This window comes from Oratosquilla oratoria, chromosome 3, assembly GCF_046742065.1.
Source record: "Oratosquilla oratoria isolate Oo_2021 chromosome 3, ASM4674206v1, whole genome shotgun sequence".
NCBI classification, from domain to species: Eukaryota; Metazoa; Arthropoda; class Malacostraca; order Stomatopoda; family Squillidae; genus Oratosquilla; species Oratosquilla oratoria.
In genome coordinates, this window is record NC_134779.1 from 41518624 (window position 1) to 41588623 (window position 70000).

Here is a 70000-nt window from a genome sequence, read left to right on the forward strand (position 1 = left end):
GGAACCACTTCTGGACCAGCAAAGCCTAATTCAAACTCTACGGGCAAGGGCCAAGGAAAACGAAAACCAGTAAAGCATGAATCTACTGTACGCTCGTGCAATTGGCTTGAAGTGGATCAGGGCAGTGATGGTAGTCTAACGATGTATTGCAAGGCTTGTCGTGCATTTCCGCCCCAACCACTGCTAGTGGAAACAGAGGCGCTGTGTCTGCCGATCAGTTTCACCCATCCCCCTCCCTCCAAAATTAAAAGATGATTTGTTAATATATATATATATATATATATATATATATATATATATATATATATATATATATATATATATATATATATATGTATATATTTCATGCACATGAGTAATGAGTGAGCCTTCCAATCGTTTGAAGGAAATCAAACCTGCAAAAACATGGCTCTGGTAATTAAAAAAATGGCTCTGGTGAAATTTACAAAAAAAAAAAAAAAAAAAAAAAAAAGGCGCGGGAAAAAAAAAGTATTTTTTCCCTGCTAGTCTCCTATGCCAATTACACTACAGTATACTCCCCCCCCCCCCTACACACACACCGCACTCAGTGATGATGCGAGGGGCCGGGGTATCCGTGAGCCGAGGCAAGCGGCGGGGGTTGGGTAGGTCGGTGCGCGAAGGCCGCGGGTCCACCATCGAGGGACGTGGCGCGACGGTGTTGGCGGCGCCGGGGGGTGGGGCCACCGGGCGGAGGTGTCGCCGATTGCGCTACCAGATTCTCCCGCTGGAGAGGCGAATTTCGTAGTCCCTGGACCTGCCGCGGCCCATGACCACGCCGACCTTGTCCCACATGAGGGACCTCCGGTCCTGAATCTGCACGCGTTGGGCGACGCTCAGGTCGGAGAGGGGCCGGGCGTTCTCGTCGTACCGTCGGAGCGTCTGGGTGGCCCGAGCTGCGCCATGGCGGTCGCACTCTTCTCAGCCAGCTTGCCATTCAGGTGAGAAGGACTCCGGGTGGACCGGGACGCATGTGCGGAAGGGGCGTCCGTATAGGACGCCGACCTCCCGGAAATAGCAGCAGAACTTCCGGATGACTCTGGTAACCGTCGTGTCCTGGCTACAGAGCACGATGACGGGCCAACCTGAGAACCTGTCCACTATAACCAGGAATGACTTTCCTGCGACGCGAATGAAGTCGACAGACACGGACTCGAAGGGCCGGGCGGGGTGGTCGTCGCACAGCAGGGGTTCTCGCTGCTGGCTGGGACGCAGCACCTGGCAAGGCTCGCAGGCCTCCACCGTGCTCTTGATGTCGGAGTCAATGCCGTGCCACAAGACGGTTTGTTGAGCCCGTCGCTTGGTGGTTTCCACGCCGCGGTAGCTATCGTGGAGGGCGTCCCGGAGCCTCCAGTGTGGGAGGACGGAGCTGGGCAAGGCGAGGCGGTTGGACGGGAACCCGGAGGACGCGCAGGTAAGCAGGTGATCGTAGGCGGGTTCCACCCGTGCCACAGCCCGGAGTTTCTGGGGCGTCCTGTCGGCGTCGGGCGACGGGCCGTCCCCGCGAGCGCCGGCGTTGCCGGCGACAACGCTCCTGACATTGTCAGCGTCCTTGTCGCAGTCGGTCTCGTCCTCCGGCGTGGGGCGGGAGACCAGGGCTAGTGAGAGGGCGTCAGGTATGCAGAGCTGCTTCCCGGAGCACCACTTCGCCGTAAAGACGAAGGGCGAGAGTCTCCTCTTGAGCCGCTTGTCCAGGATGTATGAGTTGAGGATGGGGACGAGTGGACGATGGTCCGTCAGCAACGTGAAGTGGGGGAATCCAAACAGGTACAGTTTGCATTTGGACGCGGCCCACATGGCAGCAAGCATCTCCAGTCCAATCGTGGCGTGTCGGGTTTCGGCCTCCGTCAGGAACCGCGAGCCACACTGGACGAGACGTAGGTGCCTCTGACCGTGATCCTGGAGGAGAGCGTACCCGATGCCGTAAAGGCGCGACGCATCTGTCTGCAGTACCACCGGCAGGGCGGGGTCGAAGGGCGCCAGCACGGCCAGCACGGGTGGTGACGACAGAGATCGCTAAACGTCGGCGAAAGCCTTCTCGTGATCCGGGGACCAGGTGAATGAGCGCTTGGGACTTAGCAGAGGCCGTAGGGGTTGAGCCTTCGCCGTTATGGCCAGAGTGAAGTCCGCCAGTTAGTTCACCAAGCCCATGAAGGAGCGTAGATCGGTCAGGTTGGCGGGCGTGAGGAAGTCCCGTATGGCCCTTACTTTGTCCTTGTCGGCGGATATGCCGTCGGTGGAGAGGCAGTAGCCACAGAACCTGACGCTGGGGGGCGGCGACTGTGAATTTCTCCTTGTTAAGGGTGATGCTGTGGTCGCGGCATCTGGTAAGCATGTGATAGATCCTCCGGAAGTGGGAGGGGAGATCGTCATCGAACAGGAGGATATCATCCACCACCTTAACACAGTTGGCCACACCTTCCAGAGCCGCGTCTCCCCGGAGGCAGTAGGCATCGCCAGTGGCTGCGAAGCCCATTGGTCCCCGGCAGTGCTTGTACCGCCCGTACGTGGTGATGAACGTGGTCAGGTGCTGGTCCTCTTCTGCGAGGTCTATCTGCCGGTAACCGTGGAGGGCGTCCGACGTCGTAAAGAACCTTGCGGAGGGGATGACGCTGCGGACCGCCGCAAACGGCGTGGGCGAAGGATGAGTGGGGCACGATACCTGAGAGTTGAGTTTCGTCAGGTCGGCCGTGATGCCTACGCCTTTATCCTTGGCCACGAGGACCATCGGGTGGCACCATTCTGAAGGTTGCTCGCCGACAGGCGTGATGATACCTTGCTGCACCATTAAGTCAAGTTCTTCCCTCACTTGATCCCGGAATGCGAACGGCATCGGCCTGGGCGTGTGGATGGCGAAGGGCACCGCGTCGGCCTCCAGGTGGATTCTCAAAGGGACCCACCATCTTCCCCAGGGATGTGGTGCGGAGGTCATCCTTGGAGACCAGCAGGTCGCTGAATTGCCGTAGGAAGTGGTCGCGAGGGGCGGCTGGTGAGCTGTCAAAGGGAAGTGTTAGCACGGCGCACCTGTTTGCGTACGTCACCTCAAGGATAGGCTTCGGGAAGTCGGGCGGGATCATAGCCAACTCCCGACAGTGGCCGAAGGAGAGGAGCGTGGTTTGGACCCCCCCTCGTGAACCCGTATGTCGGCGGTGCAGTTTCTGTCGCCGTGCGTCAAAGTAACTTGGAAGCGCCCCACAGCGGGGGGCATCTGGGATCCGTCGGCCATGTATGTCGGCGCTGAGAGTGGCGGCTGCAAGCTAGCCTTAGATATCCCCAGAGTGCCCAGGTACCGGGCGCCTGTCACTGTGACGTCCGCACCTGTGTCCGGCAGCATAAGCAAGCTCGAGGACACGTTCCCGAAGCGGATGTGGATGCTGACTGGTGGCGGGGAGCGGTTGGAACCGTCAGACACCTGGCGGCAGGCGCCGGCCTTCCCTGGGAGAGGTGTGGGGCCCCGGGACTTGGCGGCTTGTGGCGATTCTCGTCCTGATCCCTGGTCGACTTACAATACTTCTCCCAGTCCCCTTTCTTGTAGCAGGCGCGGCATTGGGCGTTCCTGGCAGGACACTGGCGGGTGTGAGGGTGATGTCCCTTGGTCCTGCAATTGTGGCAGGTGTCGCCGGGTAGGAAGGAGGGCGCGGGAGGCGGCTGAATTGGGGGTGTGCGCGCCTGGCGCTGAGCACTTTTAATGCCGAAACGGCGCACACATGCGGATTGCCCTGGTGGTCCCAAACTGTCCCCTCGCTCCGCGATTGCATCAATTATTTGTACGATCTTCCCTCTGTACTTCTTGCATCACCGCTAGGCGTTGCCCGACGTCGCCGCCGCCATCCCGCGGAGCGTCACGTTTGGTGTGAGCGTGGGCGGGACAGGTAATTCGACGTCGCCCTCTAGCGACTAAGGTGAATCACTCCGTTGTGCCATGGACCGGGCTTGGGGGTGTGGTCTACGTGAGTCAGCTGGGGTATTGCGTGACGTCAGTGTCGTTCCATACATGGGTCGCGGTCGCGTCGGGGGCGCTCTACTGAGGCACTGTATCCAAGGGGTTGGAATGAAAGGCCTCTTTATTCGCTCCTCTACGGGCCCGCCAAAACGCGTCGCACGGTAGGGCTCCCCTAAAATGCACTGCACTGTGCTGCACGGTCCAACGTGCACACTTGCAGGATTCCTTCAACACCTCGTTCACGTAGGTACCACCGGATCGTGTGTTGTCACGTAACTGTCACTCGTTCACTTGTACGCCACCAATTACCAAACCGTGCTTGTGTTTCACTGTGTTTTCGCAGTTGCAAGCATTCTACTCACTGCGCCATGTTCACAAGCAAATTAGCCGGGGCAGCAGTGAAACAGGTTGTGCGATTCGTGGGTTTATTAATCGGTAGGTTATGCGTACAGAGAAGACATGACATGTGCACGAGGAGTCGAAGGAGTAACTGGTCCGTGGGCGAAGGTGCTAGATGCTGTAAGCACACAGAAGAGAAGGGAGCTTTTGTTGGATGTATAAAAGGGCTTTTGTCCGGGGGCGTCGCTGTTCGTCTGAGCACGCCGTTACACCATTGCACACTATTGCATGCTGTGCTAGTTTCCTGTGCCAATTACACTATACCACACAGACCAATCGCCATACCCACAACTCTCCAGAAAATAAACGTCAGTCCCTAAATCGGAAAACACCGCTGAGACTTCATAAAAAAAAAAAAAAAAAAAAAAAAAAAATCAGTTAAGATTAGTGTTTCAGGTGTTTGCGTCTACAATATAATTTCCGGAGATTCGCCGTTAACATTCTCTATAACCACAGGTGCCCATTGATAATGTAGATGGGCCTTTAGATAGTTGCTTTTGAAATTATGCTCTATATCTGTTTCCGTCAGTTTTCCTATGACTGAAGTCAAGGTTATGGTCTAGTTATGTAGCGCTTTTCATCCTTTTTGAATATAGGAATAATGTTTATTAATTTCCCAGTTTATATATATATATATATATATATATATATATATATATATATATATATATATATATATATATATATATATATATATAATTATTATTATTAGTTTCCAGCAGGGTAGTCTTTTTTTTTTATCAAAAATAAATAAATAATAAATAAAGATGCCAACCATTAGGCCCTGGTATTTCATAATTTTTTAAATTATCCATATCCAATTATTTTGGTCATATTTCATTTTGAGGCACTTCATTTATGGGTACAGAGCTTAAATGGCTGTTTAATGTTTTGAATGAACATGTACCTTAATTTCTATATTTCAAATTACCATTGGCTGACATAAGTGGGCCAATATGATTCCTGATATCATTGCCATCTCTAATATAACTGCATCATTCTGTGGGACTTTCTTTAGACTCGTCAACAATTTTTAATTCAAATAATTACATTTTGGTTCCTTGATCTTTTTTCAAATCTTTCATGCAACTTTGATAATCATTTGGGGATTCAGAACACTTGAATTTGCTGTAAGCCTGACTTTTTCAATTTATATGTATCTTTTCACCAGTTACATTTTGAAATTTGTTTATAAATAATTCTGAATTTTACTGAATTCAAAGTCTAATTTATACATAAATCATACAAAAATAAATCCATTGTATCTGGTCTCTTTGCAATAAGGATTGCTGAAATAAAGGCCTGTGTTATTCCAAAATTTATTTGAATTCATATCCTTTATGTAATTGTTTTAGTAATGAAAAGAGAAAATGTACTAGTAGAAAAATAAAGTGGTTACAAGTATGGCATGAGATGATAATTATATATATGATGTCATCACACTGGTTACTGGTAGCTCTGAAAATGTGCTAGTATGCCTTCATCATAGCTAGACAGGTCTTATATACCTGCCTAAAGAAAACCACTAAGGCTCTTAGCTACATCCTCCATCTTATGCTGTCCTTCCAAATAAATATAGTTTAATTTTTGCCTTCTGTTCCTCCTTCATGAATCACATCATGAAGTTATAGATCTCATCCTGTCTTTATGTCTATTCAAAACCATCCCTTTCCTCACTGTCTACTGCACTGGTGCTGATGGATGCAAGAACAACTGTGCAGGTGGTGACATGCTTTATGGTGGAAGTATAGACTACCAAGATAATGATCATGTAGGTACTAAAGAGAGATGTGATGGGCAAAAGTGTACAAGCAATGAAAGGCAGGGTCTTCAATGGTAAACCTTATGTTGGAGAATAAGGTGAAAAAATGAGGGCTTTAGAAGAATATCAAAAGTAAAGGTGTTTCAGATGTTGTACTCAAAGGTTAAGGAGATGGTTATCAAGAGTGGAATAAATATAGCTGTCTAATTATCTTCTCTTTGAGAAGAAGATGAAATATCAGGGGTATATTATCCCTTATGGGGTTGCATTTCTTATTTTGCTAAGTTAAAGGTCCATGTGACCATCTTCAGGGCAGGATTTTGAGGCTACAAATGTGGAGGTAAATTGATCCAACTGTTGCTATGGTTTTTTCTTGTAGGTGCCCCACAACTCCCAGGAAACTAACTAGCTTCCAGTTTTGCCCAAAAATCATTCAGTGGTGAAAAATTGTCTGGAGTGACAAACTGGAAATAATGTGTTAAGAGAAAATAAGGAAGCAGCTGGAGGACAAAATAGGGAATGGTAGTGGAATTTAAGAAATGAAGAAAGAAATTAAACATTTGGCATAAAAATTCAAATGCAAAAGTGAAGAGAGAGGAGCACAGGACTTCTGAGGATTTTCATGAAACAATAGTTTTGATATATGTAGACTTTGCAAAAGCTTTTGATACCGTCCCACATGAAAGACTACTGACTAAATTAGCTTCACATGTAATAAGTGGTAGCCTATTAAATTGGATTAGTAATTGGTTGAATGATCGAAAACAGAGAGTTGTTTTAAATGGAAAAACTTCTGGATGGAAAAATGTTATAAATGGAGTTCCTCAAGGTTCCGTTCTTGGGCCACTTCTATTCATAGTATATATAAATGATATAGACCACAGACTAAAGCCTACTGTTTCCAAATTTGCTGATGATACAAAACTGTGTGGAATGGCAAATGATCACTTAAACTAATTAGATATTCAAGAAGATTTAGATATATTACAGCAATGGTCTGAGAAGTGGCTAATAAAATTTAACACAAGTAAATGCAAGGTAATGCACATAGGTAAAAATAACAGTAAGTACGATTACAAGTTATTTGGAAATTCGTTAACAAAAGTGAATTGTGAGAAGGATCTTTGCGTAATTATCAGTAAAGATCTCATATCATCCAAAATCGATTAAAACACATGAATCTGTTTTCCTTAAAAAAGCGTAGACTCCGAGGTGACTTGATACAGGTCTTTAAGATTCTAAAGGGAATTGACATCAAAAGTGACCAAATTTTCACACTGAATGAGAATCCGACAAGAAACAATGGTCTCAAACTGTCCAGAAATAGATTTAATTTGGAAGTGGGTAGAAATAACTTCGCCAGCTGTGTAGTTAATGAATGGAATAAACTTCCTGCAGAGGCAGTGCAATGTAGTTCAGTTCGAAACTTTAGGAATCATTTAGATAAACACCTAAGCAATATGCTGTAATGACTATCATTTATTTTACATTATTTGTTTATTTGTTTTGTTATCATTTATCCGTTTTATTATTATTTGTTTGATTCTCATTTATTATTAGTTATGTCAATTTATTATTATTTACTATTTACCTGTTTATTATCTAACTATACCTATGCATTTATTTATCTTATTATTTACATTATCTTTGTTTTTATTTATTCATTTATTTGTTTATCATTATCATGATTTTTTTTTTTTTTTTGCATCCGACCTAGATATGGACCAAAAGGTCTCCTGTCGGCATGCTCTGCCTTTGTAATCCTTTGAAAGGGCTGTGTAAATAATACTTCTCTTAGATCAGTAAGAAGACTAGCTAAAGATTAGAAACAATTATACCTGTTCCATGGATTGGGAGGTGTATATTGAGCAGATAGGAGATAGGAAGGACACATGGGAAACCATGAGATTGTAAAGAACAGAGGGAAAGAGATTTAGAAGGAGAGATGAGTTCTTATGATAGGTGTGATAAATGAGTACAGTGAAATGTCTGAGGAACATGTAAATGCTGGTTTCAGGTAGGGACACATAAGGCAGAAAAAGGAGGTGGAGGCAGAATGTAGGTTGACAGAAGCAAGTAAATGCCTTGGGGGATTAAAAAGTGTAATGATGAATAGACATTTGGGAATGGAAGATAAAAGGAGATTGGATGAAGGGGTGATTGTGTCAACAGCACTGTATGGGGCGGGAACATGGAACATAAGAGAGGAAGAGTTTAAATATGTTTGAGATGAAATGTCTGAGAAGTATGGTAGGGGTTACTAGGCTGGATAGAGTGAGAAACAAAGTGAGGAGGAGAGTGGGAGTGGAAAAGGAGTTGGGAGACAGGATTGATGAAAGAATATTGAAATGGTTTGGACACATGGAAAGAATGAGTGAAGAAAGATTAGTAAAAGAAGTGTAGAAGGCAGAGGTGGATGGAGTGAACATAAGGGGGTGACCAAGGATGTGATGGATGGATTGGGTAAAAGGGGCATTGTGAAAGAAGGGAGAAGACAGAAGATAGGGGTGAGTGGAGAATGGATGATGCTATGATGCATAGAAGGGAGTGGGGGTTAGGAAGTGGTTGTGTGTGAATGATATTTTGACGCAGCCTGAAGGGATTTCTCCCTGTTTTCTCTTTTTCTGCATGAAAGGACAGAGAGGGGGGTTGCCGATTAAATAAAGCAGCCTTGCTATAGATGTGCTGTGTCTTGCTCCATTACTTCTGACCCAGGGCAATGGGCAAAATGCAAGGATGACCCATCATCCAGGAGGAGGCACGAAAAGAGGGAGGAAGGGGTGGTGAATCGGAATGGAGTGGGTGGGGATGAAATGGGCAGTGGTGGGCAGCGATAAAGCGATAATGATAAAGCGATAAATTTTTTTCCACTAAGTCCTATAACGATAAAGCGATAAATTTCCAAGATACCTTAAAGCGATAAATCCTGCGATAAATCCAAAAATACTCTATTTTTGCTACTTATGCATTTAAAAACCTCTTTTTTACACTTAAAACACCATATATTACTTAATTAAAGACTAAAGGACACGAAATCTCTTTGTCACGTAACAATGAGCCTGTAACCTCCCGCTGTAACGGTTTTTCGTCTTCTACTTTATCACTGGATTTATCGCGGGAAATTTGAAAGCAATAAATATAAGCGATAAATTTTTCCGGTCTTGCGATAAATTATTGCTTTACTTATCGCAACGCCCACGACTGGAAATGGGGTAGGAGTGGATTTGCCTTTTGGCATCGGCTACCTCCCTCATATGGGTGAAAAAGCTTTTGGTGTGTGTGTGTGTGTGTATATATATATATATATATATATATATATATATATATATATATATATATATGTATATATATATATATACATATATATATACCGTATATATACATACATATATATATACACGGAGTTAAACACGACAGCATTTTGGCACTGGTTAATCTTCTTACTGAGATTTTCAATTTTCCTCACAGTAGGTCTCATTTCAGACCTACTGTGAGGAAAATTGAAAATCTCAGTAAGAAGATTAACCAGTGCCAAAATGCTGTCGTGTTTAACTCCGTGTGTATTAGTGAGAATCTGCACCCTAAATATACTATATATATATATATATATATGGTATATGTATGAGAAGTTTTGAGGGAGAGTGTGAAATGTCGCCATAACTGTTTAACCTAAATATGGATGGAGTAATGAGAAGGGTGGATACAAGAGGAGTTATAAACAGTAGAGTGAGGTAAAAAAAAAAATAATAAAAAAAAATAAGTACCCTAGTATACACGCAAATGTTCTGCCAGCAAAGCCAGGGGAAGGCCTGAAGAAGTTGTATTTGGTAGGATTTACTGGAGGAAACATACATACATATGCCAAGGGCTTTTTTTCCTTTAGAAGGGAGGTAGCCAAAGTCAAGAGGCATATACCAACTCCCACCCATTTCATCCCCACCCATTCCACTCCCATCTACCACCCTTTACTTCCTATGATCTTGGCTCCTCATGGATGATAGGTCATCCCTGCATCCTGCCTACTGCCCCATATCAGAAACCAAAACTTAGTTATCAACTAGTAAGGTTATGATGGTGTCCAACATGGCAGGGCACAAGATTGATACAGCTACATAGAGAGAAAATTAAACAGGTAGAAAGTTAGAGATATTTTGGGCCTGGTATTCATACATATATATACATACATATACCAAAGGCTTTTTTCCTCCTTACAAGGGAGGTAGCCAAAAAACAAAGGCATAAAAACCACTCCCACCCATTCCATCCCCACATACTCCATTCCCACCCATTCCATCTCCACATACTCCACTCCCACCCATTCTATCCCCACATACTCCACTCCCATCCACCCCCTCATATCTTGGCTCATCCTGGATGACAGGTCATCCCTGCATCTCGCCCACTGCCCTGGGTCAGAAGCAGTGTCGCAAGACACAGCACATCCACAGCAAGGCCGCTTCATTATATCAGCAACACCCTCTCTCAATCCCCTCATGTAGAAATGAAGACAGGAAGAATGTCACAGATCACTTGTGACTCGTAAAATTTGGCTGAATTATACATATACATAAACAACTCGTTAACTAATACATCAATTACAGTTTGAAGAAACTAAGTGGTTTGCGAGAGTATCACCAATTTGCGTAATTGAAGTTCGAAACTCTGAAGCATCAAATACCAAGACTTGGAAACTCTGAAGCTTCAAACCTCCGAAACTTCGAAACTCAAACTCCGAAGCCCGAAGAGTAGAGGAAGGGAGAATGACCAGAATGGACAGTCAAGAATCGACACAGCTGGTGAAAGATTCTGACATAAATGGCGCCCAACGTGGGGCCTTCTTGTGCGTTATTCACACTCTGGCAGTAAAACTTTTATAGTAACCTTGAAAGTTAATTACAGAAGTGTGAGAGCCATGTCCGTGCAGGGATTGACGAGTGAGGCGGAAACCCTGGGGTATACGGATACTGAGGAAATCCGGGAGTACGTCCGAAAACGGCAACAGCAACTTCGGGACGACAGAGTGCAGGAACGAGAGTTCGAGAAACTCAAGCTGGAACTTGAAAAGGAGAAGTTGGAGCATTAAAAGGAGTAACAGCTGCATGAGAAGGAAATGCTGCAGCTCAAACTTTCCCAAACTCAGGCCGATGGAACTAGCTTGCCAGGTGTCACCCTTGTTGCTCCCACAGAGTTCTTTACACACTGGCTCAACATTCCCAAGTATGAAGTAGGTCAAGTGATTGAGCCTTTTATTGACAGGTTCCAGATGGTGGCAACCACATATGATCTGAGTGAAGATGTCAAAAAGGTTGAGTTTATGAACCTCTTCAACGGGAAGCCTCTTGACATCATTCAGTGTTGACTCCTCAATGCGGGATTATGAAGGTATGAAGAAGGCATTACTTCTAGCTTATGGTAAGACATTGGAGGATGCACGTGACCAATATCAGCGAGCTGTGTTGCAGGATAAGGAGACGGTAGCCCAGTTCTGCGCTCGATTGAAGAGTTACTTGGACCATTGGATGGAAAAGGACGAGACTCCGCAGACTGTCGAGGGTCTGCGCGACTTGATGCTGCGCACCCAGCTGGAAAGGTCGTGTCCCACGGAGCTGGTGGCTAAATTCAAGACACAGAAAGTCAAGGACCTCCAGCAAATGACTGACCTGGCCGACGCACACTTCGCAGCTTACGGGTACCACACGAGGAAGCAACTTCACAAGAAGTTGCCTCCAACTGTTCATTCTCAGACACCACAATGGTCTAACACGCAAGCCCAACACCACAATAAGTTGCCACAGTCATCTCCACAGCAGTCGAAACCACAAAGATTTACTCAATCCTTTTATCCTCAGAGCCAACCACAGCAAGTGAGGAACCAGCCCTACTCTCAAGGTGGCTGGAAAGGTCACAAGGGTTAGAAGAATCAGCACGCTGCAGCAGCAGCAGTACACCACGGAGGAGCACCTGAGGAATTTTCCCCAAAGGTTACTCCACAAGAAGAGTGTGTCACCGCCGGTTCCGTGTCAACTCCCCAACACGTGTACTTGTCACCTGTATTGAGTTCTAGTCTCAGAGGTACAGGGCTCCTGGTTCAGCCTGGCAAGGTAAATGGTGTCACCGCGGAAGTCTTAAGGGACAATGGATCGACGGGGTGTTGTGTCCAGGAGAGGCTTGTAACGCCTAACAGCTACACCGGAAATTATGTAGCCATGAGTCTTATCAACGGGACTCGGGTGATCTGCCCCTTAGCTACGGTTGAAGTGGTTAGTCCTTTCTACACTGGACGAGTCATCGCTGCAGTCATGGAGGAGGTGGTAGCAGACTTGGTAAATGGAAACATTCCTGGAGCCAAGAACTTTTGCTCACACGAAGCCACCACCCAAACCTGTGCAGCGGTGGTTACCAGAGAAGCCGCCAGAGCAACCAACCAGGTAAAACCTTTGATACTTTCATCTGTTTCAGATCTTGCAAATAGTGAGGATGTAGTTGCCGAGCAAACGACCGATCCCACACTTGCCATGGTTCGTAAGAAGGTTCTAGAGGGACATTGCAGAACTTCTCGGGGAACAGAAACCAGATTCCTTAAGAAAAGGGGAAGACTTTATCGCAGTACAGTGTATCCAAGCGGGGACTCGAGACTACAGTTCGTCGTTCCAGAGAAGTACCGCCTGGCAGTGTTTAAGCTGGGTCATCATGCTGCACTAGGTGGACACATGGGAGTACAGAAAACTCAGGATAGAATTCAGTCTCAATTTTTCTGGTCTGGGATAGGCAGAGAGATAGTGAGGATGGTGAGGTCATGTGACGTATGTCAGAAGACTACAGATCGCGGCCGAGTGAAGCCTGCACCACTCGGACCATTGCCTCTGATCTCTGAGCCATTCCAGCGAGTGGCTGTGGACATCGTTGGACCTATCATTCCAAGGGCAGCTGACGGAGCCAAATACATCCTTACCTGCGTGGACTTCGCGACGAGATGGCCTGAAGCGGTACCCCTTCGCAATATTGAAACCATAACTGTCGCCGAAGCAATGTTCGAAATCTTTTGTCATGTGGGCATTCCTAAGCAAGTGTTGTCCGACCGGGGGAGCCAGTTCACTTCAGTCATGATGGAAGAGTTGCTGAGGCTACTGGCTGTAAAAGGGCTCAGGACTACCCCTTACCACCCCATGTGCAACGGGCTCTGTGAGCGTTTCAATGGTACCCTCAAGAAGATGCTGAAGCGGATGGCAGCAGAGCAACCTAAGGAATGGCCACGATTTATCGCCCCTCTACTATTCGCCTACCGCGAAGTACCCCAAGCTTCACTACAGTTCTCGCCATTTGAGTTAGTCTACAGCAGGTCAGTTCGTGGTCCTCTGCAAGTACTGCGAGAACTCTGGGACGAAGAAGAGCCTGACCCCGCAGTGAAGACAACTTATGCATATGTGCTGGACTTGGCCGAACGACTACGAGAGACCTGTGAAGTAGCAAAGCAAGAGCTACTGAAAGCTAAGGAAGTTCAGAAGGCGTACTACGACAAGAAAACTAAGCTGAGGATCCTCGAGGAAGGAGACCAGTGCCTCTTCCTTCTACCCACCGCGCACAACAAGTTGCTGTCGCAATGGCAAGGACCTTTTGAAGTAGTCAAACATCTCAGTGACTTGAACTACTTGGTGCAAGTGGGACCAGACCAAAAGAGGTTCCACATCAATATGCTGAAGAAATATTACACACCTCAAGTTACATGTTTGGCAGTTGGTCAAGAATGTTTGCTGAATAGGGGAGATCGTGTGCTATCACCTGAACAGTGTGAGTGTTTGCAGCTTGTCAAAGGCCAGTTTAAGCAGGCGCAGATGGTCTCTGCTGCCGTGGTTATACCAAAGATTGAGGAATTGACAGATTGCGCACCCCTTACCCCTGAAGCTATCCAAGGCGAAACGGTGGAGGATGTGCAAGTACCTCCGAGGCTTGGTCCAGAGCAGAAGAGACGTATAAATTCTATTCTCCAGCGACATTCTGCAGTGTTTTCCGATAAGCCTGGAGTCGCCAAGGTGGATTGCCACGAAATACGGCTGACGAGCAGCATACCAGTCAGATTGAAGCCATACCCGATACCCATTCGTCTGGTGGATGCAGTCAAGAAGGAGATAGAAAACATGGAAGCTGCAGGCATCATAGAGAAGTCATCGTCTCCCTACTGCAGTCCTATAGTCGTTGTACGCAAGAAGGATGGAGGTGTACTAATCTGTGGAGATTACCGCGGAGTAAATGCAGTAACCCAGGTGGATGCAGAGCCAATGAGTAATCAGCAGGAAATATTTGCAAAGGCCGCCAACTCAAAAATCTTTTCAAAGATGGATTTGGCGAAAGGATTCTTCCAGATTCCGCTGGAGGAGAGAAGCAAACAGGTCACGGCAGTCGCAACACCCAACGGACTTTACCAGTTCAAAGTACTACCTTTTGGACTTACCAACTCCCCAGCAGTTTTTAACCGTGCCATGCGTCAAGTTCTGCACGGCATCCATGGAGTGGAAGCTTTTGTGGACGATATACTCATCCACTCTTCTACCTTCGAGGAACATCTGGAGATCCTGGAGAAGGTACTTATGAGGCTTAGTTCAGTGAATATGACAGTCAAGCAGTCTAAATGCGAACTTTTCCAACAGGAAGTACAGTTCCTACGACATACCTTAGGCAAAGGACGATGTGGATGCCAGGATAGCAAGATAATAAAGATCAAGAATGCCTCTCGGCCGACCACGAAGAAACAGGTCCGATCGTTCTTGGGACTTGTGGGCTACTACCGCAGGTTCATTCCGAATTTTGCTGTCCTCGCCTTGCCACTCACAGAGCTTCTCAACAAGAATGCTCCTAACAAGTTGACATGGAGGCCTGAACAGGAGGAAGTGTTTACGATGCTTAAGAACCAAAATGGGTGGGAGTGTTTTTATGCCTTTCCCTTTTTGGCTACCTCCCTTGGAAGGGGGAAAAGGCCTTGGTATATGTATGTAAGAACCTCCTCTGCAAGGAGCCGATACTTCAACTACCGGACTTCAACCAGAGTATGGGGGTCATGCAAGTACAACTACAATTAATATAATCAAGACGCCGATATGGCAGCCTCGCGTACCCACTTGCTCCTCATGATGCCTACGTAGGCATCACCATATGGAAGGGGTTAAACCCTCTTCCCATCCTGCTACAAGTGTAGTCATCAGCAAACAACAACTGGCTTATCTCCCACTTTTCTCCATTTCCTTTCACCATTTCCAATTCTCGACCCACTACCCTTGCACCACCCCATCCATGTATAAATTGAACAGCCAAGGAGACATAATACATACCTGACAAGGTCCCACCTTTACCTCAAACCACTCACTCTCTCCATTTCTGATTCTAACACAAGCTCTACTACTCTTGTAAAAACTCTTGACTGCTTTTAACAGCTTTCCTCCTATTCCATATATCTGCAATAACTTTTACAGTGCTTTCCTGTCTACCCTGTCATAAGCCTTTTCCAAATCCATAAAAGCCCAAAAACATCCTTACTTTTTCCTATAGCTTTCTCACATATCTGTCTTACCACAAAAATCTGATCCATACAACCCCTACCTATCCTAAACCCATACTGTCTCTCACCAATTACTCTGGTCCTCTCCTAATCCTCTCAATCAAGACCCTCCCATAAGCCTTCCCAACTACACTTAACAAACTGATCACTCTGAAACTACTACACTCACTTGTCCCCTTTTCCCTTGTAAAGTGGAACTATACAGGTACTCCTCCAGTCCTCCAGCACTCTACCCTCTTTTAAACAAATATCAAATAATGTCACCAGCCAGTCCACCATCACTGTACCTCCTGGTATTCAAAGAAACGGAAACTGAAAAAAGAGATGGGCCATAAAGTGAAAAAGTAAGAGAAAATAGAATTCCTGAGAGTGGTATCAAAGAAAAGAGAGCTTCAATGAAAATGATGAAAGAAATGTATGAATCATCAACTGCACTGACTGTTATGTGTGGGATCCTGTTTAGTGTTACAAAGTATGACAAGGTAAGGAATGAGAGGATTTATAAAAGTACTAGAGATGGGATTGGGAGAAAGAGTAGAACAGGCCAACCTGAGATAGTGTGGTCATGTTATGGGAATGGATGGAAGTTTATCCTTAGAAGATGCACAAATCACTGGTGCCAGGAGTAAGAACAAGAGGCAAACCAAGGAAAATGTGAGTGGATTGTGTGAATTAAGCCACAAGAGTCAATATATATATATATATATATATATATATATATATATATATATATATATATATATATATATATATATATATATATATATATATATATATATATTATATATATATATATATATACATACATATATATATATATGTATGTATGTATAGTTTGAGAAAAATTGATTGATTAAGGCAATGACCTATTCCATAAGAGGGGTGCAAGAAGAATGAAGTAACAGTGTTACTACAAGAGTGATGAGAAATACAACCTTCACATGGTTCAAATGGGAAAGAGTGAATTGGAAGCATGTGATAAACAGAAGAGTTGAGAACTTTTCTTGCCAAGACCTAGCCATCTTACATCATGGGTAATGACTGATTGGGTAAGGTGAGGGGATGCTCACATTATATAGATGAACAATTTGAATGTGCATGCAGGCACACGCACACACACACACACAGTGATTAAAGAATCAGGATGTTTCTTAAAAAAAATGATATTCAACATTCCAATTTGAACATGCTTTATATATTTTCTTATTCTTTGATTGACACTGTTTTATGTCTGAGGACTAATCTCAATTCAGAGGAATATTGTACTGAGCCATTACCTTTCTGTTGCCCTTCTTAAAACTCTCCTTCACTTCATCTTTTCTCATACTCCTCCTTATACAGGGTATTGATTGCATGAGCTTTACAGAGTACTAATGAGATAAGACATTCCAATACTTCTTCAGAGAACTCTTGATATAAAACTAGCAAATAAACCACTCCCAATATGAAGCAGCACTATCACGCCTATGCTCGGGTACCATTCAGCACTAAAACAGTGCCAGCACAGAATTGGCCTGGCAACAGGCATAAGTACCCAAGATGCAGTTTCCACACAGAGGACACAAACCATATTATCTTATGTTGTTCCAGACATGTTCTCTAAACAATTCCATAAAGTCTACTTATTGAATGACCTACGGGCTGAAGTGGTGGCTGTATCCAGTTTCCTAAGTGTTGTAGGTCTCCTCCAAGACAGAACCAGGGCAGTAGAATGATCAACTGTTTCTATGTCAGTGGCTGGTAGGAATAACAAGGGAAACACAATGAGGACCAAATAATATTCAATATTCCTGCACTTCACTTATGCACTCCCTAACTTCACTAGTGTTGCCTTCACTTAATCCCTTCTCTTCCTTTTGTTTGTTCCGACTCACCTCTTTCCTCCTTTCATTTCTATTTTCCTCATTCCTTTCTGTCTTACACCACCACTTTTGTCTTCATGACTTTCTGCTTCCACATCATGCCCTCCTTTATAGTATAAATTTCACTTTTAGTCTTTCCTTCTCTCTGGTTCTTTCAAACTTCAGCACATATCTTCTTTGTACATACACATATACATTTAAATACATGATGCATTTAAACATGCACATAAAAAAAGATAAATTAGTGTTTTTTTCTGTCTTTTTTTGATTCCCCCTTGGAGCCACTACGTCCTTTCTTGTTGCCAGTGTTCTGCTTGTCTTTTGGTCTGCTTGTGTTCAAAGGATGCACTTCTGTTGAAAACACAAAAGAAAACAATTGTGATTCTTTATTTCTTGTTACTGGAATTATTTCAACAACCTCCACTTTTCCCTCATACGAAACCTTAGCTTAATTTGATAATTAACAATCAATAGATGGGGAAATGGGGAGCCAACAATATTAAAATTAATTCAACCCCCCCCCCCACATCCCAACCTATTGAACCAGCATTTCCTAACTTTCTTCCCTGACAGAACCCTTGAAAGAATTATCATCCCTTATGAAACCCCCCAATAAAAAGTATCATATATCTATACTAATATCTTTCTATCTCCTTCACAAACTTTTGCTTACAAGGCAAACAAAATTGTTTCTAATAATAGAGTTAGTGAAAGAGTTTGGGAAGGTATACAATAGGAGAAAGTTGAGGGAAAATGTGGGTAAAAGCAAGGTGATGAGATGTACAAGAGGAGAGGATGGCAGTGAGTTAAAAATAAGTCATAAAGGAGACAGACTGGAGGAAATGGATAGCTTTAGGTATTTGGGTTGCATGTAGCAGGAAAGGGAGAAGTGGAGGTGGAAGTAAATTACAGATTGAGAAAAGCAAGTAAATGCCTTGAGGGATTAAAAAGTGTCAAGAAAAATAGGCATCTGGGAATGAATGCAAAGAAGAGATTGTATGAATGGGTGTTGTGCCTATGGCATTGTATAGAGCAGAGACTTGGAATTTAAGAGAGGTTTAAGAGAGGCAGAGGGGAAAAATTTGAATGTGTTTGAGATAAAATGTCTGAGAAGTATGGTAAGTGTTACTAGGCTGGATAGCAAGAAATGAGGAGGTGAGGAAGAGGGTGGGAGTGGAAAAAAAGATGGCAGATAAGGGTGATGAAAGAGTATTGGGATGGTTTGGACACATGGAAAGAATAAGTGAAGAAAGATTAGTAAAAGAGGTGGAGGGAGTGAACTTGAGGGGACAACCAATGAAGAGATGGATAGATGGGGTGAAAGGGGCACTGAAGAGGGTAATATCTATTGAGCAAGGAAGGAAGAAGGCAGGAGGCAGAAGATAGGGATGAGTGGAAAGTGGCTGTGTATAGATGATACTGTGATGCAAGGAAGGGATGGGGCAGGAGATTGGCAGGGAGTGTTTATGTGTGAATGATATTTTGATCCAACCCAAAGTGATTTCTCTCCATCTTCTCTCTATCTGCATGAGGGAATGGAGAGGGGGGTCACCAATTAAGTGAAGCAGCCTTGCTGTGGATGTACTGTGTCCTGCTACATTGCTTCTGACCCAGGGCAGTAGGCAGGATACAGGGATGACCTGTCATTCATGAGGAGCTAAGATGAGAGAGAGGAGAGGGTGATGAATGGGAATGGAATGGGTGGGAGTAGGTATGTGCCTTAGACTTGGCTAACTCCCTTGTAAGGGGGAAAAAGCCCTTGGTATATAGACAGAATAATTACATACATACATATACCAAAGGGTTTTTCCTCCTTACACAGGAGGTAGCCAAAAAACAAAGCCATAGAAAACACTCACACCCATTCCATCCCCTATATACTCCACTTCCCTCCTTCTTATCTTGGCACCTCCTGGATGACGGGTCATCCCTGCACCTTGTCCACTGCCCTGGGTCAGAAGCAGTGTTGCAAGACACAGCACATCCACAGCAAGGCCGCTTCATTAATTCGGCGACACCCCCTCTCTGTCCCTTCATGCAGAAAAGGAGAAGACGGGGAGAAAACCCTTCAGGCTGCATCAATTTATTTCTCATACATACTCCCTCACTCCCTATTTCCCACCCTACTCCCTCTCATGCATCACAGCATCATTTGTACACAACCCTTCTCCATTCACCCCCCTCTTCTGTCCTCTCCCGTCCATCCTCAACAGACATGCCTCTCTTTCCCAATGCCCCTTTTACCCCATCCATCTATCTCATCCTAAGACACCCCCTTATATTCACTTCTTCCACACCTTTTACTAATCTTTCTTCATTCATTCTTTCCATGTGACCAAAACATCCTAATACTCTTTCATCAACCTTATCTCCCAACTCCCTTTCCACCCCTGTTCTCCTCACTCTATCTAGCCTAGTAACCCCCATCATACTTCTCAGACATTTCATCTCAAACACATTCAAACTCCTTCTCTCTTCCTCTCTTATGTTTCATGTTTCTGCCCCGTACATTGCTGTTGGCACAATCACTCCTTCATATAACCTCCTCTTAGTATCCATTGCCAGATGTCTATTTCTCATTACACTTTTTAATCCACCAAGGCATCTACTCGCATTTCTCAATCTACATTCTACCTCCACCCCCACTCCTCCCTTTCCTGCCACATTTGCACCCAAGTATCTAAAACTATCCACTTCCTCCAGTCGCTCTCCCTTAACCCCTTCCATACGGTGCCGCACACGTAGGCGTCATGGACTTAGATCTCGGTGGCAGCAGCCAATGCCAGCCGTACGACGTGTCGTAATAATACTCGCATCATAAAATATAGTCACCGCTTATATCGATCGTTCTCTCTTCACCCGTGAATTTTGATAACCATAGAAAATGCGATTACAAAAGAATTAGAAAGAATGTCATTATGGAGGGGCGACTACAATAAATATAATCAAGACGCCGATATGGCAGCCTCGCGAATACACTCGCTCCCCATGACGCCTACGTGTGCGGCACCGTATGGAAGGGGTTAATATTCACTTCCAGCCTGCTGCCACTCTCTCCCCTTGTACATCTCATCACCTTACTTTTGCCCACATTTATCTTCAGCTTCCTTCTTTCACACATCTTCTCAAACTCTGTCACTAACTTCCTCAATCCCTCCTCTGATCCTGCTACAAGTGCAGTGTCGTCAGCAAACAACAGCTGGCTTATCTCCCACCTTTCTCCATTTTCTTTAACCATCTCCAACCCCTGACCCACTATGCTTGCATTCACCTCTCTCACCACCCCATCCATGTATAGACTGAACAGCCAGGGCAACATAACACATCTCTGACGAAGTCCCACCATTACCTCAAACCATTCTCTTTCCATTTCTAATCCTAACACAAGCTCTACTACTCTTGTAAAAACTCTTGACTGCTCTTAACAGGTTTCCTCCTATCCCATACATCTGCAATACCTCCCACAGTGCCTTCTGGTCTACCCTGTCGTAAGCCTTTTCCAAATCCATAAAAGCTCCCAAAAAAATCCTTACCTTTTCCTATAGCTTTCTCACATATCTGTCTTACCACAAAGATCTGATCTACACATCCCCTACCTGTCCTAAATCCACACTGTTTCTCACCAATCACTCCCTCTGTTCCTCTCCTAATACTCTCAATCAAGACCCTCCCATAAGCCTTCCCAACTACACTCAACATGCTGATCCCTCTGAAACTACTACACTCACACTTGTCCCCCTTTCCCTTGTAAAGCAGAACTATACAGGCATTCCTCCAGTCCTCCAGCCCTCTACCCTCTCACAAACATTAAATAACCTCACCAGCCAGTACACCATAACTGTACCTCCTTTTTTCAGGCATTCTGCATGGCATCTTTCTAAATCACAAAAACATTTAAAAATGCATTTTTTTATCATAAGTCTATTTCTCACTAATCCTCATGGAATCTTCAACCCTCTTATATGGATTCCAGGGAACCTGGGTTGAGAAATGCTGTATTAGACATGCAAAGTGAGGTGGCTAAGGCATGGGTGAGGATCATTCTCACCCATTTCACTCCTACCATACTCATTTCTTTAACTCCTTCCCATTTAATCTATCAATATACCAAGGACTTCTTCCCTCTTATAAGGGAGGTAGCCAAGTCAAAGGCATGAAGCACCCACTCCCATCCACCACTCATGTTTCCCTCTCATTTTAGTTCCTCATGGATGACGGGTCATCCCTTTATCCCACCCACTATCCTGGGTCAGAAGCAATGCAGCAAGACACAGCACATCCACAGCAAGGCCAGTTCACTTAATTAGCAACCCCCCCTCTCCAGCCCCTTCCCACTTCAACCACAAGAAAATTTACCTTATTTCTTCAATGCTTGTGATACCTCCTTAATAAAGGTAAAGAAGCCTAATGATATATAGATACACATATCTAATGATGTCACTCACACATATTTTCATTTGTCTGACATACTGTCCATGAGCTCTTATGGCTTCATTTATCTTACCCATCCACTTTTTTCTGGGGGTACCCTTTCTTTTCAATTCTGGTGTTATCAGTTCATGAATCCTTTGGGAATATTTACTTTCATTCATTCTCATACCATAACCAAAGCACCAACTCCTATCTGCACCCAGTCCAATCATGATCAAAAGATATCTTGCCATAAACTAACAGAGCTTTGCCTTGCCAGGGGTTTCTCACTTCCCACTTTGTGGAAGTGGGATGGTGAGGCGAGTTATAATAAAAATTGACGTCATTAATAAATCATCTTCATGTCATTACTAGATTATAACAGCAAACAATAAATATAGAGTTCCTATACCATCAGTGGGTGCATTTTCCAGGTTAATATCAAATGTTTTGGGTCGTTTCTTCTTGGGTGATACATTGTCCTTGGGATCTGAGGATCTTTTATCTTCTGGTGGTGCCCCTTCTGGTCCCCAGCCTTCCTCGGGTTCTTCAATTTCAGGGGAGATGGGAAGGTATAAGAGGGTGTTATTATCATCATCCTCATCAGAGCTGCAAAAAGCTGCTACTGGGTCCACAGTCAGCACATCCACCTGAAAATGGAGTTAGTGCTAAATTTGATTTAAATGATTAAATATGATTGTGATGATGATGGCTTCCATCACAAACTTCCCCCAATTGGGAGGCTAGAACAGTGACCCTTAGAGAAGACTTTGTAGCATGGAATTTAATGAACCATGTGGAATACAGGAATGACCTGTCATCCATGAGGAGCTAAGATGAGTGGGAGGAAAGGGTGGTGGATGGGAGTGGAATGGGTGGGAATGAAGTGGGTGGGAGTGAGTATATGCCTTCTCAATTGGCTATCTCCCAGGTAGACGGGAAAAAGCCCTTGGTATAGATAGATGGATAGCCCCTGGTTCAACTTTGCCAGTGGCAGGGTTCAAACTGCCATCCCCTTGACCTTCCCATCAAGTAACAATCCCCTAACATATTGTTACTTGTACATACATATACATATACCAAAGGCTTTTTTCCCCCTTACACGGGAGGTAGCCAAAAGAAAAAGGCATAGGATCTACATACTCCACTCCCCTCTACCCTCTTCCCTCCCTCTTATCTTAGAACCTCATGGATGACGGGTCATCCCTGCATCTTGTCCACTGCCCTGGGTCAGAAGCAGTGTTGTAAGACACAGTACATCCACAGCAAGGCCGCTTCATTTATTTGGTGACACCCCCTCTCCATCCCCTCATGCAGAAAAGGAGAGGACTGGGAGAAATCCCTTCGAGCTGCGTCAATTTATTTCTCATACATACTCCCTCACCCCCCATTTCCCACCCACTCCCCCTCATGTATCAAAGCATCATCCATACACAACCCTTCTCCATTCACCCCTGTTTTCTGTCCTCTCCCGTCCTTCCTCAACAGATATTCCTCTCTTTCCCAATGCCCCTTTTACTTGTAGCAAAAAAAATATATATATATATATATATATATATATAAAAATATATAAAAATAAAAATATATGTATATATATAAAAATATAAAAATATATATATATATATATATATATATATCAACACTGCTACTGAATTACCAATAGAGGTTTGGAATTGGTGGGTTGGAAGTAAACAAATGCTTTAGAGATGAAACTGCACCTAAGGTTGACTCTGAGAAGGGACTAGAACAATTGGCGAGCTGTGTTTGGAAGAGTATGAGAAAAAGAGAGAGAGAGAGAGAGAGAGAGAGAGAGAGAGAAAGAGAGAGAGAGAGAGAGAGAGAGAGAGAGAAAGAGAGAGAGAGAGAGAAAAGTTAAAAGGGAATGTGATGTACAAGAGATGATAACAGCTGACTGAATGTAAGTGTTAAGAGTGACAGGCTTGAGAAAGTGGCATTTCATGTACTTGGGGTTATATGTGTTAGTGAATGGAGAAGTTGTGGAAGTGAACAAGAGTAAGAAAAAAGAGTCATTCCACTGAGATGAATAAAATGGGTTGATACATACATATACCAAAGGCTTTTTCCCCCTTACAAGGGAAGTAGCCAAAAAACAAAGGCATAAGTCAACTCCCACTTATTCAATCCCCACATACTCCACTCCCACCTATTCCATCTGCACATACTCCATTACTACCCATTCCATCTCCACATACTCCATTCCCACACATTCCATCCCCACATACTCCACTACCACCCATTCCATCCCCACATACTCCACTCCTATTCACCCCCTCTTATCTTGGCTCCTCCTGGATGATGAGTCATCTCTGCATCTCACCCACTCACCCACTGCCATGGGTCAGAGGCAGTGTCACAAGACACAGCACATCAACAGCATGGCCACTTCATTTAATCAACGACATCCCCCTCTCCTTCCTCTCATGCAGAAAAAGGGAAGATGGGAAGAAATCCCTTCAGGCTGTGTCAAATCATTTTTTCACACATACTCCCTCACCCCCATCCCCCATCCATTCCCTTTCATGCATCACAGCATAATCCATACACAACCATTCTCCACTCACCCCTATCTTCTGTTTTCTCTCATCCTTCCTCAACAGACATTCCCCTCTTTCCCAATGCCCCTTTCACCCCATCCATCCGTCTCATCCTTGGTTGCCCCTTCATATTCACTCCTACCTCTGCCTTCCACACCTCCTTTATTAATCTTTCTTCACTCATTCTTTCCACGTGTCCAAACCATTCCAATACTCTTTCATCAACCATATCTCCCAACTCCCTTTCCACCACCATTCTTCTCCTCACCTCTTCATTTCTAACTCTATCTAGCCTAGTAAGCTCTATCATACTTCTCAGGCACCTCATCTCAAACACATTCAAACTCCTCCTCTCTTATGTTCCATGTTTCTGCCCCATACAGTGCTGTTGGCAAAATCACTCCTTCATACAATCTCCTCTTAGCATCCATTCTCAAATGCCTATTTCTCATTACACTTTTTAATCCACCAAGGCATTTACTCGCTTCTCTCAATCTACATTCTACCTCCACCTTCACTCCTCCCTTTCCTGCCCTATTTGCACCCAAGTATCTACAACTATCCACTTCCTCCAGTCTCTCTCCCTTAACCCCTTCACTACGGGCTAAAATCTCGCGGGCAGCATTAGCTGCCAGACGTGCGATGTTGCGTCATAATACTCGCATTATAAAAAATAAAGTTACCGCTGTATTGCTCGTTCTCTTTCACCCGTGAATTTTGATAACCATAGAAAATATGATGAAGCCAGTTTACAGAGTATGGGGGTCACGCAGGTACAACTACAATATATATAATCAAGACGCCGACATCGGCATCCTTGCGTACCCACTTGCTCCTCATGATGCCTACATAGGTGTCATCGTATCGAAGGGGTTAATACTCATTTCTAGTCTGCTGCCACTTTCTTCCCTTGTACATCTCATCACCTTATTTTTACCCACATTTATCTTCAGTTTCCTTCTTTCGCACACCCTCCCAAACTCCGTCACTAACTTCCTCAAACCCTCCTCTCATCCTGCCACAAGTGCAGTGTTGTCAGCAAACAACAGCTGGCTTATCTCCCACTTTTCTCCATTTCCTTTAACCATCTCTAATCCCCAACCTATTTCCCTTGCATTTACCTCTCACACCACCCCATCCATGTATAAATTGAACAGCCAAGTTGACATAACACATCCCTGGTGAAGTCCCACCTTTACCTCAAACCACTCACTCTCTCCATTTCTGATTCTAACACAAGCTCTACTACTCTTGTAAAAACCTTTGACTGCTCTTAACAGCTTTCCTCCTATCCTATATATCTGCAATACCTCCCACAGTGCCTTCCAGTCTACCCTGTCTACCTTTTCCAAATCCATAAAGGCCAAAAAACCAACCTTACCTTTTCCTACAGCTTTCTCGCATATCTGTCTTACCACAAAAATCTGATCTACACAACCCCCTACCTGTCCTAAACCCACATTGTTCCTCACCTATTACTTCCTCTGTTCCTCTCCTAGTCCTCTCAATCAAGACTCTCCCATAAGCCTTCCCAACTACACTTAACAAACTGATCCCTCTGAAACTACTACACTTACATTTGTCTACTTTTCCCTTGAAAAGTGGGACTACACAGGCACTCCTCCAGTCCTCCGGCACTTTACCCTCTCTTAAACAAACATTAAATAGCCTCACTAGCCAGTCCACCATAACTGTACCTCTGTTTTTTATACATTCTGCATGACACCCATCCAACCCAGGTGCCTTACCTGCTCTCATCATCTTAACAACTGTCTTCACCTCATCTTTCCTTATTTCTCCTCCATTTTCCTCAATCATCACTGTCATTTTCTTAGCACTACCCATTGCAACTACCTTTCCCTCCCTATCCTCCTTCACATTTAGCAACTCCCTAAAATATTCTGTCTATCTTCCTCTTATTGCTGTCTCTTCCATTATCATTTCTCCATCTGCACCTTTTACCTTTTCTTCTCTACTTGATTTGCCTCGTCTTCCTCTCGATTTCTTTCCAAAACATCTTTTTATGACTAAAAATTTTGTCATATTCTAACCCCATTTCACATCTGCTCTCCTTTTTGACTCCTTTATCTTGTGTTTTACTTCTTTTTTCTTTACTTTGTACATCTCATATGATTTTCTCATCCTATTTTGTAACCAATCTGTGAAAGTTCGCTCCTTTTTTTTTCTACAACCTTCTTTGTTTCCTCATCCCACCATTCACTACCCTTCCTTCTATTTCCTCTTGTGCTTCTTGTTCCACACACCATCTTTACATGCCCTGTGACTCCTTCCTTGAACCATCCCCATTCCTCCTCCACTCCTAGTTCGACTCTATCTTTCACTCTCTCCCACTCCTCTCTCAGCTTCTTCTTGTACTCCTTCTCCTTTTCTTTCTCATCGAAGCAGTTCACTTTAAGCACCTCCCTACCTTCTGTCCTTTTCCTCTTTCTCCATCTATCCTCAACTCTCAACTTACATTCCACCAAAAAATTACCTGATATTCCCCCACTCTCTCCCCTTTGAACATGTACATCTTTAATTCTTCCTACTATTCTCCTGGTTGGTTACCAGTTTATAGTCCAGTAATGCCTTATCTACCACTCTTCCATCCACTACCCTCTCCCATGTGTACTTATGCTTGGCTTTCTTCCGAAACACACTATTTGCTATCATCAACTCTTCCTAGACACATCTCCACCATCAACTCTCCACTACGATTCTTTCCTGGAACTCCACACTTTCCAACCACTCCATCTATTGGTTCCCTTCCTACACTAGCATTAATGTCTCCCAATACCACTACATTGACATTTCTTCCTAAACCCTGTATGCACTCATTTAAATCTATCCAAAATCCTCCCTTTTCTCTACACTCTTCTCACTACCAGGCCCATGTGCACTCACAAAAACCCACATATCCCTTCCCTGTTTCACTTTCATCCACATTAACGTTTGAAGAAACCTCCTTCCACTTCACCACACACTTTCCTATCTTTTCACTTACTAGTACAGCCACCCCTTCTCTCCCTCATCCTTTCTTCACTCCTGAGAACCCTCCCAACTACACTCCCAAACTCAAATTCACCCATCTTTTTCAACCTTGTTTCACTCAATGCCAACACATCCATCTTTCTTCTCACAAACACACTGCCTATCTCTTCCCTTTTACTCTCATCTATACCACATTCACACACATCAAAAGACTCAAACCTTAGGGTTCCAGTTGGAAAATTCCTCCCAGACCCTTTTATGCCTTTGATTTTCTTAGGAATGTCCCCTTTGGGGCTTTTTCTCCCTTACAAAGGAGTTGGATTAAAAAGTGTAATGAGAAATAGACATTTGGGAATGGATGGATGGATGGGATAAAAGGGGCATTACAAAAGTGAGGAATGTCTATTGAGGATGGATGGGAAAAGACAGAAGATAGGGGTGAATGAAGAAGGGTTGTGTATGGATGTACTGTGATGCATGAGGGGGAGTGGGTGGGGGATGGGGGGTGAGGAAGTATGTATGAGAAATAATTTGATGCAGCTCGAAGGGATTTCTCCCTGTCTTCTCCTTTTCTGCATGAGGGGACGGAGAGAGGGGGTCGCTGAATTAATGAAGCGGCCTTGCTGTGGATGTACTGTGTCTTGCGACACTGCTTCTGACCCAGGGCAGTGGACGGGATGCAGGGATGACCCGTCATCCAGGAGGTGCCAAGATGAGAGGGAAGGACGAGGGTAGAGGGGAGTGGAATATGTAGGGGGTGGAATGGGTGGGAGTGGTTTCTATGCCTTTTTCTTTTTGGCTACCCCACGTGTAAGGGGGAAAAAAGCCTTTGGTATATGTATGCATGTACAAGGGAGGTAGCCAAAATCAAAGGCATAAATCCACTCCCAACCATTTCATCCCCACATACTCAACTCCCACCATTCACCACCCCTCCCTCCCTCCCTCCCTCATGCAAAATTCCCATAGATGGACCACGTTTATTATCATTTTCTACCCAGGTCAGGTTGATTCTGAATTTCAAGATGAATTATAAAACAGAACCTAATTCATCCAATTCCTTAATAAACCACACTCACTTCTACATCCTCCTCTCGCTTCTCTTGACTCATTTCCACACTTTTATCTTCATCACTTTGGTCAAATTCTGACTCCCTTTCTTCATATTCCACATTTTCATCCAATTCTTTGAAATCTGGTGCAAAGGCTGACCAGTTCTCCACTTGATTTTGTGCCCATATTGATACAACTCCGGAGGATATGGAGGCCAAGATTGGTCTAACTGGATGCCACTGAAAGATAAATTTTCATTTTTAATACATAAAACAAATTTCTTAAACACATGTTCTTTGTGATTCTACTTGTTTCTATTCTAGAAATAATTTTCATGCTCAATATACAATTCTCGACATCTTTACAAATACAAATAACTTCATCCTTTGATCAGACATACAATTAATGATTTTGCAATCATTTCTGTATTTGAAATCTTAATAATAATTACAATTGTGTCTGATTTATTAGAAATCCACCATATTTCATTTGACTTACGTCATAAACATCCATGAACCATTTACTATTTTGAAAATTCTTTCATAAAACAATTCAAAACTTTATGCTCAGTGGTGGAAGCTATATCTTTTTACTCATGAACTGTGCATCTGCACCTTACCACAACATCCAAGAGCATTTCTCCCTTAGTGCCATGTAAAATCTTGACTAGATTGCCAATGCTGCGTTCCCAGATGTAAAGAGAATGCTGACGAGCAGATCCAGCACATATGTATTCCCCATCACCAGAAAAACAACACTTCTTCCACATGGTTCTGGAAAAAACATAACCATATATATATATATATATATATATATATATATATATATATATATATATATATATATATATATATATATATATATATATATATATATATATATATAATAGCCACACTCCTCCTTACAAGGAAGGTGGCTAAGACAGCATATACTCCCATCAAAAGACCCATTTACCCATCCCTCCCTTCTTAGCACCTTGGGGATGAAGGGTTATCCTGCCCCATAACACTATTTGGATTAAACACAGTGTAGTGAGGCCCTTCCTTGCTTGACAGTCATTCCTCGTACATCCAATGCTCCCTTAACCTTATCCATCCACCCCAGTCTTGGTCTTTCCCTCAAGTTTACTCCATCCATTCCTCCTTCCCACTGTTTTTTTTTTCTTTTTTTCATTCATTATTTCCATGTGCCCAAACCATCCCAGTATTCTTTGCACAATAATATTTACCAGCTCTCTTTTCACAACCTACTCTTCCTCACCTCCACATTATTTACTCAATCTATCTTCATAACCCCCATTATAAACATTTAATTTTAAACATGTTTAGACTATTCCTTTCTGCCTCCTTCAAATTCCAGGTCTCTGCTTCAAACAGTGCTGTGGATATAATCACTCCTTTGTACAGTCTTCTTTTTGTGCTCATCCCAGATACCTATTTTTCATTCCTCCCAACTATTCATTTGCTAAAAAAAACATATTACAAACCAAGGAAGGCAGAGGTGGAAGGAGTGAACATGAGGGGTCGATCTAGGATGAGATGGATGGATGGGGGTAAAAGGGGCATTGGGAAAGAGGGGAATGTCTGTTGAGGAAGGACAGGAGAGGACAGAAGATAGGGGTGAATGGAGAATGGTTGTGTATGGATGATGCTGTGATGCATGAGGGGGAGTGGGTGGGGGATAGGGGGTGAGGGAGTATGCATGAGAAATAAATTGACGCAGCCCGAAGGGATTTCTCCCCATCTCCTTTTCTGCATAAGGGGACAGAGAGGGGGGTTGCCGAATTAATGAAGCAGCATTGCTGTGGATGTGCTGTCTTGCAACACTGCTTTCTGACCCAGAGCAGTGGACAAGATGCAGGGATGACTCGTCATCCAGGAGGTGCCAAGATGTGAGGGAGGGAAGAGGGTAGAGGGGAGTGGAGTATGTAGGGGATGGAATGGGTGGGAGTGGTTTCTATGCCTTTGGTTTTTGGCTACCTCCTGTATAAGGGGGGAAAAAAAGCCTTTGGTATATGTATGTATGCAACTCATCTACCTAAACATATTAAACTCCAGGAAACGTTCCATCAGACAACCTCCCCAACATAATAAACAAATAATTTCCCTAAACATAACAATGTACTCATCCTCCCTCCATACACATAGAAAAACATACATGACCTCCCCTCAAACCACTTTGCAATAAAGATCACCATAGAATTTGAAGGAAAAATAAATCCTATATACAACATTTATAAACTACAAAAAAAAACAGGTCCCTGTGAATTCCAATGCCACATTTGAATGTGAGGCTCTAAGATGTAGCTTAATGCTTATATCAATCACTGCATACCGCTAATAAATGAACATGTCCAACATTCAAAATTATGTGCAACAGAATAGTAAATGGAGAGCATACTTGTTGACAAGGTCCTGTAACTTCTGTGTAGGTTCTGGTTCTCCATCTTTTCCACATTTCATAACATCCTTTTGGCTATACACACGAATAATTCGATCAGCAGAGTTTACCAAGAAGAAGCTGTAAATTAATAGTGCATGATTATACTACTACAAGCCAGTGATATGGCTGATTTGATTTATAAAATTTTTGGCTTGAAGGCCAAGTGCCGGAGCCAGTAGGCCATTCAGCGCACCAGTGATATGGATACAGTCTCACACTAATACAGTGAAGACATGAATCCAAAGTTTCTTCCCAGAAAAATATATGGGAGGGCCCAAGGACCAGTACCAGCTGCTGTGGACATCAAGGCAACAATTATTATTAAGGAACTCAATGTGTACTTAAATATGAGATACCTAGAGATCTCTAAAGTTCATAGGAAGATATCATTCTCAACTAAGAAAAGAAAATAAAAGAAAGAAAAAAGAAAGAAAAATTCTATCCTGTAACATCAATGATAGTTAAATATAAATTCAAATACATGTGCAATCATTATGGTACTTACTCAGTTCTTCTTGCAAACTCAATACTTTTAATAGCTGCAGCACTCGAAGTTCCTTGACCAATTTTGAACGAAGCCTTGACTTTGAGGTCTGGACAAGTAAGGATGAGAATGCGTCCTTTACTATTTCCACTGTATATACTGTCTCCTTTTCGGTCAAAAGAAGCCACTATATTTACATCACCCTGGAAAAGAGGATATTTTTTTCTTTCAATATTTCTTCAACATAGATACATATGAATGGGGTGATGTGGGATGTAAATGTGATGGTGCTGGGCTAGGGTTTGGAGCTCATGAGAGTGGAAGGGAGGGGAGGAGAACAAATTGTTGTTTGAAGATGACACTGTATTTGAATCTAAGTCACAAGAAAGACTGAAGAAGAATGTGGTGGCAGAATTTGGAAGACAATATCTATCTATATACCAAAGGATTTTTCCCCCTTATAAGGGAAGTAGCCAAGTTAAAGGCATGCACCCACTCCCACCCATTCCACCACCATTGTTACCCTCTCATATTAGCTCCTTGTGGATGAAGGGTCATCCCTGTCTCTTGCCCACAGCCTGGGTTAGAAACAATGCACCAAGACGCAGTACATCCACAGCAAAGCCACTTCACTTAATTGGCAACCTCCCCCCTCCTCTCCATCCTCTCATGCACAAAATAGAGAAGACAGGGAGAAATTCCTCCAGGCTGCTTCAAAGTATCATGTATACACAGCCATTCTCCAATCACCCTTATTCCCTGCCTTCTCCCTTCCTTGTTCAACAGTCATTCTCCTCTAGCTCAAAGTCCCCTTTCCCCATCCATCCATCTCATCCTCGGTCATCCCCTCAAGTTCACTCCATCCACCTCTGCCTTCCACACCTCTTTTACCAATCCTTCTTCACTCATTCTTTCCACGTGTCCAAACCATCCCAATACTTTTTCATCAGCCCTATCTACCACCTCCTTTTCCACCCCTGCTATCCTCCTCACCTCCTCATTTCTCACTCTAACCAACCTTTTAACCCCTACCATACTTCTCAGACACCGTATCTTAAACATACTTAAATTTCTCTTTTCTGCCTTTCTCAAACTCCAAGTCTCTGCCCCATACAGTGGCATAGGCACAATCAACCCTTCATATAATCTCTTTGTACCCATTCCCAGAAGTCTATGTCTCCTGACGCTTTTTAACCCCTTCACTCCGGGCCAAAATCTCGCGGGCAGCATTAGCTGCCAGACGTGCGATGTTGCGTCATAATACTCCCTTCCTTGTTCAACAGTCATTCTCCTCTAGCAGCTCAATGCCCCTTTTACCCCATTCGTCCATCTCATCCTCGGTCGTCCCCTCAAGTTCACTCCATCCACGCCTCTTTTACTAATCTTTCTTCATTCATTTTTCCACGTGTCCTAACCATCCCAATACTTTTTCATCAGCCCTATCTCCCATCTCTTTTTCCATCCCTGCTATCCTCCTCACCTTGTTTCTTACTCTATCCAACCTTTTAACCCCTACCATACTTCTCAGACACCGTATCTTAAACATACTTAAATTTCTCCTTTCTGCCTTTCTCAAACTCCAAGTCTCTGCCCCATACAGTGGCATAGGCACAATCAACCCTTCATATAATCTCTTTGTACCCATTCCCAGAAGTCTATGTCTCCTGACGCTTTTTAACCCCTTCACTCCGGGCCAAAATCTCGCGGGCAGCATTAGCTGCCAGACGTGCGATGTTGCGTCATAATACTCACATTATAAAAAATAAAGTCACCGCTGTATTGCTCGTTCTCTCTTTCACCCGTGAATTATGATAACCATAGAAAATATGATGAAGCCAGTTTACTGAGTATGGGGATCATGCAGGTACAACTACAATAAAAATAATCAAGACGCCAACATCGGCATCCTCGCGAACCCACTTGCTCCTCATGACGCCTACGTAGGCGTCACCGTATGGAAGGGGTTAATCTCCCAACACATTTACTTGCTTCTCTCAATCTACAATTTACCTCTATCCCCACTCCTCCATTTCCTGTCGCACATGAGAGGAAAAAACTGAAAGTAAATATGAGCAAAAGTAAGGTAATGAGATATACAAGAGATGAGGATGGCAGTGAGTTGGAGGTAAGACTTAAAGGAGAAAAGGTGGAGGGACTGAAGAGCTCTTACTTAAGTAAGTACTTAAGTACTTAAGAGTCACATGTAGCAGGAAATGGAGGAGTAGGGGTGGTTGTGAATTACAGAGTAAGGATGAACATAAAAAGAAAACTGTATGAAAGAGTGACTGTGCCCATGACACTGTATGGAGTAGAGACTAAGAATTTAAAAATGGCAGAGAGGAGGAGCCTAAACATGAATGAGTGTTAGAGAAATATGGTAGAGGTTACAAGGATGGGCAATGTGAGAAACGTGGAGGTGTAACAGAGAACAAGGGTGGAATGAGAGCCACTGACAGGGTTGATAAAAATGATGGGATGAGTATATGGAAAGAATGAGTGAAGAGTCAAGCAAAAAAAAAAAAAAAAAGTGTGGAAAGTGGAGGTGGAGTGAACTAGAGAGCAAGATCAAGAATGGGTGACAGGAGGATCCAAGAGGAATATCTGTCAAGCAGGGACGGGAGAGGGCAAAAAGTTGGTATGAATGGAGAATGGTTGTAAATGGAAAATTAAATGCTCTATAGGATTTCTTACTATCTGCCATATATTCTCTCAAGTAATTGAAGGAGGGGAGGGGTTAGCCATGTAATGAAGCAAAGAGGACCAGCTTTAAACAAAAGGACTGATATTTATAGAAGAGAACAAAAATTAAGGCATTATTGACAAAACGTATACATTCACCTACTTCATCCTCCATGGGTACAATCTCATGAGTTGACTCAACCTTGACTAGGACAGCAGGATGTCTCATTGGGCATACTAAAAACATTTTGTCAGTTCGTGGGTGAAACTGGATCTATTGAAAGAGAATGGTGAGAAACAAGATGAGTTTCACTATAGCATAAGATGATTATTTTTCTTGTATATATAATAGTAATATGGTAATGCATGATCATAATCATGCATGATATGTCCTTGGCATCTTCTTGTCAAATGTACCCATGAGTAGTCATGCTAAAAAAATATCAATATTACCTTCATAACTGGAGATGGGAACCTGTATTTAATATCACATTCCCCTGTCAAGACATCCCAAATACAAACATTGTTGTCTGTTGATACACTGACAAGCTTATAGCCATCTCTTGACCAACTGTAAACACAAGAGGATGAAACACTAAGAAAACACATACACCTCAAAATAAATGTTAAACTAAGGATACAACAAAATTGAGAATAGCATTCTGAAATGATCCATTGCATTAATTTTCAAGGGCACAGTTTTCAATCAAAGTTATGCATTTCATACAGCACTGCAAAGTAGTTTGAACACAATTCAACCTTTATTGTTTTTATATTTCTACTAATAGAATACTGAATATTAGAAACCTATACACATGTTTATGAATAGATAATAAAAATTTCCATTTGCAGTCATAATATAATGAACCAAAAGTTAACTGCTAATTTGCTTTTTCTTGTAATCTTGTGAACATTTCATGTAAAACCTAATTACATTAAAAAAAACTAAACATGCAAATCTAATATGACAAAACTTTGTGCATCAACTTTTATTGATATCACAACTATTGCCTCACTGGATACCCATACTGCCTCATGATTGTCCTGAGGCCCTCCCATAGATCTCTCTAGGAAGACAATTTGAACACCTGTCTATGTCATATTAGTATGGGACTCTTTCACATCACCAGTTGACAGTAGGAAGAGAGGAGCAGTTGCCAGTTGTCAGCTCTCCTTATGCAAAATGGTGCAGTCAAAGTTGATAGAAAGGGATCTTTGGCCCAGTCCAGAGACTAAGGGTCAGCTGCATCTCCATATGCAGGTGAGGGTGTTAAGACAGGTTGTGAAAACAGGTAGCAGGGAGATGATTCTGTGATGTCTGACTGAAACACCACAAGCAGGTATCCAGTGTTGATTCCTTACTGAGAACACTGATATATATCTGATATTGAGGTTCCAGTGGACTATCAGTGAACCATTACAGCTTTATCAATTTACAGATTACAACAATTATGAACTATAACTTCACTCACTGACCACAAAGACAATCCCATCATTCATGTACAACTTATTAAACTATAATTCAACAACACAAAAATTATGAAATTACTAGTGACTTCACCTTAATGAGCAAACTGGGTGAACATGGGCACTGATGACTTTTGCAATGCCTCGAGTCAAGAAGTCCCAAATGACAATACGACCATCATTGCACCCAACAGCAAGGAGAGACCCTCGACGATTGAAGGCACAGGTAACAGCAAGAGACACACAATCTAGTACTCCATCAAATTCTTCAGGATAGTTTTGCCCAAACGATTCTGAAACAAAAGTATTGGTCCTTTAAAAGGTGATTTTTATTAATTTTACTATAATATCCTTCTTTTATCATACAGGGCTTTACTAATTTCTTCAGCATGATTCTTGATGAATCAGATATAAGATGTCAATAGAAAAACAATATTTGATAATAGAAAATTACAGACCTTTCAGTGAAACAGATAGGTACCATCACATAGGTTAATTTTGACTGGTGGTGTAAAATTGATCACAACTTTTTTGGCATCTGTTTTCTTTTAAAAATTATTGACAGTGTCAACTTTACACTACCAGTCAAAATCACCCCCACATGATTGTACTTCTTGGATTCATGTTTTGATAGGGTGAGCAGTATCAGAGAATTTTTGAAGGGATACTGACAAGGGGCAACACCCCATCCTAGGTCATACACACACCAATGAGTGATCTAGAGCATGAAGCCCCTAGCTAATACACACCCCAATGGGAAGTTTGGAGGGGAAAGCCTACAACCATGTACTACATATCCAAATGGGGGTATGGAAGGCAATGCATCTGGAGAAGTCTCAGAGGGCTTTACCCACTTGGCTTGGTTAGTTGCACTCCATATTACGTTAAAGATGAGATTAGGTTAGGTTTTGTTATATCTGATTAGGATAAGGCAAAAAGGTAAAATTTTAGTAGTGCACACCTATGCAATATAGCAATAGAAAATTAATTATTAATTTTGTAAATTATAATAGATGAACATATTATGCGATTTTCTTGGCAGGAATCAATGACAAAAAAGTTGCTAAAACCTATTTTCTAACAAACGAAGTCGCGGCGGCTGAATGATATGCCATGTTTGTTTTGATAGATGCCAAGGTCGTAGAAATGAAAGGATGATAAATTAGTCTATTCTAACCTAACCTACCTACTTACCTACATAACCTAACCAATTTTTAATAATTCGGTACCTCAAATTCTAAAGATCATCTGGATCGTCGTCGTCACAGATGCTGACAGCCTGATTATTATTCTACCTTGGGCAATTAACAGACAACGGCATAACCCCATGTTCTCTCATACAGTCCAAGGAAGCCCTTTTGTCTTTGTAATAGTGCTCATTAACGTCACCTGGAGTTGGAGAATACCAGGTCCACAATGTGAAAGCCATCGTCTGAGAGACTAGACTTACACTTACACTTAGATGACTTCTGTCGGTGATCGACGCAGATAGACTGGGATCCCACTGTGACCAGGCAACTCCCTCACAATAATGGTCCAATCGATCAGTCGGTTGGCATTGGGGCTGGTGTATCCTGGTGTTGGGGGCTGGTCTGGTATTTTGGCCAACCATATTTTGGCATCCAGACCGTATCCTAGCGGCTTCGTACGTTAGTAAATTTGCTCGTAGCAAGGTTTTTTTGTTTTTTATTTTCGCCAAGAAAACCGCATATTACATTCATGTATCATAATCTACAAATTAATATCTAATTTTTTATTACTATATTGCATAGCCGTAGGTGTGAACAACTAAATACCAGCAAAAATATATTTTCTAATTGTTTTCTTACTGATTTGAACAATAATATAATTTGTTTCTATTGGATATCACTCATTTCATTCATCTCCTACCCCAAAAACCCTGATTTCCCATTGTCATGGGGGTTGAGCGAGGCCATTGGCAAAACCCACAACATAAGAATTTACTCAGGTGAAGATTATACATTATTTTAGTTCATACATTTTATGAAACGTTATATAGGAATAATAAACTTAATTCAGAATTACCTATGAAATACAAAGAAAAGGAAAAATATTGTTTGAGCAAGTTGGAATTAGTGACTTAGTCCAAGTTTCCAATGATGAGCAGCTTAATATCATCACAATTAACAAACTAAAATGATGACTTAGTGCGAGAGCCAAAATTTTACTTGGTTCAACATTTAGGTTATCATAACTACATATTCTGTTCCAAAAGAAGGTTAAATTTCGTAGGGACTAAGGTTTAATATATGCCATGATTCCATTCCCTCATCCTCTCTTCACGTCTACGTGTTTACATTAATGTCAATTTTGTGGTAATGTAATATCTATGCCTTGGGGCATAGCTGTAGTAGCTCTATACACTGGTCATTGCATTAACCACGAAATACATTACCTAAAAGTTCCAAGTTCATTTCGAATTTGTTGTGAACTCTCAATGTTTACCTATCATTCAGTTCTGTTATTGTTTGAACATTGTGGGTTGTCAATTATGCTGATAAAATCCGCTAGAAATTTGTCAAACACATTTCTTTCTAATCTGAGTACAGTATGATTTTAGTTTGTGTTATTAAAATTACTCCTTTTTCACGATTGTTCCATTTTTTCTTAATGTTACGTTTTTATTTTTGCAATGACATTGAGTAACTAATTTAATTCTATTACATTATTACTGTAACTGGCAACTTTACGATGTACTTGGACTGTATATTTTTGCCATCACACTAATGCAATTATGAAGTAGAGGGCATTAGAAAATTATTTAATGGTAGAACTTTCTAGATTTTTTCAAAATAAACACACACACACACACACACACACACACACACACCTCTCATGGCGCTGTGGTTAGAGCTATGGCCTGCCACTACGGAGGTCCGGGTTCGATCCTCGCCCGGGGCTGAAATAATATCAGTATCGCAGCGCTGAGGGGTGTTACTCCAACTCTCGTGGGCGGGGAGTTGGGGGTGTGTGTGTGTGCAAGGTCATAGCATTACCCATAGATCGGACCTACGAGCTCTGAGCTCTCTTCCAGGAGGGAAATAGCTGTCGATCACGAGTCCAACACGTGATCCAAAAGACCAAGTGAATACACACACACACACACACACTGGCCTCACAAGCCGGAGAACCGGGGTTCGATTCCCCGGCCGGGCGGAGATAAGTTGGGTTTGTCTCCTATCACGTGTAGCCCCTGTTCACCTAGCAGTGAGTAGGTACGGGATGTTAGTCAAGGAGTTGTGACCTTGCTGTCCCGGTGTGTGGTGTGTGAGTGGTCTCAGACCTACCCAGAGATCGGCAAATAATGAGCTCTGAGCTCACTGCCGTAAGGTGGTGTCTGGCTGTCTCGAACAGAGGCTGCAGCAGATCCGAGGTGAATACACACACACACACACACACACACACGGCTCGGTGGCGGATTGGTAGAGCACTGGCCTCACAAGTCAGAGAACCGGGGTTCGATTCCCCGGCCGGGCGGAGATAAGTTGGGTTTGCCTCCTTTCACGTGTAACCCCTGTTCACCTAGCAGCGAGTAGGTACGGGATGTTAGTCAAGGAGTTGTGACCTTGCATTCCCGGTGTGTGATGTGTGAGTGGTCTCAGGCCTACCCAGAGATCGGCTAATAATGAGCTCTGAGCTCGCTGCCGTAGGATGGTGTCTGGCTGTCTCTACAAGAGGCTGCAGCAGATCCGTGGTGAATACACGGGCGGAGATAAGTTAGGTTTGTCTCCTTTCACGTGTAATCCCTGTTCACCTAGCAGTGAGTAGGTACGGGACGTTAGTCAAGAAGTTGTGACCTTGCTGTCCCGGTGTGTGGTGTGTGAGTGGCCTCAGACCTATCCAGAGATCGGCAAATAATGAGCTCTGAGCTCACTGCCCTAGGGTGGTGTCTGGCTGTCTCGACAGAGACTGCAGCAGATCCGAGGTGAATACACACACACACACACACACACACACACACACACACACACACACAAACACACACATGGCTCGGTGGCGGATTGGTAAAGCACTGGCCTCACAAGCCAGAGAACCGGGGTTCGATTCCCCGGCCGGGCGGAGATAAGTTGGGTTTGTCTCCTTTCACGTGTAATCCCTGTTCACCTAGCAGTGAGTAGGTACGGGACGTTAGTCAAGGAGTTGTGACCTTGCTGTCCCGGTGTGTGGTGTGTGAGTGGTCTCAGACCTACCCAGAGATCGGTGGTGTCTGGCTGTCTCGACAGAGGCTGCAGCAGATCCGAGGTGAATACACACACACACACACAAATATGGTGTGTGCAAAAACAATACATGAATTTAAAAATAGTTTAGATAAAATGAGATATGAAGACGGGACACCACGAGCATAGCTCCCCTTCCAGTAAAATACAACTAGGTAAATACACACACACACACACATATGTATATATATATATATATATATATATATATATATATATATATATATATATATATATATATAAGGTATGTTCAATAAGTAATGAGAAAATGTCAGGCGAGACATTAAATATGATTTGATCAAAATACTACTTCATGGTGAAGTACACATACATATATTCTATAAAATGACTGACTGGCAACTTTCTATATTTGTAGGTCTGAGTGCAGCCGTGAACGTGGTGGAACCATTCTGATTCGGTTTGCCGATCTGTGAACACTTGTCAAGATGCAGGGAAACATGGAGCAACGTTACACCATCAAATTTTGTGTTAAACTTAAGAAAGCCAAACAAGAAACTTATGGAATGTTAAAGGAGGCCTATGGAGATGAACAGATGAGCCAAGCAAGTTTCTATCGGTGGTTTAACAGATTTTCTGAAGGAAATGAACAGGTTGAGGATGAACCCAGATCTGGAGCACCGAAAAGTGCACGCAAGGAGGAAAACATTAAGGAAGTGCAAAGGTTAGTGATGCAAGACCGTCGAATATCTGTGAGGATGATATCTGAAGCTATTGGTATTAGTATTGGCACAGTAGAGACAGTTCTGACCGAAGATCTGAAGCTCCACAAAGTCTGTGCCAAGTTCGTGCCAAAGATCCTCTCCGACGACCAGAGGCAGTTTCGTGTGGAATGTTGAACTGACATTCTCCAAATGATTGAGGCTGATTCAGGTTTTCTGAATAAGGTAGTGACTTGCGACGAGAGTTGGGTGTTCACCTACGACCCAGAGAGCAAACGTTAGATCGCTCAGTGGAAGCACGCGACCTCCCCCAGAGCCAAAAAGGCAAAGATGAGCAGGTCGCAAGAGAAGGCCATGGTCATTCCTTTCTTTGACTCCCAGGAGCTCATTCTCGTTGAATGGGTTCCTCAGGGTCTAACCGTCAATAAGGAATATTACCTTACTGTTCTGAAAAGGTTCAGGGAGAAGATGAGGAAAAAGAGGCCTCAGCAGTGGAGGAGTGGTCAGAGGTGGTTCCACCAGGACAATGCCCCTTGCCACAAATCAACGCTGGTGACCACCTGGATGGCCGATAGGGGAATGGAAGTGGTACAACACCCACCCTACAGCCCTGACCTAGCCCCTTGCGACTTCTTCCTGTCCCCACGCATGAAATACAGCCTCAGGGGAACTAGATTCCAGTCAACAGAGGAGCTGAAAGAGGCATCGGAAAGTTACCTGAAGGGACTACTGAAAAAAGGAATTTGAGGAGGTCTTCCAGGATTGGGAGGGACGCATGCAGAAGTGTGTAGATGCGATAGGCAATTATTTTGAAGGAGACAAAGTTTTGCAAGCTTATGAAAATAAATAGTGTCTCTCCTGACATTTTCTCATTAGTTATTGATCGTAGTGGTGTATATATATATACATATATATATATATATATATATATATATATATATATATATATATATATGTGTGTGTGTGTGTGTGTGTGTGTGTGTGTGTGTGTGTGTGTGTGTGTGTGTGTGTGTGTGTGTGTGTGTGTGTGTATAACCAAATCCCTACAGAAAACCACTCGGGAAATAAGACACTATGATCTTATGTCTTATTTTCTGAGTGGTTTCTGATATATATATATATATATATATATACATACATATATATATATATATATATATATATATATATATATATATATATCAGATAATTTTTATGACTGTCGCGCAAGGATTCGAACCTGCTACAAACGGCGCCTAAGAGGCCCCGTCCCTTACGCCTCAGACCGCCCGACCACTGATGCATCAGTGGTCGAGCGGTCTGAGGCGGCAGTCACGGGGCCTCATAGGTGCCGTGTGTAGCAGGTTCCACTCCTTCCGCGACAGTCATAAAAATTATCTGATTGATGTCGCTGTCCACTGGCGAATTTCTCCTATATACATATATATATATATATATATATATATATATATATATATATAAAATAATTCCGATTGTCGACCCCGGATTCGAACCGAGACTCGTGAATTCACAAAGCCATTGCTCTACCAACCGAGCTAGCGAACCTATAAAATTCTCTAACATGGTCACCACGAGCATAGCTTCCCTTCCCGTATAATACAACTAGGTAAATACATACACACACATACACACACAACTCGGTGTGTGTGTGTGTGTGTGTGTGTGTAGGTTGTATGTTAAACTCTGCATTGGTGAATTAAACTCGGGTAGTGGCTTCTTTCCTTTACTGGGCCCAACAGCGTTCTGCTCTACAAATACAAGGTAAAATCTGTTCAAACTTCGGAGGGTTGCCAGAAATTTTTTAATGTATATTATATACAAGGTTGCCAAAACGTGGTGCATTAAAGGTTTCGTCGCTCTACCTGAGAGACGGCGAGACGCGCCTGTGCCCGCACAGGTGTTCACTGGTCAAGTAGAGGGCTTGACCTGAGATGACTGAGTCTATTCTTTGCTATAGGGCGTCACCAGGAAAAGTTGGTGAGCTGGGTCAGTTGGACAATGAACTTTTCCCTTGGGAGGCCCGCGACGACGTGGGAGTACCAGTTCGTAGGATATGTGTGCGTGCGCGCGTGTACACGCTAGGCATCGAAGAGAGATGACAGACACGATGAGTATCGAAGATGATACCAGCGAAGGGAGAGGATAACATGGCTCGGTACGCTATCGCTCGCTGACACCACTGAGACTGGTGCTACGAAGATAGAAAAGAAAACAAAACAAAGCAAGGTCTGTTGCTGGACCTTGGCATGAAGATACATACACAAAATGGAGTGAGAATGGTGGGAACTGGAAAACATTCATGAATAAAAAGAAACAGGCTTAATGGTATGGATATGCGGGAAATATATGTTGTTTCCATTCACCTAGGCAAGAATATACACTTTTATGTAGTTGTTGCTCGATTTCGAAGATCATAGCAGGGGAAGGGGAGCTGGAGGTTTTGGTTGAGAGGATTAGTGATGGTCCTCTATTGCAGGGATACTGTGATTCTGTGAAGGAACCGTCTCTACGTCGAGGCCGTGGGGAACTTTTTTGATATAATCTTTATGCAAGACAGTCTCCGTAAGATCGTGTAAACTGAGTGCTTTAACTTTCTTCATTGACTCATGTCCAATGATGCGATAGGGTCCAGAGAATTTAGGGAATAGCTTCGAGGTGGGGTGTGGTTAAGGGTGTAAACGATGTTTCCAATTTCAAGGATACAAGCTCTGGCTGATTTGTTATGCAAACGGACTATTTCGTCCTTAGTTAGATGAAGAGTATTATGTATTCTTTTGAACAAATTATTTAAATATGCTACTTTGACCTTTACGTAATCATTGAAGTTGTAAATGGGAGATAATTGTGAAAGAAAAAAATCGTAAGGGAGTCTTTTGTCCTAGCTATAGAGGAAAAAATGAGGAGATTCCGATATTGACCTATTAATGGAACTATCTATGCAAGCTTGAAACATGGGGACAAACTCATCCCAAGAAGGGTGAAGATCAAAAGTAAGATGCCGTAGAATTTTGAGAATCTTTCTATTCTGGTGTTCAACTAAACAATTTGAACCAGAGTGATAAGCAGTAGTGTTGCATTTCTTGATTTGAAAGTATTTATAAAGGTAGGAAAAAGAATACCATTGTTGAATTCAGTCCCGTTGCCAGAAATCAGAGTTTTTGGTGTAGGGAAGGGGCATATGAGATTGTCAATGAGTGCTTTTGCTACGTGTTGTGCTGTTTTGTCTGGTAGCGATGAAAGAATACAGAATCGTGAAAAATGGTCGACACAGACAAGGAGATATTGGTTTACGGTATGTGTAAGTGATAACTTAAGAAAATCAAGAGCGACTGTATCGAATGGTTTAGAAGGTGTAGGGTAAGTTAGAATTGGAATATGACCACCGATATGACCTTTGTGAATCGCGCGTATATCATTCCTCATGGTTAACCAAAAATAGTGCAATCTGGCTTGTGTAACACATTTTTCCTTGCCAGGGTGTGCAGCAATAGGTGAATCGTGTATAAGCTTTAAAACTTCTGGAATGAGATCCGTAGGGACTACAAGTTGAAACACTGATCTGTTGGGTTCATGTTTGTTACTGTTGTTTTGTGATACAGAATGTTATCCCCTAACGTGTAATTGATGATACCACGAGGAAATTTTTCTGTGTCAGTTGTGTCTGCAGATTCGAGAAAGTATACGACACATTTCCAAAGAGGGTCTGATTTCTGCGCTGCGGCAACGCGCACTTGTGTAAGGTTTACTGAAAGAGGATTCTGAGTGATGGTCGCAATATGGCGACTGAGAGCGTCTGCAACTAGATTCGCTTTTCCTTGAACAAAATGAAAGGTGGGCATGAACTCTTAAGAAACCAGCGGGCAATTTTTCCTGAAAGATTCTTCCCTTTAAAGAGGGTGTAAGATTAGTTGGTAATCTGTATATATGTGTATCTCGTAACCAAGGATGATCTCTTTGTAATGTTTGACTACGTATATAACTGCTAATGCTTCTATGTCTGTGACTGAGTAATTTCGCTCGTGTTTGTTGAGTGTGCGACTCGCATAGGCAATTGGTCTGAGTTTTGTGCCGTGGTGTTGCATGAGGACTGCGCCAAGTCCTGTGTAGGACGTATCAGTGTAAATTGTGAAAGGAAGCTTGTGGTTTGGGAAAGCAAGGACAGGTGCCGTGGTTAAGGCTTTCTTTAAGTCATTAAAGGCTTTCTCTTGGTCAGGTGTCCAAATGAAGGGTGTGTCCTTCTTAAGTAGTGAAGTTAAAGGTGCTGCTATACTAGCGTAACCTTGAATGTAACGTCTGTAAAAACCTGACAGACCAAGGAATGAACGTATGTGTTCTACAGAAGTAGGGCGTGGAAAATCTATGACTGCCTTGACCTTGTCCTGCGAGGTTAAAATTCCTTGTGAATTAAGGACATGCCCTAGGAAGCGTATTTCTTTCTGAAGGAAAGAACACTTCTTAAGCTTCAGTTTGGGAGTAACATTAGCTAGCTTCCATTCTCTTGGGACATCTCCGGATATGATGGATTTCTTGAAAATAATTTCTAATGGAACAACAATCTCATTTTTCATTTCCTTTAAGATTCTTGGATACCAACCGTCAGGCAATGGTGTTTTATTAACTTTGAATTTCTCTATACACCTTTTAATTTTTTCTTTTGTTATATTTACCGTAGTGAGTAAGTTTACCCTAGACTTTTCACAGGTTTCAGTTTGGAGTTCACTTTGAGGTGTTTCGTTTACGAATACCGAGCTAAAATATTTGTTTAAAATATGACACATTCCTTCATTTGAATACTCAAGTTGACCGTCAACAGATAATAGTGGACCAATGTGATTCCTAACAACCTTTTTATCTCTAATGTAACCATAGAATTCTTTGGGATTCTCTTTGAATTTTTCAGCGATATTCACTTCGTATTGTCGCTTTTTTATTGTCTTTTTTAAATCTCTCTCTATTGATACATAACTTTCATAGATTCATTAGATGCACCCGAGCACTTATATTTCATATAAGCCTGTCCCTTTTTAGCAATACTTTTTTCAGTTTCTTTGTCGAGCCACGTTCGGTATTCATTTCTTTTATTTTCCAAGTGGTTTCTGCATATATTCATATATATATATATATATATATATATATATATATATATATATATATATATATATATATATATATATATATAACGTGAAAATCACTGTTGCAGTAGAAAGAGTGGTTTTCACGTGATTGACAAATATGTGATTACATTTTTCACCTGTAATATATATATACATATATATATATATATATATATATATATATATATATATATATATATATATATATATATATATATATATATATATATATATTGTGAGTGTGTGTGTGTGTGTGTGTGTGTGTGTGTATTTACCTAGTTGTATTTACCTAGTTGTATTTTACGGGAAGGGGAGCTATGCTCGTGGGGTCCCGTCTTCATATCTCATTTTATCTAAACTATTTTTAAATTCATGTATTGATTTTGCACACACCACTTTCTCATCTAACTTGTTCCAACTGTCTATTACTCTGTGAGGAAAGCTGTTCTTTTTCAAATCTCTTCTATAGCTTTCTTTTTTTATTTTCTTTCCGTGTCCTCTTGTATTTCTGTCATCCCATTTTATCAGATTCTCTCTATCAGTAATTTCTATGCCTTTCATGATTCTGTAAATAGCTATCAAATCTCCTCTCTCTCTTCTTTGCTCTAGTGTCTGTAGTTTAAGTTTTTGTAGTCTCTCTTCATATGATAGTTTTGAGAGTGTTGGTGCCAGTTTTGTGATTGCTCTTTGTATTCTTTCAAGTTTTTTTATACATTTTTTTGTACTTGGTGACCATATCGTTGCTGCATATTCCAATCTTGGTCTTATCAGGGTGATTAGGATTTTCCTCACCATTTCTTCATCCAGGTATGTAAATGCCACTTTGATTGTTCTTATTAAATTATAAGTTTCTCCAAAAATCTTATTTATATGTTTCTCAGGTGACATATTATTCATAACAATGACTCCCAGGTCCTTCTCATTTTCTACTTTTTTTATTCCTTCTTCTCCCAAATTATATGATCCTGTTATTCTGTTTTTGCTTTTTCCAAATTCCATTATACTACACTTTTTTGTATTGAACTCCATCTCCCACTTCCTACTCCATTCTTGTACTTTATTTAGATCTCTCTGTAGTGATTCACAATCTTCTTCAGTTTTCACTCTTTTCAGTAATTTTGCATCATCTGCAAAGAAGCTCATATAGCTTTCAATTCCTTCATCCATATCATTAATATATATAGCAAACATTATTGGGGCCAGAACTGTTCCCTGCGGGACACCGCTTATTACTTCATTCCATTTTGAGTGCTGATCTCTTATCACTACTCTCATTTTTCTTTCTTGCAAAAAGTCTTCCATCCAATTTAGCAATTTACCTTGTATTCCTCCTTCATATTCTAATTTCTTAAGCAACTTCTTATGTGGTACTTTGTCAAAAGCTTTTTTTAGGTCTAGAAATGCACAATCAGCCCATCCATCTCTTTCTTGTATTATATCTATTAGTCTTGAATAGAAACATATTAAATTGGTGACGCATGATCGTCCTTGTCTGAATCCAAATTGCCTTGGATTTAGTACGTTGTTTTTTTCCAAGTATTTTACCCATCTACTTTTGATAATTCTTTCACAAATTTTTGCTATTGTACTTGTTAGAGAGACTGGTCTATAGTTGGTAGGTTCTTCTTTATTTCCTCCTTTATATATAGGTACTATATTTGCTTTTTTCCAATCTTCTGGAACTTTTCCTTCTTTTAAGGAACTGCTTATTATGCTATGTATTTTGTCTGCCAGTTCATTCCTGCATTCTTTCAGAATCCAGTTTGCTATTTCATCTGGTCCATGCGATTTTCTGACATCAAAATTACCCAAGTGTGTCAATATTTCATTCTTTGTTACTTCTATTTCTTCCATAGGGGGGACTTTTTCTTTCCACTCAATCTCTTCAGGTTGTATATTTTCCCTTGTAAACACTGATTTAAAATGTTTGTTCATAATTTCTGCCATTTCCATTTCCTCAGTGTATTCAACTCCTCCTTGTCTTAATTTCTCCAAGTCTTGTTTGTTTTTCAGTTTATTGTTTACAAATCTGTAGAATAGTTTTGGTTGATCTTTACACTTTTCTATAACATCTTTTTCATATTTTATTTTTTTCCTCTCTGCACTTTTGTACATATTCATTTCTATAACCAGTATATATTTTCCATTTTTCAGGTCTTCTGTCTTTTTTCCATCTGGTCCAGGCTTTGTCTCTTTTGTCTTTTAACTCCCTACAACTTTTGTTGTACCAGCATTTTACATATTCTTTTTCTTGTTTTTGTCTTGGGACATACTTTTCCACTCCTTTTTTGTAAATTTTTGTCAAAATGTTCCATTTCTCTTCCACTGATGTTTCTTCTTTGTATATTTCTTCCCAGTTTTCTTGTTGGAAGAATTCTCTTATTTTATCAAAGTTTGTTTTTTCATACATCATTCTTCCTCTTCTATATTGTTCATTTCTTTTCATATATTTTTCTTCATTAAGTTCCAGTTCAATCAATATGTGGTCACTTTTACCTATTGGTGTTTTATATTCAATCTTGTCCACTATTCTAGGTTCAGATGTAATTATTAAGTCTAGCCTCGATGGTTCTTCTTCATTTCTATACCTAGTGTTCTCTTGTATCCATTGTGTCATTGAATGGTCAGTAATCATCTCAAGTAGAGCATTTCCCCATGAGTCATCACCACTCTTTACTGTCATTTCTTCCCAGCAGATTTCTTTGCAATTAAAGTCGCCCATCATAACTATTCTTCCTCCGTCTTCCATTATTTTAGTTAATGCTATCTTTGTGTCCTCTAACATACTTTTATATTCACTCTCCTCCCATGAGGCTGTTTTCGGAGGCACATAATTGATCACAAATTTTCTGCTCTTCTTATCTCGGTCTTCCACTTCTATCATAATCATCTCTACTGTATTCTTTCCATATATGACACCTTTCACGTTTATATCCTTCTTAGTCAGGAACATAACTCCACCCCCTTGCTTTTTCTCTCTGTTTCTAATCCAATAATTGTATGCATCATGTCCTACACTGTTGGGTGGTAGTGGGCCTTTTAATTTTGTTTCTACAATTCCCATTATGTCCGGTTCTTTTTCTTTCAAATAATCATTCAGCTCATTCAATCCTGTTATTAATCCATCTATATTTGTGTAAGACACTCTTAGTTTTCTGCCACTTCCATTGTGTTCTCTGTTTCCCTTATGTTTTTCTTTTGTATGTCGAACTTCCTTAGTTTCATGTTCACTACTCTCCAATAGAATCTCTCTTTCTCTGACTCCGTTCTGTTCTCGTTTTTTGTCTTAGCTTCCAGTCTTTTCTGCTTTTCTTCCTCTCTTTCCTCTTTATTCATTTCTCTTTTTATCCATATCTTTTTGTATTGTTCACTTGTTGCTAGTTTCCCTGTTTTGGATAAGATATTCTCTGCCGTTGTTTGTGACTTGAATTTAATCTTAATTGGTCTGGTCTTGTCTGTGCTATACTTTCCGAGTCTAAATTTCTCTTCGATTTGTTTCATAATTCCTGGTTCATCTTCCTGAACTGATTCTAGTAATTGGCTTACTTTTTCATTTTCCTCTTTTGATTCTTGTGGTTCTATCTGTGTTGTGTTTCTCTTCCATTCCTAATATAATTATACATTTCTTCTTGTCTGCTAAATCCCTTACTATATTCTCCTTTTGTCTCATCACTTTAATAACTGAGTCTTCAGTATGTTCTTTCAATTGCTGTTTGACTATGTCAGTGAATGAAACCTTATTTCCTTCTTGGGTTTTCTTCCAATTTTTACTTTCTTTAGCTATCGTTTCTCTGTTTTCTTTACTATTCTTCTTCAATTCCTCATTCTCCACCTTTACCTCTCTTAACTGTCTTTTTAGGTCTTCTATTTCATCAGTTAAGTTTTTATTCGCCTTTTCCAGTTCTTCCAATCTTTCAACCCTTTGTAAAATGGTGTTCATATGACCTAACCTACTCTCCAAGTCCTCGATCACCTTATCGACCTTCTCTTCTAGTCTTGTCAGTCGGGGGGGGGGGGGGGGGGGGGGTTGTGTCCCCCCCACCCTCTTTAAATCCCTTGAAAATATTCTCATCACTTTCTGCTATATTGCTCCTATCTATACCTCTAATCTTCACATTCCTATTAGACATGTCGTCATCATCCAACTCGTCTTGGGGTCGTTTGTCTACCTTACGGCGGCCCGTCAGGGCCATTTCCTCCACCTCCTCATTACCTTCCATTTCCCCAGCAATCCCTCCCCCTCTCCTCTTTCCTTACTTTCCCACTACCCCACGAGCAATTTCCCCCCACCCTGCAAATACAAAAAGGCACTTCTCTTTGCGTTGGGATCCACAATCTGCACTTTTCTTCAGAACGTTCTTCAAGCCGTCCGTTCGTTGAAAGTGTGTGTGTGTGTGTGTGTGTGTGTGTGTATTTACCTAGTTGTATTTACCTAGTTGTATTTTACGGGAAGGGGAGCTATGCTCGTGGGGTCCCGTCTTCATATCTCATTTTATCTAAACTATTTTTAAATTCATGTATTGTTTTTGCACACACCACTTTCTCATCTAACTTGTTCCAACTGTCTATTGCTCTGTGAGGAAAGCTGTTCTTTTTCAAATCTCTTCTATAGCTGTCTTTTTTTATTTTCTTTCCGTGTCCTCTTGTATTTCTGTCATCCCATTTTATCAGATTCTCTCTATCAGTAATTTCTATGCCTTTCATGATTCTGTAAATAGCTATCAAATCTCCTCTCTCTCTTCTTTGCTCTAGTGTCTGTAGTTTAAGTTTTTGTAGTCTCTCTTCATATGATAGTTTTGAGAGTGTTGGTGCCAGTTTTGTAATTGCTCTTTGTATTCTTTCAAGTTTTTTTATACATTTTTTCGTACTTGGTGACCATATCGTTGCTGCATATTCCAATCTTGGTCTTATCAGGGTGATTAGGATTTTCCTCACCATTTCTTCATCCAGGTATGTAAATGCCACTTTGATTGTTCTTATTAAATTATAAGTTTCTCCAAAAATCTTATTTATATGTTTCTCAGGTGACATATTATTCATAACAATGACTCCCAGGTCCTTCTCATTTTCTACTTTTTTTTATTCCTTCTTTTCCCAAATTATATGATCCTGTTATTCTGTTTTTGCTTTTTCCAAATTCCATTATACTACACTTTTTTGTATTGAACTCCATCTCCCACTTCCTACTCCATTCTTGTACTTTATTTAGATCTCTCTGTAGTGATTCACAATCTTCTTTAGTTTTCACTCTTTTCAGTAATTTTGCATCATCTGCAAAGAAGCTCATATAGCTTTCAATTCCTTCATCCATATCATTAATATATATAGCAAACATTATTGGGGCCAGAACTGTTCCCTGCGGGACACCGCTTATTACTTCATTCCATTTTGAGTGCTGATCTCTTATCACTACTCTCATTTTTCTTTCTTGCAAAAAGTCTTCCATCCAATTTAGCAATTTACCTTGTATTCCTCCTTCATATTCTAATTTCTTAAGCAACTTCTTATGTGGTACTTTGTCAAAAGCTTTTTTTAGGTCTAGAAATGCACACTCAGCCCATCCATCTCTTTCTTGTATTATATCTATTAGCCTTGAATAGAAACATATTAAATTGGTGACGCATGATCGTCCTTGTCTGAATCCAAATTGCCTTGGATTTAGTACGTTGTTTTTTTCCAAGTATTTTACCCATCTACTTTTGATAATTCTTTCACATATTTTTGCTATTGTACTTGTTAGAGAGACTGGTCTATAGTTGGTAGGTTCTTCTTTATTTCCTCCTTTATATATAGGTACTATATTTGCTTTTTTCCAATCTTCTGGAACTTTTCCTTCTTTTAAGGAACTGCTTATTATGCTATGTATTTTGTCTGCCAGTTCATTCCTGCATTCTTTCAGAATCCAGTTTGCTATTTCATCTGGCCCATGCGATTTTCTGACATCAAAATTACCCAAGTGTGTCAATATTTCATTCTTTGTTACTTCTATTTCTTCCATAGGGGGGACTTTTTCCTTCCACTCAATCTCTTCAGGTTGTATATTTTCCCTTGTAAACACTGATTTAAAATGTTTGTTCATAATTTCTGCCATTTCCATTTCCTCAGTGTATTCAACTCCTCCTTGTCTTAATTTCTCTAAGTCTTGTTTGTTTTTCAGTTTATTGTTTACAAATCTGTAGAATAGTTTTGGTTGATCTTTACACTTTTCTATAACATCTTTTTCATATTTTCTTTTTTCCTCTCTGCACTTTTGTACATATTCATTTCTATAACCAGTATATATTTTCCATTTTTCAGGTCTTCTGTCTTTTTTCCATCTGTTCCAGGCTTTGTCTCTTTTGTCCTTTAACTCCCTACAACTTTTGTTGTACCAGCATTTTACATATTCTTTTTCTTGTTTTTGTCTTGGGACATACTTTTCCACTCCTTTTTTGTAAATTTTTGTCAAAATATTCCATTTCTCTTCCACTGTTGTTTCTTCTTTGTATATTTCTTCCCAGTTTTCTTGTTGGAAGAATTCTCTTATTTTATCAAAGTTTGTTTTTTCATACATCATTCTTCCTTTTCTATATTGTTCATTTCTTTTCATATATTTTTCTTCATTAAGTTCCAGTTCAATCAATATGTGGTCACTTTTACCTATTGGTGTTTTATATTCAATCTTGTCTACTATTCTAGGTTCAGATGTAATTATTAAGTCTAGCCTCGATGGTTCTTCTTCATTTCTATACCTAGTGTTCTCTTGTATCCATTGTGTCATTGAATGGTCAGTAATCATCTCAAGTAGAGCATTTCCCCATGAGTCATCACCACTCTTTACTGTCATTTCTTCCCAGCAGATTTCTTTGCAATTAAAGTCGCCCATCATAACTATTCTTCCTCCGTCTTCCATTATTTTAGTTAATGCTATCTTTGTGTCCTCTAACATACTTTTATGTTCACTCTCCTCCCATGAGGCTGTTTTCGGAGGCACATAATTGATCACAAATTTTCTGCTCTTCTTATCTCGGTCTTCCACTTCTATCATAATCATCTCTACTGTATTCTTTCCATATATGACACCTTTCACGTTTATATCCTTCTTAGTCAGGAACATAACTCCACCCCCTTGTTTTTTCTCTCTGTTTCTAATCCAATAATTGTATGTATCATGTCCTACACTGTTGGGTGGTAGTGGGCCTTTTAATTTTGTTTCTACAATTCCCATTATGTCCGGTTCGTTTTCTTTCAAATAATCATTCAGTTCATTCAATCCTGTTATCAATCCATCTATATTTGTGTAAGACACTCTTAGTTTTCTGCCACTTCCATTGTGTTCTCTGTTTCCCTTATGTTTTTCTTTAGTATGTCGAACTGCTTTATTTTCATGTTCACTACTCTCCAATAGAATCTCTCTTTCTCTGACTCCGTTCTTTCCTCGTTTTTTGCCTTAGCTTCAATTCTTTTCTGCTTTTCTGCCTCTCTTTCCTCCTTATTCATTTCTCTTTTTATCCATACCTTTTTATATTGATCATTTGTTGCTAGTTTCCCTGTCTTGGATAGAATTTTCTCTGCTGTTGTTTGTGACCTGAATTTAATCTTAATTGGTCTGGTCTTATCTGTACTATATTTTCCGAGTCTGAATTTTTCCTCAATTTCCTTTATAATTTCTGGTTCATCTTCCTGGACTAATTTTAATAAACTGCTTACTCTTTCATTTTCCTCCTTGATTCTTGCGGTTCTATCTGGGTTATGTTTCTCTTCCATTCCTAATATAATTATACATTTCTTTTTGTCAGCTAATTCTCTTACTATATTCTCCTTCTGTCTCATCACTTTAATAACTGAGTCTTCATTATGTTCTTTCAATTGCTGTTTGACTATGTCAGTGAATGAAACCTTATTCCCTTCTTGAGTTATTCTCCAATTTTTAGCTTCTGTAGCTATTTTCTCTCTGTTTTCATTACTATTCTTCTTCAATTTCTCATTCTCCTCCTTTACATTTCCTAACTGTCTTTTTAGGTCCTCTATTTCTTCAGTTAAGTTTCTGTTAGCCTTCTCTAGTTGTTCCCTTTCAATTCTTTGGAAAATGGAGTCTACGTTACCTAACTTACGCTCCAAGTCCTCGATCACCTTATCAACTCTCTCCTCTAGTCTTATCAGTCGGGGGGGGGGTTGTGTCCCCCCCACCCTCTTTAAATCCCTGGAACATATTCTCGTCACTTTCTTCTGTATTGCTCCTCTCTATACTTCTAATCTTTACATTTTTATTTGCCATTTCGTCATCACTGAGCTGGTCCGGTGGTCGTTTCATGTTGACCTTACGCCCGTCTGCCTGGGCCAAGTCCTCCACATCCTCATTTCCTTCCATTTCCCCAGCAATCCCTCCCCCTCTCCTCTTTCCTTACTTTCCCACTACCTCACGAGCAATTCCCCCCCCCCCCCTGCAAATACAAAAAGGCACTTCTCTTTGCGTTGGTATCCACAATCTGCACTTTTCTTCAGAGCGTTCGTCAAGCCGTCCGTTCGTTGAAAGTGTGTGTGTGTGTGTGTGTATTTACCTAGTTGTATTTACCTAGTTGTATTTTACGGGAAGGGGAGCTATGCTCGTGGGGTCCCGTCTTCATATCTCATTTTATCTAAACTATTTTTAAATTCATGTATTGTTTTTGCACACACCACTTTCTCATCTAACTTGTTCCAACTGTCTATTGCTCTGTGAGGAAAGCTGTTCTTTTTCAAATCTCTTCTATAGTTGTCTTTTTTTATTTTCTTTCCGTGTCCTCTTGTATTTCTGTCATCCCATTTTATCAGATTCTCTCTATCAGTAATTTCTATGCCTTTCATGATTCTGTAAATAGCTATCAAATCTCCTCTCTCTCTTCTTTGCTCTAGTGTCTGTAGTTTAAGTTTTTGTAGTCTCTCTTCATATGATAGTTTTGAGAGTGTTGGTGCCAGTTTTGTAATTGCTCTTTGTATTCTTTCAAGTTTTTTTATACATTTTTTCGTACTTGGTGACCATATCGTTGCTGCATATTCCAATCTTGGTCTTATCAGGGTGATTAGGATTTTCCTCACCATTTCTTCATCCAGGTATGTAAATGCCACTTTGATTGTTCTTATTAAATTATAAGTTTCTCCAAAAATCTTATTTATATGTTTCTCAGGTGACATATTATTCATAACAATGACTCCCAGGTCCTTCTCATTTTCTACTTTTTTTATTCCTTCTTTTCCCAAATTATATGATCCTGTTATTCTGTTTTTGCTTTTTCCAAATTCCATTATACTACACTTTTTTGTATTGAACTCCATCTCCCACTTCCTACTCCATTCTTGTACTTTATTTAGATCTCTCTGTAGTGATTCACAATCTTCTTTAGTTTTCACTCTTTTCAGTAATTTTGCATCATCTGCAAAGAAGCTCATATAGCTTTCAATTCCTTCATCCATATCATTAATATATATAGCAAACATTATTGGGGCCAGAACTGTTCCCTGCGGGACACCGCTTATTACTTCATTCCATTTTGAGTGCTGATCTCTTATCACTACTCTCATTTTTCTTTCTTGCAAAAAGTCTTCCATCCAATTTAGCAATTTACCTTGTATTCCTCCTTCATATTCTAATTTCTTAAGCAACTTCTTATGTGGTACTTTGTCAAAAGCTTTTTTTTAGGTCTAGAAATGCACAATCAGCCCATCCATCTCTTTCTTGTATTATATCTATTAGCCTTGAATAGAAACATATTAAATTGGTGACGCATGATCGTCCTTGTCTGAATCCAAATTGCCTTGGATTTAGTACGTTGTTTTTTTCCAAGTATTTTACCCATCTACTTTTGATAATTCTTTCACATATTTTTGCTATTGTACTTGTTAGAGAGACTGGTCTATAGTTGGTAGGTTCTTCTTTATTTCCTCCTTTATATATAGGTACTATATTTGCTTTTTTCCAATCTTCTGGAACTTTTCCTTCTTTTAAGGAACTGCTTATTATGCTATGTATTTTGTCTGCCAGTTCATTCCTGCATTCTTTCAGAATCCAGTTTGCTATTTCATCTGGCCCATGCGATTTTCTGACATCAAAATTACCCAAGTGTGTCAATATTTCATTCTTTGTTACTTCTATTTCTTCCATAGGGGGGACTTTTTCCTTCCACTCAATCTCTTCAGGTTGTATATTTTCCCTTGTAAACACTGATTTAAAATGTTTGTTCATAATTTCTGCCATTTCCATTTCCTCAGTGTATTCAACTCCTCCTTGTCTTAATTTCTCTAAGTCTTGTTTGTTTTTCAGTTTATTGTTTACAAATCTGTAGAATAGTTTTGGTTGATCTTTACACTTTTCTATAACATCTTTTTCATATTTTCTTTTTTCCTCTCTGCACTTTTGTACATATTCATTTCTATAACCAGTATATATTTTCCATTTTTCAGGTCTTCTGTCTTTTTTCCATCTGTTCCAGGCTTTGTCTCTTTTGTCCTTTAACTCCCTACAACTTTTGTTGTACCAGCATTTTACATATTCTTTTTCTTGTTTTTGTCTTGGGACATACTTTTCCACTCCTTTTTTGTAAATTTTTGTCAAAATATTCCATTTCTCTTCCACTGTTGTTTCTTCTTTGTATATTTCTTCCCAGTTTTCTTGTTGGAAGAATTCTCTTATTTTATCAAAGTTTGTTTTTTCATACATCATTCTTCCTTTTCTATATTGTTCATTTCTTTTCATATATTTTTCTTCATTAAGTTCCAGTTCAATCAATATGTGGTCACTTTTACCTATTGGTGTTTTATATTCAATCTTGTCCACTATTCTAGGTTCAGATGTAATTATTAAGTCTAGCCTCGATGGTTCTTCTTCATTTCTATACCTAGTGTTCTCTTGTATCCATTGTGTCATTGAATGGTCAGTAATCATCTCAAGTAGAGCATTTCCCCATGAGTCATCACCACTCTTTACTGTCATTTCTTCCCAGCAGATTTCTTTGCAATTAAAGTCGCCCATCATAACTATTCTTCCTCCGTCTTCCATTATTTTAGTTAATGCTATCTTTGTGTCCTCTAACATACTTTTATGTTCACTCTCCTCCCATGAGGCTGTTTTCGGAGGCACATAATTGATCACAAATTTTCTGCTCTTCTTATCTCGGTCTTCCACTTCTATCATAATCATCTCTACTGTATTCTTTCCATATATGACACCTTTCACGTTTATATCCTTCTTAGTCAGGAACATAACTCCACCCCCTTGTTTTTTCTCTCTGTTTCTAATCCAATAATTGTATGTATCATGTCCTACACTGTTGGGTGGTAGTGGGCCTTTTAATTTTGTTTCTACAATTCCCATTATGTCCGGTTCGTTTTCTTTCAAATAATCATTCAGTTCATTCAATCCTGTTATCAATCCATCTATATTTGTGTAAGACACTCTTAGTTTTCTGCCACTTCCATTGTATTCTCTGTTTCCCTTATGTTTTTCTTTAGTATGTCGAACTGCTTTATTTTCATGTTCACTACTCTCCAATAGAATCTCTCTTTCTCTGACTCCGTTCTTTCCTCGTTTTTTGCCTTAGCTTCAATTCTTTTCTGCTTTTCTGCCTCTCTTTCCTCCTTATTCATTTCTCTTTTTATCCATACCTTTTTATATTGATCATTTGTTGCTAGTTTCCCTGTCTTGGATAGAATTTTCTCTGCCGTTGTTTGTGACCTGAATTTAATCTTAATTGGTCTGGTCTTATCTGTACTATATTTTCCGAGTCTGAATTTTTCCTCAATTTCCTTTATAATTTCTGGTTCATCTTCCTGGACTAATTTTAATAAACTGCTTACTCTTTCATTTTCCTCTTTGATTCTTGCGGTTCTATCTGGGTTATGTTTCTCTTCCATTCCTAATATAATTATACATTTCTTTTTGTCAGCTAATTCTCTTACTATATTCTCCTTCTGTCTCATCACTTTAATAACTGAGTCTTCATTATGTTCTTTCAATTGCTGTTTGACTATGTCAGTGAATGAAACCTTATTCCCTTCTTGAGTTATTCTCCAATTTTTAGCTTCTGTAGCTATTTTCTCTCTGTTTTCATTACTATTCTTCTTCAATTTCTCATTCTCCTCCTTTACATTTCCTGTCTTTTTAGGTCCTCTATTTCTTCAGTTAAGTTTCTGTTAGCCTTCTCTAGTTGTTCCCTTTCAATTCTTTGGAAAATGGAGTCTACGTTACCTAACTTACGCTCCAAGTCCTCGATCACCTTATCAACTCTCTCCTCTAGTCTTATCAGTCGGGGGGGGGGGGGTTGTGTCCCCCCCACCCTCTTTAAATCCCTGGAACATATTCTCGTCACTTTCTTCTGTATTGCTCCTCTCTATACTTCTAATCTTTACATTTTTATTTGCCATTTCGTCATCACTGAGCTGGTCCGGTGGTCGTTTCATGTTGACCTTACGCCCGTCTGCCTGGGCCAAGTCCTCCACATCCTCATTTCCTTCCATTTCCCCAGCAATCCCTCCCCCTCTCCTCTTTCCTTACTTTCCCACTACCTCACGAGCAATTTCCCCCCCCCCCCCCCTGCAAATACAAAAAGGCACTTCTCTTTGCGTTGGTATCCACAATCTGCACTTTTCTTCAGAGCGTTCGTCAAGCCGTCCGTTCGTTGAAAGTGTGTGTGTGTGTGTGTGTGTGTGTGTGTATTTACCTAGTTGTATTTACCTAGTTGTATTTTACGGGAAGGGGAGCTATGCTCGTGGGGTCCCGTCTTCATATCTCATTTTATCTAAACTATTTTTAAATTCATGTATTGTTTTTGCACACACCACTTTCTCATCTAACTTGTTCCAACTGTCTATTGCTCTGTGAGGAAAGCTGTTCTTTTTAAAATCTCTTCTATAGCTTTCTTTTTTTATTTTCTTTCCGTGTCCTCTTGTATTTCTGTCATCCCATTTTATCAGATTCTCTCTATCAGTAATTTCTATGCCTTTCATGATTCTGTAAATAGCTATCAAATCTCCTCTCTCTCTTCTTTGCTCTAGTGTCTGTAGTTTAAGTTTTTGTAGTCTCTCTTCATATGATAGTTTTGAGAGTGTTGGTGCCAGTTTTGTAATTGCTCTTTGTATTCTTTCAAGTTTTTTTATACATTTTTTTGTACTTGGTGACCATATCGTTGCTGCATATTCCAATCTTGGTCTTATCAGGGTGATTAGGATTTTCCTCACCATTTCTTCATCCAGGTATGTAAATGCCACTTTGATTGTTCTTATTAAATTATAAGTTTCTCCAAAAATCTTATTTATATGTTTCTCAGGTGACATATTATTCATAACAATGACTCCCAGGTCCTTCTCATTTTCTACTTTTTTTATTCCTTCTTTTCCCAAATTATATGATCCTGTTATTCTGTTTTTGCTTTTTCCAAATTCCATTATACTACACTTTTTTGTATTGAACTCCATCTCCCACTTCCTACTCCATTCTTGTACTTTATTTAGATCTCTCTGTAGTGATTCACAATCTTCTTCAGTTTTCACTCTTTTCAGTAATTTTGCATCATCTGCAAAGAAGCTCATATAGCTTTCAATTCCTTCATCCATATCATTAATATATATAGCAAACATTATTGGGGCCAGAACTGTTCCCTGCGGGACACCGCTTATTACTTCATTCCATTTTGAGTGCTGATCTCTTATCACTACTCTCATTTTTCTTTCTTGCAAAAAGTCTTCCATCCAATTTAGCAATTTACCTTGTATTCCTCCTTCATATTCTAATTTCTTAAGCAACTTCTTATGTGGTACTTTGTCAAAAGCTTTTTTTAGGTCTAGAAATGCACAATCAGCCCATCCATCTCTTTCTTGTATTATATCTATTAGCCTTGAATAGAAACATATTAAATTGGTGACGCATGATCGTCCTTGTCTGAATCCAAATTGCCTTGGATTTAGTACGTTGTTTTTTTCCAAGTATTTTACCCATCTACTTTTGATAATTCTTTCACATATTTTTGCTATTGTACTTGTTAGAGAGACTGGTCTATAGTTGGTAGGTTCTTCTTTATTTCCTCCTTTATATATAGGTACTATATTTGCTTTTTTCCAATCTTCTGGAACTTTTCCTTCTTTTAAGGAACTGCTTATTATGCTATGTATTTTGTCTGCCAGTTCATTCCTGCATTCTTTCAGAATCCAGTTTGCTATTTCATCTGGCCCATGCGATTTTCTGACATCAAAATTACCCAAGTGTGTCAATATTTCATTCTTTGTTACTTCTATTTCTTCCATAGGGGGGACTTTTTCCTTCCACTCAATCTCTTCAGGTTGTATATTTTCCCTTGTAAACACTGATTTAAAATGTTTGTTCATAATTTCTGCCATTTCCATTTCCTCAGTGTATTCAACTCCTCCTTGTCTTAATTTCTCTAAGTCTTGTTTGTTTTTCAGTTTATTGTTTACAAATCTGTAGAATAGTTTTGGTTGATCTTTACACTTTTCTATAACATCTTTTTCATATTTTCTTTTTTTCTCTCTGCACTTTTGTACATATTCATTTCTATAACCAGTATATATTTTCCATTTTTCAGGTCTTCTGTCTTTTTTCCATCTGTTCCAGGCTTTGTCTCTTTTGTCCTTTAACTCCCTACAACTTTTGTTGTACCAGCATTTTACATATTCTTTTTCTTGTTTTTGTCTTGGGACATACTTTTCCACTCCTTTTTTGTAAATTTTTGTCAAAATATTCCATTTCTCTTCCACTGTTGTTTCTTCTTTGTATATTTCTTCCCAGTTTTCTTGTTGGAAGAATTCTCTTATTTTATCAAAGTTTGTTTTTTCATACATCATTCTTCCTTTTCTATATTGTTCATTTCTTTTCATATATTTTTCTTCATTAAGTTCCAGTTCAATCAATATGTGGTCACTTTTACCTATTGGTGTTTTATATTCAATCTTGTCCACTATTCTAGGTTCAGATGTAATTATTAAGTCTAGCCTCGATGGTTCTTCTTCATTTCTATACCTAGTGTTCTCTTGTATCCATTGTGTCATCGAATGGTCAGTAATCATCTCAAGTAGAGCATTTCCCCATGAGTCATCACCACTCTTTACTGTCATTTCTTCCCAGCAGATTTCTTTGCAATTAAAGTCGCCCATCATAACTATTCTTCCTCCGTCTTCCATTATTTTAGTTAATGCTATCTTTGTGTCCTCTAACATACTTTTATGTTCACTCTCCTCCCATGAGGCTGTTTTCGGAGGCACATAATTGATCACAAATTTTCTGCTCTTCTTATCTCGGTCTTCCACTTCTATCATAATCATCTCTACTGTATTCTTTCCATATATGACACCTTTCACGTTTATATCCTTCTTAGTCAGGAACATAACTCCACCCCCTTGTTTTTTCTCTCTGTTTCTAATCCAATAATTGTATGTATCATGTCCTACACTGTTGGGTGGTAGTGGGCCTTTTAATTTTGTTTCTACAATTCCCATTATGTCCGGTTCTTTTTCTTTCAAATAATCATTCAGTTCATTCAATCCTGTTATCAATCCATCTATATTTGTGTAAGACACTCTTAGTTTTCTGCCACTTCCATTGTGTTCTCTGTTTCCCTTATGTTTTTCTTTAGTATGTCGAACTGCTTTATTTTCATGTTCACTACTCTCCAATAGAATCTCTCTTTCTCTGACTCCGTTCTTTCCTCGTTTTTTGCCTTAGCTTCAATTCTTTTCTGCTTTTCTGCCTCTCTTTCCTCCTTATTCATTTCTCTTTTTATCCATACCTTTTTATATTGATCATTTGTTGCTAGTTTCCCTGTCTTGGATAGAATTTTCTCTGCTGTTGTTTGTGACCTGAATTTAATCTTAATTGGTCTGGTCTTATCTGTACTATATTTTCCGAGTCTGAATTTTTCCTCAATTTCCTTTATAATTTCTGGTTCATCTTCCTGGACTAATTTTAATAAACTGCTTACTCTTTCATTTTCCTCCTTGATTCTTGCGGTTCTATCTGGGTTATGTTTCTCTTCCATTCCTAATATAATTATACATTTCTTTTTGTCAGCTAATTCTCTTACTATATTCTCCTTCTGTCTCATCACTTTAATAACTGAGTCTTCATTATGTTCTTTCAATTGCTGTTTGACTATGTCAGTGAATGAAACCTTATTCCCTTCTTGAGTTATTCTCCAATTTTTAGCTTCTGTAGCTATTTTCTCTCTGTTTTCATTACTATTCTTCTTCAATTTCTCATTCTCCTCCTTTACATTTCCTAACTGTCTTTTTAGGTCCTCTATTTCTTCAGTTAAGTTTCTGTTAGCCTTCTCTAGTTGTTCCCTTTCAATTCTTTGGAAAATGGAGTCTACGTTACCTAACTTACGCTCCAAGTCCTCGATCACCTTATCAACTCTCTCCTCTAGTCTTATCAGTCGGGGGGGGGGGGGTTGTGTCCCCCCCACCCTCTTTAAATCCCTGGAACATATTCTCGTCACTTTCTTCTGTATTGCTCCTCTCTATACTTCTAATCTTTACATTTTTATTTGCCATTTCGTCATCACTGAGCTGGTCCGGTGGTCGTTTCATGTTGACCTTACGCCCGTCTGCCTGGGCCAAGTCCTCCACATCCTCATTTCCTTCCATTTCCCCAGCAATCCCTCCCCCTCTCCTCTTTCCTTACTTTCCCACTACCTCACGAGCAATTCCCCCCCCCCCCTGCAAATACAAAAAGGCACTTCTCTTTGCGTTGGTATCCACAATCTGCACTTTTCTTCAGAGCGTTCGTCAAGCCGTCCGTTCGTTGAAAGTGTGTGTGTGTGTGTATTTACCTAGTTGTATTTACCTAGTTGTATTTTACGGGAAGGGGAGCTATGCTCGTGAGGTCCCGTCTTCATATCTCATTTTATCTAAACTATTTTTAAATTCATGTATTGTTTTTGCACACACCACTTTCTCATCTAACTTGTTCCAACTGTCTATTGCTCTGTGAGGAAAGCTGTTCTTTTTCAAATCTCTTCTATAGTTGTCTTTTTTTATTTTCTTTCCGTGTCCTCTTGTATTTCTGTCATCCCATTTTATCAGATTCTCTCTATCAGTAATTTCTATGCCTTTCATGATTCTGTAAATAGCTATCAAATCTCCTCTCTCTCTTCTTTGCTCTAGTGTCTGTAGTTTAAGTTTTTGTAGTCTCTCTTCATATGATAGTTTTGAGAGTGTTGGTGCCAGTTTAGTAATTGCTCTTTGTATTCTTTCAAGTTTTTTTATACATTTTTTTGTACTTGGTGACCATATCGTTGCTGCATATTCCAATCTTGGTCTTATCAGGGTGATTAGGATTTTCCTCACCATTTCTTCATCCAGGTATGTAAATGCCACTTTGATTGTTCTTATTAAATTATAAGTTTCTCCAAAAATCTTATTTATATGTTTCTCAGGTGACATATTATTCATAACAATGACTCCCAGGTCCCTCTCATTTTCTACTCTTTTTATTCCTTCTTCTCCCAAATTATATGATCCTGTTATTCTGTTTTTGCTTTTTCCAAATTCCATTATACTACACTTTTTTGTATTGAACTCCATCTCCCACTTCCTACTCCATTCTTGTACTTTATTTAGATCTCTCTGTAGTGATACACAATCCTCTTCATTTTTCACTCTTTTCAGTAATTTTGCATCATCTGCAAAGAAGCTCATATAGCTTTCAATTCCTTCATCCATATCATTAATATATATAGCAAACATTATTGGGGCCAGAACTGTTCCCTGCGGGACACCGCTTATTACTTCATTCCATTTTGAGTGCTGATCTCTTATCACTACTCTCATTTTTCTTTCTTGCAAAAAGTCTTCCATCCAATTTAGCAGTTTACCTTGTATTCCTCCTTCATATTCTAATTTCTTAAGCAACTTCTTATGTGGTACTTTGTCAAAAGCTTTTTTTAGGTCTAGAAATGCACAATCAGCCCATCCATCTCTTTCTTGTATTATATCTATTAGTCTTGAATAGAAACATATTAAATTGGTGACGCATGATCGTCCTTGTCTGAATCCAAATTGCCTTGGATTTAGTACGTTGTTTTTTTCCAAGTATTTTACCCATCTACTTTTGATAATTCTTTCACATATTTTTGCTATTGTACTTGTTAGAGAGACTGGTCTATAGTTGGTAGGTTCTTCTTTATTTCCTCCTTTATATATAGGTACTATATTTGCTTTTTTCCAATCTTCTGGAACTTTTCCTTCTTTTAAGGAACTGCTTATTATGCTATGTATTTTGTCTGCCAGTTCATTCCTACATTCTTTCAGAATCCAGTTTGCTATTTCATCTGGCCCATGCGATTTTCTGACATCAAAATTACCCAAGTGTGTCAATATTTCATTCTTCGTTACTTCTATTTCTTCCATAGGGGGGACTTTTTCCTTCCACTCAATCTCTTCAGGTTGTATATTTTCCCTTGTAAACACTGATTTAAAATGTTTGTTCATAATTTCTGCCATTTCCATTTCCTCAGTGTATTCAACTCTTCCTTGTCTTAATTTCTCCAAGTCTTGTTTGTTTTTCAGTTTATTGTTTACAAATCTGTAGAATAGTTTTGGTTGATCTTTACACTTTTCTATAACATCTTTTTCATATTTTCTTTTTTCCTCTCTGCACTTTTGTACATATTCATTTCTATAACCAGTATATATTTTCCATTTTTCAGGTCTTCTGTCTTTTTTCCATCCGGTCCAGGCTTTGTCTCTTTTGTCTTTTAACTCCCTACAACTTTTGTTGTACCAGCATTTTACATATTCTTTTTCTTGTTTTTGTCTTGGGACATACTTTTCCACTCCTTCTTTGTAAATTTTTGTCAAAATATTCCATTTCTCTTCCACTGATGTTTCTTCTTTGTATATTTCTTCCCAGTTTTCTTGTTGGAAGAATTCTCTTATTTTATCAAAGTTTGTTTTTTCATACATCATTCTTCCTTTTCTATATTGTTCATTTCTTTTCATATATTTTTCTTCATTAAGTTCCAGTTCAATCAATATGTGGTCACTTTTACCTATTGGTGTTTTATATTCAATCTTGTCCACTATTCTAGGTTCAGATGTAATTATTAAGTCTAGCCTCGATGGTTCTTCTTCATTTCTATACCTAGTGTTCTCTTGTATCCATTGTGTCATTGAATGGTCAGTAATCATCTCAAGTAGAGCATTTCCCCATGAGTCATCACCACTCTTTACTGTCATTTCTTCCCAGCAGATTTCTTTGCAATTAAAGTCGCCCATCATAACTATTCTTCCTCCGTCTTCCATTATTTTAGTTAATGCTATCTTTGTGTCCTCTAACATACTTTTATGTTCACTCTCCTCCCATGAGGCTGTTTTCGGAGGCACATAATTGATCACAAATTTTCTGCTCTTCTTATCTCGGTCTTCCACTTCTATCATAATCATCTCTACTGTATTCTTTCCATATATGACACCTTTCACGTTTATATCCTTCTTAGTCAGGAACATAACTCCACCCCCTTGTTTTTTCTCTCTGTTTCTAATCCAATAATTGTATGTATCATGTCCTACACTGTTGGGTGGTAGTGGGCCTTTTAATTTTGTTTCTACAATTCCCATTATGTCCGGTTCTTTTTCTTTCAAATAATCATTCAGTTCATTCAATCCTGTTATCAATCCATCTATATTTGTGTAAGACACTCTTAGTTTTCTGCCACTTCCATTGTGTTCTCTGTTTCCCTTATGTTTTTCTTTAGTATGTCGAACTGCTTTATTTTCATGTTCACTACTCTCCAATAGAATCTCTCTTTCTCTGACTCCGTTCTTTCCTCGTTTTTTGCCTTAGCTTCAATTCTTTTCTGCTTTTCTGCCTCTCTTTCCTCCTTATTCATTTCTCTTTTTATCCATACCTTTTTATATTGATCATTTGTTGCTAGTTTCCCTGTCTTGGATAGAATTTTCTCTGCCGTTGTTTGTGACCTGAATTTAATCTTAATTGGTCTGGTCTTATCTGTACTATATTTTCCGAGTCTGAATTTTTCCTCAATTTCCTTTATAATTTCTGGTTCATCTTCCTGGACTAATTTTAATAAACAGCTTACCCTTTCATTTTCCTCCTTGATTCTTGCGGTTCTATCTGGGTTATGTTTCTCTTCCATTCCTAATATAATTATACATTTCTTTTTGTCAGCTAATTCTCTTACTATATTCTCCTTCTGTCTCATCACTTTAATAACTGAGTCTTCATTATGTTCTTTCAATTGCTGTTTGACTATGTCAGTGAATGAAACCTTATTCCCTTCTTGAGTTATTCTCCAATTTTTAGCTTCTGTAGCTATTTTCTCACTGTTTTCATTACTATTCTTCTTCAATTTCTCATTCTCCTCCTTTACATTTCCTAACTGTCTTTTTAGGTCCTCTATTTCTTCAGTTAAGTTTCTGTTAGCCTTCTCTAGTTGTTCCAATCTTTCAATTCTCTGGAAGATGGAGTCTACCTTACCTAACTTACGTTCCAAGTCCTCGATCACCTTATCAACTCTCTCCTCTAGTCTTATCAGTCGGGGGGGGGTTGTGTCCCCCCCACCCTCTTTAAATCCCTGGAACATATTCTCGTCACTTTCTACTGTATTTCTCCTCTCTATACTTCTAATCTTTACATTTTTATTTGCCATTTCGTCATCCGGTGGTCGTTTCATGTTGACCTTACGCCCGTCTGCCTGGGCCAAGTCCTCCACATCCTCATTTCCTTCCATTTCCCCAGCAATCCCTCCCCTTCTCCTCTTTTCCTACTTACCTACTGCCTCACGAGCAATTTCCCCCCCCCCCCCTGCAAATACAAAAAGGCACTTCTCTTTGCGTTGGTATCCACAATCTGCACTTTTCTTCAGAGCGTTCGTCAAGCCGTCCGTTCGTTGAAAGTGTGTGTGTGTGTGTGTGTGTGAAAAATGTGGAAGGCAGAGGTGGATGAAGTAAACTTGATGGGACGACAATAAGTAAAAGATAGAAGTTCAAAGTTATCGTCATCCTATTTTAGACAGAAATTAGTCTCCAGTTTAAAAGAATGCTGAAAGACTTGGTTATTATAATATAAGCTGCATTAAGCATGTGTTCATACTCCATATTATGTTGTAGTTTTATTGTTTATTCTGGTTTGGGTATGTCGGTCGTCAGCACCGCATTCTTAGTCTCGTCTCATTATTTGTGTTTTCGATTCCTGACAAAATTAAACCTTGGTTCATATTTTGAATGATCATATGTAGTGACACTTATATTTGTATTTACATAGTCTGAGGAAAAGACCAAAATTCTGAAGAAAAAAAAGAATACTGGTATACATTAATTTTGGTCGAGGTTGAAAATAACTGGAGATGAGGGAGATGCCCATCCCCAAAATGAAAGAAATGAAGGTGTTATATGTATTTATTCAAACATGTAATAGTACACATTGTAATTAAGGTGAAATTGAGATGTGTTATTATATGCAATATCATACATTGTATTTAAAGTGAAATTAAGATGTTATTCATGTTTATTCAACAGGCACTATTATACATTGTATTCAAGGTGAAATTTAGATGTTATACTTGTCTATTCCAACATGCAATAATACAGTGTAATGAAATTATATCCACTATATTCTACTTGCAATTTTTTTTTTTTTTTTTTTGCGTCATGTTCAAGGCGATTTTTTCCACTCCGTGCAATAAAGTGCAACTAATAAAGTGACGGTAATGTTCAGAATATTAAACAAAGCATATCTTAAGATAACCTTTGGTCTGGCAAATTATATTGCTCCTCCAAACAAGATCCACTGTGACCCTGTACATTGCTCCAATTTCCCTCCAACTCCTCGATAACATGAGTATAGTAAGAAGTACCCGTCCCTTTGGCTTTCCCGACTGTATAATCCACATTATTTCACATTCGATTTCTTCAAGGCATGTACTGGCTTTAGATTACATATCCACAACCGCTTAGGAGAAAGTCTGTCATTAAGTTGCTTTGTGTCTAGTCTCTCCAAACTTGATGATTACTGTCACCCATACCTATCACAATCACAAATTTAAGAATAATTCCGCGGGTGTCTTGCTGCAGAATTAGGCCAAACAACCACGTGGAAACTGCATGAAAATGGTAAAGTTTTGGCAGAAATGCCGTTTCTAAGATTAGTTACCCAAGCTATGTATAAATACTATAACAGACTTATATCGTGCTGGGCGATCAACCAGAAGGTTTTAAATCCTTTAACTGTGGTATTTGACCCCAGGAAGGATACAAAGCATCTCGAAGAGGAGATTAGCAGCAGTGAGGGCAGTTGTACCGGTTGTGTCAAAGGGTGGCGAAACCTGCAGAAAGAATAGACAAGTTCGTGAATATATTCCTTATATATATATATATATACATATATATGTATATATATACATATATATATTATGTATATATATATATGTATATATGTTTATATATATATATATGTATATATATGTATATATATATATATATATATATATATATATGTGTGTGTGTGTGTGTATTTACGAAAATACACGTATGCACAGGTGATAGCATGTGTCGAGACGCCTTCATCTATAATTCTACAAGACTGAGAATGAGTTTTATCTTGTTATCTCCTAATTCAATTTGAACATCTCCAAGAATTTCGTAGTTCTCAAAATGGAATCTATTAACCATTGGGAGTAGCTACAGACGATTTAATTCAAAGGATTACAAAGGAGCATGCCGACAGGAGATCTTCTGGTCCATAACTAGGTCGGACGCGAAAAATTATAATAATGATAAATAAATAAATAAATGAAAGTAATAATAACAAATAATAATAAATAAAATAAATAAGTGAATAGGCAAATTTAAATAATAAACAAACAGATAATAAATGGACATATAATAAATAATAATAAGATAGATAATAATAATCAAACAGACAATAACAAACAAATAATATAGAAAAATAACAGGCATCACAGCATCTTGCTTAGGTGTTTATCTAAATGAATCTTAAAGCTTCGAACTGAACTACATTGCACTGCCTCTGCAGGAAGTTTATTCCATTCATTAACTACATGGTTGGCGAAGTTGTTTCTACCCACTGCCAAATTAAATATATTTCCTGACAGTTTGAGACCATTATTACATGTCTGATTCTCATTTAGTGTGAAAACTTTGTCACTTTTGATGTCAATTCCCTTTGGAATCTTAAAGACCTGTATCAAGTCACCTCTGAGTCTACGCTTTTTTAGGGAAAATAGATTCATATGTTTTAGTCGATTTTCGTATGATTTATTTTTTATATTTGGAATCAGTTTTGTGGCTCGCCGTTTACTTTTTCCAATTTGTCAATGTCTTTAACGAGATTCGGTAACCATATGAAAACAGCATATTCCAAATGTGGACGAACTAACGATTTATATAGCTTGTTTATGAGAGATGGACTTCTGAAGTCAAAAGATCGTGCAATCAGTCCTAGAATCTTATTTGCTTTCTCAGAGGCTGAAATACACTGCTTAGATAATTTGAGGTCATTACTGATAATTACGCCGAGATCCTTTTCACTATCCACTTTTGTTAACGAATTTCCAAATAACTTGTAATCGTACTTACTGTTATTTTTACCTATGTGCATTACCTTGCATTTACGTGTGTTGAATTTCATTAGCCACTTTTCAGACCATTGCTGTAGTTTATCTAAATCTTCTTCAATATCTACTTGGTTTAAGTGATCATTTGCCATTCCGCACAGTTTTGTATCATCAGCAAATCTGAAGGCAACAGATTTCAGTACATGGTCTATATCATTTATATATACTATGAATAGAAGTGGCCCAAGAACGGAACCCTGAGGAACTCCACTCGCAACACTTTTCCATCTAGAAGTTTTGCCATTTAGAACAACTCTGTTTTTGATCGGTTAACTAATTACTAGTACAACTTAATAGGCTACCACTTATTCCGTGTTAAAGTGGTCTCCAGGATATTTAAGAACATTAGTGCATAAGTATATAATACATGAGGAAATAGGTTGAGAACCCGTGTTTAACTCAAATGCTCAGAGTGAGTTTGACTTTTCCACATTTGATTATGTCTGTGTTTATGCGCACGTGCTTCTGTGAGCGTAGATGTACAGGTAAGTGTAAATGCACATGTACTGGTAAGGCACATTTGTAGTCAGTCTACGGCGGTAGTTTTCCTACTTCAATTTAGATTTATATCGTGATTCTCTGACGTCCGTATTTCTCAACTCGTTGTGGGGTTGTCATGCTATCACTAGCACAAACAGTCATAGACAGAGACGGCACATACCAAATACCAGATCAGTTTAATTATTTTAAACAGCGAAGACGTTAGGATCATATAACCAGTACTATATGCTG

At 40.1% G+C, this 70000-nt stretch overlaps 3 protein-coding genes across 4 annotated transcripts in view; 1 reads left to right on the forward strand and 2 right to left on the reverse strand.

Annotated features, from left to right (window-relative positions):
* Nucleotides 1-11488: 11488 nt before the first annotated feature.
* Nucleotides 11489-17387, forward strand: LOC143017759 (uncharacterized). Its single transcript, XM_076172623.1, has 3 exons — nucleotides 11489-12032; nucleotides 12117-15036; nucleotides 17123-17387. The coding sequence occupies exons 1-3, from the start codon at nucleotides 11489-11491 to the stop codon at nucleotides 17385-17387; spliced, it is 3729 nt and encodes a 1242-aa protein (XP_076028738.1).
* Rbbp5 (retinoblastoma binding protein 5) lies at nucleotides 16503-38142 on the reverse strand. Of its 2 annotated transcripts, XR_012966029.1 has the most exons (11): nucleotides 38032-38142; nucleotides 35710-35908; nucleotides 34602-34719; nucleotides 34312-34422; nucleotides 31491-31672; nucleotides 30944-31063; nucleotides 29163-29316; nucleotides 28570-28782; nucleotides 22357-22594; nucleotides 17547-17885; nucleotides 16503-17409 (listed from the first exon to the last, which is right to left on the reverse strand). XR_012966029.1 is itself a non-coding variant. In XM_076180095.1 (10 exons), exons 1-10 carry the CDS (start codon nucleotides 38048-38050, stop codon nucleotides 17776-17778), a joined length of 1464 nt encoding a protein of 487 aa, XP_076036210.1. In that variant the 5' UTR covers nucleotides 38051-38142; the 3' UTR covers nucleotides 16503-17775. The 2 variants fall into 2 exon arrangements, 1 of the variants encoding a protein (XP_076036210.1); XM_076180095.1 differs by having other exon boundaries at nucleotides 16503-17885.
* A 28875-nt stretch (nucleotides 38143-67017) lies between these two features.
* The window catches only part of LOC143022107 (guanidinobutyrase-like), a 37726-nt gene continuing 34743 nt past the window's right edge, over nucleotides 67018-70000 (reverse strand). The window contains exon 8 of the mRNA XM_076180109.1: nucleotides 67018-67957. Coding sequence (XP_076036224.1) covers nucleotides 67856-67957 — 102 coding nt within the window. The 3' untranslated portion in view covers nucleotides 67018-67855. The remainder of the gene's footprint in view (nucleotides 67958-70000) is intronic.

What these genes read in the sequence shown, in the direction of transcription:
- LOC143017759 (XM_076172623.1), top strand. Translation starts at nt 11,489, where the DNA reads ATGCGGGATTATGAAGGTATGAAGAAGGCATTACTTCTAGCTTATGGT. An exon ending in TGGCTGGAAAGGTCACAAGG is followed by an intron (nt 12,033 to 12,116) that starts GTTAGAAGAATC and finishes TTACTCCACAAG; the next exon opens with AAGAGTGTGTCACCGCCGGT. An exon ending in ATGCTTAAGAACCAAAATGG is followed by an intron (nt 15,037 to 17,122) that starts GTGGGAGTGTTT and finishes CCCAATATGAAG; the next exon opens with CAGCACTATCACGCCTATGC.
- Rbbp5 (XM_076180095.1), bottom strand. An exon ending in TTGTACCCATGGAGGATGAA is followed by an intron (nt 31,673 to 34,311) that starts GTAGGTGAATGT and finishes CCTCTTTTCCAG; the next exon opens with GGTGATGTAAATATAGTGGC. An exon ending in AGCGAGAGGAGGATGTAGAA is followed by an intron (nt 22,595 to 28,569) that starts GTGAGTGTGGTT and finishes CTCCATTTTCAG; the next exon opens with GTGGATGTGCTGACTGTGGA.